Below are 70321 nucleotides of genomic sequence, written 5' to 3'. Positions count from 1 at the left end.
TTCTAACAAAAAAAGGAATGCAAAATATATTTTTTAATGATTAAAACTGTTGCCAGAGCAAAGGTAAAAATGAAATTTAGTGTGTCTGGTCTAGTCTCAAACCCCCCCTCATGCCATTACCTGTCGCTAAAGATTGAATTTTAGCCACTGAAATGGACAAAGATGAATAGACAAGGCTAGCAAGACGAGATAACGTTAGCAAAAGAGTGACATTGGGAACAGAGGTAACACAAAAGATGGGAAATGACAGTGAGAGAGAGAGGGAGAGAGAGAGGAAGGAAAAAAAAGGACAGACCTTTTTAAAGATATGACCCAGTGTGACCTTCAGAAGGGGGAAGTGAAGGCAAGTGGTGTGAACAAGCACTTTTCTCTTTTTCTCTCTGTTCTGTCTGTCTGCCCTGGGTCACTGATTAGGAAGTGAGCAGCAGCTGTCCATTCATGGAAACAAAGAACTCTCTCTCTCTCTCTCTCTCTCTCTCTCTCTTTCTTGCTCTGTGTGTTTCCTGAGTAGTCTCATTAATGGTGTGAGGTAAGGAGAAAAGCTATGTCACTCTGTTCACGGTTGAGTATTACGTCATGGAGACTGAAGGACTAACGGAGCTGTTTGAATTTTTCAGTGGGATTTGTTCAGTCATAATTGAGACATAAATACATGATCTAATATGGCTTTTTAGAATTACGTAAAGATGTGCAAGCTTGATTCAGAACATCCTCCATCTCTCTCTCTGTCACTTTCTCCCTCTCCCTCTGTCTCTCTCTCTCTCTGTCACTCTCTCCCTCTCTCTCTCTCTCTCTCTCTCTCTCTCTCTCTCCTTCACTCCTTCCTTTATAAGATATGCACAGAGAGAGAGAGAACAACATGCAGCAGGAATTGGTGCAAGTCTTATCAGCTTTCATAAATGGATTCTGAAAAAATCTATTAAAACTGTACTGGGGGTCTATTCAGAAACATACGTCACAGGCGAGACGAGAAGGGCCCGTGCTTCCTACCAGCCTGGCCAAATATCAGTCATTCTCCCAGAGACAAATAACAGTCAGTTTCACATTATCCGCCCAACCAATAAATATTCGCTTTTCTCTGTATTGTGTATATGGGGGTTCTTTGTTGCCAAAACCTCACTGTAGGTGGCTGAATGAATATTATGGCTTTGTCGGTAAAATATGGCTCTTTTGCATCCAGTGTTCCAGAATTTGTTTTACCTCTCCTGCCCGTGTGTCTGTTTTTCCTCTCCTTTGGCAAAAGCATCTTTAGCAGTGGCCTACTGGGGTGAAATGGGGGTTAAACAGCTGTCAGACTGAGCTCTGTCTCCTCTCTCTGCAAACAGAATGACAGAGAAATTGATTTATGGCCTAAATTGAATAAATGACATTTTGGCCAGATGAGAAAGAAAGGCGAGCTGGTTGAGCGGACACATTGCATTGTCAAGAGAGAAAGAAAAAAAACCCCATGGTCCAGAGCCATTGAATCCAGACACTTCTTCCCTGGGGGGTGGTGGTGTTGGGGTGTGTGTGTGTGTGTGTGTCTGTGTGTGAGTGTGCGTGTGCGTGCGTGCGTGTGTGTGTGTGTGTGTGTGTGTGTGTGTGTACGTGTGTGTGTGTTTAGGATGGGAGGGTGTTGTGTAAGCATAGGCTCATAAAGATACAGAGAGCAACTTTCACTGACAGAGAGGAGAACAGGTACAGTCGACACAATTGGAAGCAGTCAAACAGCCAAATTAATCTGTTTTCTTCCCCCCCCCCCTTCCCAAAAGCACACAAAATCTGAGCTAGGTAATTAGTGAGAAAAAAATACTGTTTGGATGACATAGCGCTAATTTGTGTCTTTATAATTTGTGTTTTCATTTCCTGCTCAGATGTCGTTTGATTTACCTCTGTTTATTGCAGGAAAAATTGACGCATTAAATGATGGGAAAGCTTTGGCAGCAGCAGATCAAATCAACACATGCTAATGCTGTAACCCCCCCCCCCCCACTGGAATACAGATACCTCAGTTTGTTCCTCAACTCTAAACGCGCAATTACATTGACAATGAGTAACTTAAAAAAAAAACAACTAACAAACCCCCCCCCCCCCCCCCCCCCCCCCCCAAAAAACCCCACAGACATAAAAGACATGAACAGGGTTTATGTGATTAAACTCTAGTTGAGAATTGATCCTTTTTGACTTTCACAAGATATTCCAAAGGTTAGTTTCTTAGATATAGAGGTTTTCCTCAGTTTCCGCCACTATAATGGTGACCTATTGATAATGGCCTAATGTTGGTGACTGTACTTTTCTTGGTGACTGTGTTTCAGAGACCAACACTGTTCATAAAACTGAGGGGCTAGAGCCTTAGCTTAAGTAAACCATTGGTGCTGATAAGCTGATAAGCTATCGTGAGTTGTCGTAGCACCATCCAAATGTCACATTTTGCATGTTTACCCATGAAAAATACGTTGTTTTTTTTTAGCGAATGAAATGCCAAAGTACGCACTTCTCCTCAAACTATCATGTGAGGCCTAACAGGGGACACGGAATGAACATACCATGTCACCGCATGACAAGTCAAGATTTTTCCTTGTCAAAAAAGTTCTAGAGTTGGAAAGAGTTAGAAAGTGAGTTATTGCTTTTATCGACCACGAGAAGACCCCTGATCATCTCTGTCTGCAGAGGACAACGGTCAGTGATAGATGGACTGCCTAATGGTCCAGGAACTGAATGCAACGTGTCAGAACAGTGGTTCTAAACAGTGGCCTGAACAATTTTTCACTTTTCGGGTCAAGGTGAGCGCCTAGTCCAGGTTGATGAAGTGGAAGACCTGACTTGTCTGGTCCAGGAGAGATGAGGCAGAACTAAAAAGCTAAAAGTAACAGAGTTCCTGCGGGGTTCCCGTGAGAAATAGGTTCTCTTTGTTTACCGCTTTTTGGGGATTTAACACTCCCACAGGGAGTCTCCTTTTTCATGTTTTTTTTTTTTCATCAAAACTACTTGAGATGGCTGTTACCTCATCTGCCTTTGCTTTTTTTTCATCCTCTGTTCTCCTGTAAATGTTCCTCAAGGAGTTTTGACAAAAAAAAGCCAACAACAACAAAAAACCATCCACAACAGCTTCAAACCACACAAAAATATATCAGCTCCGTCTCCCTTGTGTGGCTACGTCACCATCACTTTGGCCACCTGCTATGATGTATTCAGCAATATCACAATTATTTATATGTTTATGTATTTTTTTATTTATTTTGGTCGGCTTCATTTCTTTGTGTGTTTAACTGCTCTGTAGAATTGAGTTTGCTGTGGATGAAGGAGAGGTTTCAGGTGCGCCGTCAGTGATGAGAGAGCAAAGCCTCCGTCTGTGTTATTGTTTGCGGTTGTCTCCTGTCAGGTGTGTGGGGGGGCGGGGGCTGGCGGGGGGGTCGCCTCCTGAGAGTGGCAGAGGGACGCGTAATGAGACTGGACTCAGTGTAATGACATGAACGCGTTGTCACGCAGGAGCGACGGGGCACAGCCTCCGTTGGCAGGTCCCCCGCTCGCTTTGCCAGGTTATCGCCATGACGCCAGTCACTCTGGCCAATTAGTAAACTGGGGAAATATCCTGATATGCACACACAGGAACCCAAGGAGAGAGAGAGAGATGTCTTTGGAAATGTTCCAGCGGAAAATGTGAAGAATGACAGCCTTTCCATGTACCTGAAATTTCTCTTTTTTTTTTTTTTTTTTTTTTTTTTACTGGCATATGGATATCGTTTGACAGACGGATCTTTACAGGGGAGGAAATGCAAATGTGTTAGAAATGTCAGGGAATTTGGTTTTTCTCTTTCTTACGGCCACCTCTACGCTTATTTTTATTCTCTTTCTCACACACACACACTCACGCACACACACTCACTCACTTAACATTCACAGCTTTAGCATCAGCATGGCGCCTCTGGGGCTCTGTCCTCGACCTGTTCACAGTCACTCAAGAACAATGTCCAGTTATTACACACACACACATAGACACACACACACACACACACACACACACACACACACACATATACACAACACACACGCACACGCACACACAAACACACACGTCATCTCCTGTTGGGGTGTAAACACATACACGTGTGTGTGTGTGTGTCACTGCAAACCTGAAGTCACACTGTACAAAATATAAAAATAATGAATGTGTTATGAAAATCATGTTTGTTAACTAATGTTCATAAACCTGTGAACATAACACAGGTTTCGAAAAGAAATGAAAAAAAAGGAAAAACTCACACAGAGGTGTGGCAATGCCCTGGAGGAAGTCTGGAGTGCAGCAGTAGGGAGTTGAGTGTTTGACCTTGCAAAAACCTCTTCATTAGAGAGGTCTGCTGTGGAGAGACAAGGTGATTCAGTCAAAGGGAAGTAAACACTCAATTATGATTCATTCTGTAACACACAGTTTACAGGGAAAGTGGATTCTCAGGAGTGCCTCTCCCAAAGAAACATTAATCACATCTGTTTGTTATTACACAAGAACAGTCCTGAAATTTTGTCAATGAATTTCCTTCTGTGAAGCGTGGCATTTTGTGTTTGTTTGTTTGTTTTTGTGTGATATGTTTTGTTGTGTGTTTTGCAGTAGTTTTCAGTATGGGATATTCACATGTGGTTGAGAGGGAAACCCCTGTGGTGCTCAGCTTAGTTCACATAGTCACACAGAGTTAGGAGATAGTCAGAGTAGACCACACTGCTGGATCAGGGCCACACACTAAGAGGGACTCTGTGTAAATGTGTGCGTGTGTGTGTGTGTGTGTGTAAAAGTGGCCCTTTATCTGTGTATGTGTGCGTGTGTGTGCGTGTGTGTGTGTGTGTGTGTGTGTGTGAAAGAGAGAGAGAGACTTAGAGTGTGACACCCCATCTCTGAGTCCAGAGCACTTGTAGTAGCGGAACTTATTGGCTGTTTGGGCTGATCTCCAGAAAGCGCTGTGTGTTTGCCCAGTCCTGGCCCGCAGCTATTTCTGGCCGCTGCTGTTTCATTTGGCAGCGAGTTCCAACAGCAGTGCTCCCACAGTCACCTTGTCTCCCAGTTTATGTTTTAGATCAAGCCGCAGTACCATTACCTACACTAATTAGTGGCCTTATCTGATTTATGAGACAAATGATTCGGTGGCAGGAGGTTTGGAGTAAAGAGAGGAGTGGGAGCAGGGTGGATTACTGGGGCTGAAATAAGGTTGCGGTGATTGGGTAGGAGGGGACGCTGGAAAAGGTTCTCTCAGTGGTTCTCTCAGCGGAGTTCCCGGAAAGGCTGTTTGGCACAGGGGATCATGGCCTTTGCCCTCTTTGTCGACACTATGTCCCGAGGCACTGTGACAACAGTTTGAGGAAGATGTCCTCTATGTAGGAGAACAGAGATGTTCACACCTTCTGCATCAGACACAGCCTCTGCTAGGGGGTGTTGTCACCCTGGGGCTGTGTCTGTGTGTGTGTTTGCATGTGTGTGTATGTGTGTGTGTGTCTATGTGTGTGACACCTTCCTCAAACTGTTGTGTGCGTGTTTGTCTGTTTGTGTGTGCACATGTGTGTGTAGGTGTGTATATGTGTGTGTGGAAAGGGACATGCAGAAAACAGAGGGCTGTCATATTTGTCTCCGTTTCCCATGAGTCTTTGCGTCAGTGCTACAGGTGTCACATTTGCAGCTCACTGGTGCTTTGCCTGATGAACAGCTTTGCTTTAGCGAGATCACTCCCCTCCTACACCACGGGAGAGTCTTCAGTGGTTAATGCTCAGTCTACGTCAGGAGTGTTTGGGTGTGTGTGTGTTTGATTAGATGTGATGTGTTAGGAGCACTGGGACATGAAGGTGTTTTTGTGTGCGTGTTTGTGTGATTTTTTTTGTGTGTGTCTGATTGTGTGTGTGTGTGTGTGTTTGCACATGTGTCTTGGGCTCTTTTGGGACAGACTTGCCTTTGCTATAACCACACCTTGAGAAATCTTCCATAGTGGATGATGTTTCTCTCCTACTCTAGGGCACTCTCTCTAACTCTCTCTCTCTCTCTTTCTCTCTCTCTCTGTCTTTGTTTGACTACATCTCTTTCTGAAAAAAAAAATAGACAATGACAATAACAATATCTTTTTTGTCTACCCTGCAGCCTTGCCTTAGGCCCTTTATTTTTGGCCCTTGGAATTTTATTTCTGAGGTGTATTTTATTTACATGAGATGTAAAACCTTAGCAGGTAAACACAGAGCACACATCTTTCTGTCAGACACTAATTTCTGTTCTCTCATTTGTGGAGATGCCAGTCAGTGTGTCAGCTCAGTTTTTGAATCAGTAGAAACAATTACGGATTTGGGAGAGACATGTGACTCTTCCACATACATCCCCTGGGCCTTGCTCTGCGTTGCCGTGGGGACAGTTATCCTTTGGGTTTATTATGGGCTGTGGCAGTGTTACCATGGCACAGAGAGAACTCTGGGAAATGGCATATAGACTTTACTGTAGTATCTCTTGTTGTTGTTGTTGTTGTTGTTGTCTGTATGTTATTGTATTTGAAGATTTTTTTTTGTACATAAACCCAATTACATCCAGTTACCTAAACAACATTACATTTGGTTTGTCTGCCCCTTGCAAACAAGCAGCTGGGGTAATGAGGAAGAGGTTAACATACATGCAAAGGAGGACGATCCCAGACTGGAGAGGTTTTGATGAATGAGCTCAGAGTGCGTGATGAAGTAATGAAGGCTGAAGGGCAGGGCCAGGCACGGATTAGTAGAGCACAAGTAGTGGTTGTCTTACACTCAGATAAGGCAGACGGGTGGATTGCTGTCACTCACAAAAGCCCCGTGGAGAATGAGAGGAGGGAGCCCGGGCTGAGAGACAGCTCCACGGCGAGCAGATTGGAACCACGGAAGAAGAAGAAGGAGGAGTGTCCTCCCTCTGTCGCTCAGAAGACAAACAAAGAGAGGAGATTAAAGACAAACAGGCTGGGAGAGCAGGCTACGAAGAACAGGTCAAACAAGAAGCTTTAAGTATGAGAGAAAAGCCAGTGTTTACCGAACTTTAAGACCGCTCTAGCACCACCTGGGCTCACACACACACACACACACACACACACATACACACACTCTCAGATCAGAGACTACAAGAAAGAGCTCTTCACAATTAAGCAGCGAGAAAGCGAGAGCAAGACGCACAACACTTTAGCAAAAATCATGTGAAAAACATGCTGTTCTCTTTTTTTCACACAAAGACTCACTTTTTTTTCATGTAAGATGTCACTGTGTGGAAAACTCCTTGGCAACAGCTAAGGACTTTGATTTGCAGATAAGACTGTTTAAATGGGGATTTTTGTGAGACAGAAACAGGGAAGAGGGGGAGAGGGTCAGATTCTAATTACGAAGAAACTGAGATACTGAATTTTGAATTAAAATGTCCAATTAAAAATTCCTAAGAGGGCATAGCAGAGGGGTGGCGGTGGGGGGAGGAGGGTTGGGGTGTTGGAAGTATGAGTGTCTCATCCAGGGGAAAGTACCGGTACTGTTTCAGATGACAGGAAAACAGTCCAGGCACTCAGGCACAGAAACAGATGGAGAGAGAGAGAGAGAGGGAGAGAGGGAGGGAGGGAGGGGCCAGTGAAAGGGGAATGGGGAAGGGAGGGGCCTGCATTGGGTTGTGCCTATCAGGTGGAAGGTGGGCAGTCGGTGTGAGCAGAGGAGGAGGGAGTAAGAGAGGGCCAGAGGGAGAGAGAGAGAGAGAGAGAGAGAGAGCGTGAGAAGGAGAGAGGTAGACGGAGATGCATAGACTCAGTCTGTCTTCCTGTGGCAGAGAGGTTGGTTTTGATATCGCAGTGCAGCACAGTCCAGCGTCCGACACACAGGGACGTAGGAACCATCGGTGGACGTACTCGGCGCCATGTCAGAGGCCGAGGCGAAAATGCACTCCAGGAAGGCCGGGATACGCGCCGCTGTCATACTCATCGGACTTCTCCACAAGTCCAGAAGGCAGAAGGAGAGAGAGAGGGAGAAGGAGAGAGACAGGGAGCGGTGGGTCAAACACTGATAATTTAGTTTTCCTACCTTTTTCTTTTTTCTTTTAGACGGGAATGTGTAGATAGGCTCTTCTCCTACAGACAGTCTTATTGTCATCAGTCGCTGGTAGACTGAGGTTAACCTGTTGACTTCCAGGTCATGCTGTGGTGAGAGACGATGTAGGTCATTGTGTGTGTGTGTGTGTGTGTGTGTGTGTGTGTATGCTCCTGTTATTGCAGATAATCCTGTAGTGTGTTTGTATTTGGGTCAGGATAAACGGCAAGACAGGGATGGGTAGAAAAAATGTTAAAAAAAGAACAGAGTCAAACAGGTGTGGGTGCATTCAGCTGTAACTTCTCATTGTATGTTAAAGGTGAAATGCTCCTTCTTCTGCTTAGAAGGTTCTTCACAAACCAGGTTGTTTTTTGTTTTTTGTTTTTTTTTTTTTCATAGAAACACGGAGAATGGAACAAACCAGGTCTCGTAATCCTTGGAAAAAAAAAATATTGGCGTAAGGAGAGGAAGTTAGAGGACAAGAGTAGAAGTGTGTTTGTTTTGTGTGTGTGTGTGTGTGTGTTTCTTCCTCTTTTACTGTTCCCTGTGACAAAGTTCTAGGAAAGGTCACCAGCACAGTGAAGAGGTTAAGGGCAAATCCTTAATTTGACCTCTCGCTGGAGATGCCCTGAGGTCCGCTTTGACCAATCATCTGTTTTTTTTCCACATCAGATCAAATGAAGGTTAGCTTAGCCTTTCTAGACCCTAGCTGCTACTTTCTAATGATCATATAAAAAAGGGAATGAAATCATGACATTCTCTGACCGTAACCTTAAGCATAAGTCTGTAACAGACTTTATCTAATTATTAATGCAAGAGATACTGACGTACTCTCAGACATATTGACGTCTTACGACGAGATTTGTTTCCGAAGATGCTATGGATGGCAGTGTTGGCACAGATCCACTTGACAAGTGGTATTGTGACCACAGGCGCCTTTAATTATCACTGAATTAACACAGCTGGAATCGAATCAACCCCTCCATTTAGCAGTGCCATAAAAGTGTCTCCCTTTTGAAGCTCAAAATTCAATCCCAGTATCTCCGAAAAAGAAATAGCTTGTTTAATTGTATGCGTGCTTGTGTGATGGTTTGTGTACAGCCAGAGTAGAAACACCTGCATGGTTTGGTGTGCATGCGTGCGTGTGTGTGTGTGTATGAGTGTGCGTGCGTGCGTGCGTGTGTGTGTGGGGGGGGGGGGGGGTCGCGTGATGGATTTTAGGGGGTTGCGAGTGAGGCTTTTTGTGCCATTCCTTTTGATTCCCGACTGATTGCAATGGTAATTACGAGTGCAGACTTCTCATCTCAAATCAGTGGGATTTTATGCTTGTCCAAGCGGAGTCAAGCACACTTTATTACGGCCCAGACTACGGTTAATGCTTGATTATTGCGCTTTTTAACAATAGTTACTCCAGTACAAGAACTCTTGAATGTTGTTGAGAGCTAGCCAGTCTCCTACCTTGTCATTTCCCTCAATCCAGTACCATCTCCTGGAGGATTTTGTAACATAAACAGCTTTTTTTGGTTTCCATAGCGTTTTCCATTTATGTTCTTGTTCTTTAAAGTAGATGTAAATGGTGTCCTTGATGGATAAAGACAGCTTTGATTTTTGGGAACACACAGAGCCAAAGCCAGAAAGTCTGTCACCACCCTTCCTGGGTTGTACATTTGTTTTGTCAAGTTTTGCTTTTTGCCAAGACCTTTTTTTTTTCTTTTTTTCTCGTCATTCATTCCTCCCATCAGTCAGTCACAGTCTGCTCACACGTGCTCTCTCTTCTGCGCCTTGACTCACTCTGTTTCCATTGCTCCTTCTTTTCCTTCATTCATCCATAACTTTCTTGCCCTGTCTGACACATAGCTAACCATCTGTATTCATTCTCTCTCTCTGCCTTACACACACACACACACACACACACGTACGCACACACACCCCTCACACGCACACACCCCTCACACACATGCACAGACGGAGAGAGAGAGAGAGGAGAGAAAGAAAAGAGAGAGAGAGATAGAAGAGAGGGAAAAGAGAGAGAGAGAGAGAGAGAGAGAGAGAGAGAGATCCTGCTTGTGAAAAATGTTTTGATTAGCAGCTGTTTGAGACTACTAGCAGACTGGCCTCTCTCCCCAGGTTAAAACACAAACCTTTGCGTGTGTATACAATGCATTTCTCAGTAGAGGACTTCATAATGGGGAAGTTCAGTGAACCATGATTTGCAGTTTATTATGCACATCTGCATATTTATAATTCACTCCATATGCATGTTTACCTTTACCTGACATTTTTATGATGCCACCAATCCCCTCCTCTGTGTGAGAACACGCATTTTATTGTCTCTGCATTCAGCTTCGTTACAGCAGAGTGACAGATTTACACTTTCACTGATGCTGAAAATATTGTGTATAATACACAGTAAAATACAGCTTATTACGCAACTAGCATCACTCATCGATAATGAGTGCCCACACGCACGTTAGTTCTCATGGTCTGTTCATTTGTGTATTTTTCTCATCCGCCGTTGATTGCGCCCCCCCCCCCCCCCCCCCCGGTTTACAATTCACCCTCAACAGATTGATTATTTTCCTTGATTAATCCATTTCCCTCTGCACATCTGTGTGTTTCTGAACATTTTCACAGATAACCACCTGTGTGTGTGTGTGAGTGTGTGTGTGCGTAAGTGCGCGCGCATGTGTGTGTTTACTCACAGGCATGTGCGTGTGTATGTATGTGTGTTGTGTGTGTGTCTGTTTACAGGCAGGTGTGTTGTGTTGTATGTATGTGTTGTGTGCATGTGTTTACAGTCATGTGTCCTGTGTTGTGTGTGCGCGCGCGTGGGTGTGTGTGTGTTGTGTGCATGTGTTTACAGGCATGTATGTTGTGTTTTGAGTGTATGTGTGTATTGTGTGCGTGTGTTTACAGGTGTGTGTGTGAGTGTGTGTGTGCGCGCGTGTGCATGTGTGCGTGTATCTGTGGCACTCTTAGTGAGCTGAATGCTAAGTGTAATGGATGAGGTGGTATTGTCTCTCTAACAAGTGCCCAGAGACGACTCGGCTGACAGATTGCATGGAGCCTATTTAGGGAGCGGTCGGACGCAGGATCCAGGAGGGTATTTTTAGACCACACTTTTTCTTCTCCACTTCTTTTTTTCCCCCCTGCTCTCCCTCTATTTCTCTGTCCATCTGTCTGTCTAACACCCCGTGCCATGACCTCTATCTCAGATGACTTATTCTGGTAAACTGGCAGAGGCAAACAAAAGCTAATGGCATTTTAACTCCAGACCAAAATAAAGAAATAAATAAATAGATATAATCAGAAAGTCAGGAGAGCTTACTTACAGATTCCAAAGAGTGCACCTCAGTTCACATCTGTGCCTCTTTTATCTATAGTGGAATCTCCTGTGGTAACTTCTCTATACTCACCTAACTGAATGTGACAATGGGGAGAAGTTTCCAAGCATATGAGAGATTTTATCTCTGCCCTTTAGAGGTGCGCAAACAGTGCAGGCTCTTGGCTATCATGCTAAAGGAACAGAGAGTTGATATGAGGAGCCGGTGGCTTTAAGTACGGTGTAACTGAGACACAGAGGCTGAATGGAGTTTGTAGAGGGGGTGCTGTGAGGGTTGGGGGGGGGGGGGTCAAGTCGAGGGGAAAAGAGATTGAATGTCAACAGGTTTCCTCTGCATGTCTCTGTATGGCTGATGTACGAGGTCGCGGAGGGCTTGTTTGTCTTGGTTGGTTCTCTTCTTACTTTGGCGCCATCTGATTTGTAAAATTGGTCTTTCTTTTTTTAGAGAGAGAGAGAAAGAGAGAGAGAGAGACTCATGGCCAGTTTCACACAGGGAGATGATTTGTCTTATTCCTTATTTAAATGATCTTTTCTGTATATTCTGTGTTTGCTGAATGCTAAAAGGTCTTTCACGCCTTACCTACGGTATATGTCATTGGTGGAAAGGGCTGTCAATAGCTAGTTTAGTTTGACCTTGAAGGAGACTTCGATAAACAACGTGCGCATTGAGCCAAACAGAGAGCAGTCAGTCAAACTGCGGAGCAGGACTAGACACAGAGCTGCTGACGGCTAGAGTCAGTGGGAGAAAAAAATCAGTGGCGTAGCTTCTTTAACTCTCTCAAGGGCTCTCGGCTTGTCTCATACTGATGATGTGTGGGTGTTTATTTGCAACTATGTAGGTGCTTGGATGCATGCGAGTGTGTCCATCACAGAACAAGACAGTGTGTGTGTGTGTGTGTGTGTGTGTGTGTGTGTGTGTGAGAGAAGAGAGAGAGCCAATACCCTGACCTTGTTAAGTGCTACACTCAGGCTTTGGAGGTGCTTTACCACTCTGGAAAAAAAAAAAAGTCATCGGCATGTATCACACTTCTTCCTCCTCCTCCTTCAAAGTCATTAGTCTCTCTTCAAAACATTACCCACAAACCCCCTCGTAGACTTTCTCTCTAAACCGATGCCATGGAAACGTGAATCCCCTTGCGTTTGCCCGGTGTACGCGGCTAATGGATGACTATTAATTGAGCTATTGATTAGAAACGGGCTGTGAGCTTGGTCCAGCAGCAGTAAAGGAGAAGCAGGTGCAAAGGGGTAAATGCCAATCAACTCTGATTGTTTAAGAATAGTCTACCAGCGCCCCACAAATACACACGCCTTGCTGCCAACACTAGTCCTTACTTCAGCTTTAATTAAGGTCTCCTCGCTTCACTTTAAACTCTTCTCTTTGATATTTTGTCTGTGGTAGTTAGAATCATTTGGAAATGTTTATAAACAGGGAATTAGAAATGTTTATCTCAGCTGTGCTGTCTGGTGGAAAATGTAGTCAGTATGTGATATGAAAAAACAACAAGAAACTTTTTTCATTTTCTGTGTCCAAACTAAGATAAAAACCTGACTGGCTTTGGTTTCTATCCTTTATTTGGTCTTGCTGCTTTGTTTTCCTTATTGAGTTGTTTTTGTCAGCAGTGGCTGCGTTAGCGTTCTTTAACTCAGCAGGGATAAAAGCCTAAAGCGTTTTTCGCTGTGCATACCATCGATTTGTCTCTTTTTTTTTCTTGCCACCTTTCCATGACAATTCAGCATTGGTTTCTTTCCAAATGAAATTTTCCATAGATTTGTACATGTTCATTCATACAGACAGGTGTATGTGACAGAGGTAGCAGGCTGTTGTGTAAAAGCGTGTTTGTGTGTGTGTGTGTGTGTGTGTGTGTGTGTGTTTGTTGAGGTAACTGTCTGTATGTAAACCCTCTTATGGTTATGTAGTCAGTGTGTGTTACTGGGGCGCTTTGTGGCAGGTTGCTGGCAGGGCTGTGCATTTCTCCTTCCCTATAAATAACCTTTACGCTTTTAGGCCTGTTCCCCACAGGAAGAGGCCTCTCTGTCCCCTCTATAAACCAAGTCTTCAGTCTGACCACAGGGTCACAAGGATCCTTTCACAAAGGGCCACTGGTCCCTTCCTCTCAATCCATTACTCTCAACCATAACCTCATTTTCCATCTCTAATCATCGTAGATCTAATATATCCTATAATGTAGTCCTCCATCATAATGCTAAAGGGCTGTCTCAGCACACAGGCTGTCGGTTTGCTGCAGCGGGCTGGACTGTGACAAGACTGTCCCTGTAGTAAAACAATGAGTGCTCGCTCACAAAGGCATGGCCAGAACAGTTAACCATGCCTGTGTCTCTGAGTCAGTGTTTTTTTTTAATGAGACTGTATTTCTGATAGGAGCTTGTCCAGTCGGCTTCTATGGAGAGGTCAGAATGGGCATGTGTGTGGGTTTGTGATTGGCATCCAGTTCACAACTATTGAACTGAACACCCCCCCTTTGTTTTCACCCTCTTAATCTACTGAGTATTGAGTCCATTAGCAGAACTGTTTGGACGCTCTAATTGTGGGTCTTGGGAACGATCCAGTTCATTATGATGTTTTCATGGTGAAACACTCTCCTGTCCAGAAATAACAGCTGATATAATTATTCGATTAATTGGCAGCGTCTGTATCGACCGCCTATGGCCCCTGTCCGCTCAAGCTCTCTTCATGTTCAATCTTTCCTTTCCTCTCTTTCCCCTTTCCTTTCTTTTTCTCGTCTTCTACCTCCCTCTTATCGTTTTTCTTCTCCTCTTCACTGTCGTGTTTATTTAGCTGATGCACACTGTGGGCTCAGCGTCTAACCATCTCTAGGGTGTAATCAATATCTTTATAACATGGAGACATGTTGCCGGAACATTAGATAATCGTAATTGCTGGTTAGATGCAATTAGTATTGAATCAACCTAAATTAAAGTACCAGAAATACAACCGCACCATATCAAGTAGAGGAAGCTTATATCAAGTGGAGAAAAAAGATGAGAACGTCAGGGAACAATGAGAGAGGGGAATGTCCCAAGTTACCTTCCGTGAGATTTGTTTGTTTTCGTGTTTATTGGTTTTTGAACTCATTAAAAGTTTGAGCGAAAGACGAGGAAGCGTTGGAGGATCATCCCATCGCCGAGCCATTCACGTCATCTCGTTGGCGTTGAGCCGTCTCTTCGATCGACGCACATCCTGATTGAAAACTCTGTGTCTGTGTAATCTGGTTTCTGTTATGCTACCTTTGTTTTTCTCATTTTTCAATTACATGCTCCTTCACTCTGTACTGCCCCCCCACCACCACCACCACCACCACACCCCAGCTCTTGTTTTCCCTTTGTCATGCTCCCCCCTAATACACACACACACACACACACACACACACACTTGTAGCGAGACAGTTCTGCAACAGAGAGAGAAACAAACACAAGACTGCACCGCACTGTCACCGGCTCACACCATCACACATTTTCACGTTCCCCTGACAGACTACCCACAGTCTGTTTGTACTTACAACCTGTTTGTTTTAATGATGTGGTCATTGTTAATGGTCAGCTCTGCTCTCTGCTGTGCTGCGTATACCCAGCCTAATCTAAATTCCATTACATATGCCTCCCCAACACAAACAGACAGACAAGACACAGAGCCTGCCGTTTTTCGCTTCTGACAAACAGCCTGAGTGGATTCGCACTCTAAGAGCGGGGACTGGAGCGTATTCTCCGAGGTCTGATGTGTGCAAAAACCCCGTCTGGGCTTTCATCTGTGGGAGCACTTTCTTGCTCTCTCTCTGACTAAAGTGCTATAAATGTGAAGGTACTAGTTGCAGCATAGGCCGACAGCTGACCACAGAGACAGTGGCGTATTGTCTCGGCGGGCTGGAAAAACCAGAAAAAGCATCGCACGCCCGACTCTCTTTGTTGTAAATGAAATGGGGGTGGGGGGGGAACAGTGACTGGTCATTTCCAGTAGCAGAGTTAGGTTCTGTCTTCAGCAGCCAAAAGCCAACCAGTCAGCAGTAGCATGGGCCAGAGTGAGAGAGAGGGAGGGGGAGAGAGAGGGAAAAGAGTTTGTTGGGTGTTAGTGTGTGAGTCTGGAATCAGAACAGTAGTGAGATGTTTTTTCACTGACGTTACTCAGATTGCTTCATCACGCTAGTGCCTTTTAAAATGGTGAATGGAAAAACACTGTGTTACCAATTTATAGAGTTCAAAGTGGATTTCCTCCACTTTCCACATGTGAATTTGGCTGTAACACATTGATCCAATTACATCCAGGTCGCTACCCTGTGATTACCACTTAAGTTAAAATTGAACTTAACTAATAATGAATAGATTAGAATAGAATAGATTAGAATAGAATAGAAAATAATAGAACTACCCAGGTGAGACCTGAGAAGTGAAATTCAATTTCTCTGCGTGAATTATTCATCGAATCCTTAATAATGTAACAGTATCTCCTGTCCGCACTCTTGGACCATGTAAGAACAATGGTTATAATGTCACATTACTTGGCATAAACATCTATAGCATCTTTAAGGACGCTTTCTTGTGACTCATGTTGTTCTATGAGTTGATTTCTCTGTGGAGTAAGACAGATTCAGGGCTACCGACACACTCTCTTTGGTCATTGTGTTCAAGTTTTCCATTCTTAAATTATCCCAGTCTTGATGGAGTGGGATAATTTAATTCTGGAGGAGTGGAACCAAGACTCCCAGTGAGGTGCCCAGTTACAAGTTAATATTCATGTCAGAGAAGGACATGTTCGTGACTAATTTTAGACTCGCGGTTCACCGGTCTTGGGTCCAACTCTCATTTGTCTCCAGATGAACTCTTCAAACTCCTTTTAATGTGCGATCACGTTCCTCCTAAGGAGCACTAATGCCTCTTCATTCCTCCTTTTTCCTCCTTTTAATGACCTCCAACAGTAATTCTGAGGAGCTAGCTACTTTATCTTTCTCCCTCTCAGATAAGTTACTCGCTACATACACGTGCATATCAAGCAACGCCGTGAACCGAATCAGAGATTTTAATGTTATTTTTGGGAAAAGGTTATCGGGTAGATAATCCAATCTTGATCCATTGTGACCGTGTTGTTCTGTTCTGTTCTGAGTTGCGTGTGTTTGAAGGCTCTTACTTTCTGTCCTTTCATTTCCGAGACTGGTATTCTCTGTAGAGTTGCCCTTGTATGCATGAGTGAAAAAATGCCACTCTGTAAGCCTGTTAGGTAATGAAAGTGTTGTTGCTCTTGCCTTGCTGATGTGTGTGTGTGTGTGTGTGTGTCCATTCTGCAGGAAACAAGAACTGCTGACCATCTCTAATGTGCCTCTCGGAGAATGTCCGCCATCGCCACCTCGCACGGCCCCACCCACCATGAAGGTAAGTTTCGTGTCTAGACCACTTCCATGCTTTGTTGCATTGCATGCTGTGAATGTCCAAGGTTTAATCACACAGACCTGAGTACAGCATTGGTAATATCCCAGCTCACTGAATGTGCTGTCATCACAGGCAGAACAAGGTGAGAATTCACCTCACAGGTACAAAACACATGACCTTCCAGTGACATGTATTTAACTCAGGCAAATTTTGATAACTAGTCACAACAAATGTTCCCCTTTTTAGTTCACCATCGCTTTAGCAATGCTTTTGAAAGTCTTTCCTGTTGCCTTACAAAGGTGTGATATCTTTTCATCCCTCTAAGTAAAGGTCAACTTTTCATTCAAGGTTCCTGCTCAGAGTCAAGCAAACTAGTTGAAACCGGTTGGGGTTTGCACTTCTATCAGGATTCTATGTTCAGTGTGATTTGTGTTTCCATCTCTTTAATATATTCAAGTGTCTAGAGTGTAATGGAAGGTGCCTTGCCGACACTGGGCACAGTGTGTGAAGGCAAACTGTACGGATAACAGGAATAAAATAGCCTCTATGACTCAGGCAGAGTTCTCTTAGGTGTCACCTTCAACTTCACCCGCCTTTATTGCATAATCACGAAAATCAGAGACAGGAAAGGAGAGGGAGAGAGAGAGAGATAGAGAGAGAGCGAGAGATAGGGGGATGGGTGGAGAAGGGCAGGGGGAGAGAAACATAGTGAGGTGGGGGGAAGGAAGAGAGAGAGTGAAAGAGGGATAGATGGTGAGAGAGAAACTGAGAGACAAAATGTGTGTGTGTGTTTATGTGTGTGTGACAGAGAGAGAGAAAGGGGGGGGGTGAAAATAGAGGAGAGAGGGAGAAAAAGGAGTGAGTGAGAGTAAGGAGAAATTAAAGCAGAAATGAAGTCAGCTCTGAAACTGAGATCATTTTACCTAATTATCCAATTAGGGAGGGACCATTCCTCACACAGGTTGAAAATAAATGGCTAGTCATTAAAAATGATTGTGATGATTTGTATGACAACGTGTAACACAGTCACCCTCCTCTTTTGAAATGGTTTCTCTCTTCATTGGGACATGTCCCTGCTGTGCAGTATGATGGGGTTATTAGTGGAATCTCTCCAAGTTATTATTTTTTTAACATCCAGATGACACCATGGTGATTCAATATTCTCTCTTCTTTCTCTCTTTCTTTCTTTCTTTTTGTTGAGTACTTGACCTGTTTCGATCATAGCTGAATGACTAAGAAGTTAATCAGTATGTCATCTGGTCTAATAGATCGATATAAATAAAACCCACTTCTTTAGGACCTCAAAGACTGCCCTTTTCTCTTTGTTCCAAATTGGCACTGATGTACCTTATACAACAGATCATTTAATCTCCACGGCATTGATTCACTGATTCAGAAGACTGAGTGCTGACATAGAGGGAAAAATATGAGCAACTCTATCGGCTGTAACTTCCCAGGACTAAAGTTGGCAAATTTTCACTGACTTTACAGTAATGCAGGTATCCACCACGTGTTAAAAAAAAAAAAAAATTTAAAAATTGCAGATGTGCCAATACTTGACATTCAGAGTGTTGAATCTCCTCAGCCTTGTCCTGTTTCTGGAAGTGTTTAAGCCAAGGCCTCTCAGGCTAACAGTTGTCTAATGGAATCCTCCACACCTGTCCCCCCCAAACACAGACTATGGGATTTAGCTTCCATTAGCACCTGCTCTCCAGGTGCTGTTTGAGAAAAGGTACAATGTGAAAGCTTCAAACCATTGAGTCTTTGTGCATGTATGTGCATGCGTGTATATAAACAGACATATCGTTTTGCATGTGCTTGTATATTTTGTATGCAAACGTATGTTCGTTTGTTTGATCCTTCCCTTTTTCTTTTTTTTTTTTTTTTGAAGACTTACTCATAGTAGTTCCTGTTGGTGACTGTTCCCAATTTAAGCCCTCTGTCCCTCTCCGTGAGGAGAAAGAGGAAAAGGAGAGAGAGTCTGTCTGTTACTGATAAGCTGTCTGAGTTTGTAGCACAGCTGGCTACAGAGGCATTATTTAAACAGAGAGTCAAAGAGAAGTGAGAGTACAGAACTTGATATACACATTTGCACACACACACATACACACTAACACATACACACACACACGCACGCACACACACACACACACACGCACACACACACAGACCGGTAGAACAGGTTCTGGGGGTTATTCACTGGCTAGTTGAATTTGGCTGTCCTCTCTTACTACTGAGTGTTGACGCAGGACCGCTGCGCATCGGAAAGAGGTACGATATGACTGTTATCAAAAACCACTTTACTGACAGAGAGAGAAGAGCAAGGGAGGAAGAAAGATAGATAGAGAAAGAGAACTAGAGAATAAGAGAGAATGAGAAAGAAAGAGAGACAGAGAGAGATTTCTGAGATCAAACAGAGTTTATCTGTGTTGAGCTGTATAAACAGAAAAGTTTGGACTGCAACACTCACTTCTGAGTGTTGTAACATCTCTAGTTGATATGGACCCATATAGAGGCACTTGTGGCTTTTCTAGCAGTGTGTTGAACGTCAAATTGGTATATACTTAAAACTGTTTCACCTTGACGGACTGAACAGTGTTTGGATGAATCCGTTTCATGCTGAAGGGGGGAATAGAGCGTTATAATCCTTTATGTAAACACCCGCCAATATGAGAGCCTAAACGACAGACTTAGTAACTGTCAAGGATGTGTAACTGTATACTGGCCATTACAATGACAATAACTGTTAATAAAATTAGAATGCGCTTCAATGGACTGTCAAAGTTTTGCGAACACAGGTAGGTGACATAGGCAAATGTGCTTGTCAGAGCTTTTGAAAGAAAAAAATTGAAAAGAAAAAACAGCAGAACAAATGAAACAGGTTTGGGTGTGTTTTGAGAAAGAGTTGAACCCATGCTTGTGAAGAGCTGTGTTTACACTGTATTTTTCAGAGTATTTAGACAAATGTGTGCGTGCGTGCGTGTGTGTGAGTATGCGTGTACATGTGCACGTGTGTGAGTGTGCATGTGTGCATACAAGTGCGCGTGTGTGTGAGCGTGAATGTGCGTGTGCATTTGTGCATGTGCGTGCGTGTGCATGTGTGTGTGTGTGTGTACATGTGTCTGTCCGAGCCCTGGACTGTGGGACAGTGAGGGAAGCAGACTGCTTTGACCATCTGTGGGCATCAATAGGTCACAGTGGGTCAATAGTTCAGTGTTTCAGTGTAGCTGGAGTTCTGGAGCACTGTGTCTTCACCATGACTCAGACGTTTGGTGCTGTCTGATCCTCTCAATCACTGTGGGCTGGACTAGGGCCCAGATGCTGTCTGGCTTTATTTCTTTATTGACTTTCTGTTTTCATTTATTTACGACACTTCCTTCAATGCCCTTTAATCTTTCCTGCATTATGATAGGCATGAGTGCGTGGGTAATTTTTGCATTACTCCCTCTAGCATTTTGACTTAAAACTGCCTTCATTTTCATGTTTTCTTCTCACATTTGGGCTTTCTCTTGATAGTTAGAGTTACAATCCTGATCAGTGTTTTAAAATGCATCTTTTTGGACTTACTACTAAGTACAGAGAACCAGCTTGTCGACAGTTCCAGCAGCAGGGTGGCTAATCTGGAACCTGACAGTGGTGGAGTCAGCACGTTGCTAAGGGAGATAAGAGCTCTCTCCCTCCCTCTCTCTCTCTCACGCACACAGCCTTGTTGCGTTTGAAGGAACCAAGCTAATGCTAATAGGGCTAAGCTCCCTTGTCAGTCTGGTAGTCAGAGTCAGTACCCTCTGATGGCTCTGCCTACCTGAGTGGAAGCTGACTGCTGATTGGCTTCAGCATTGTCTTCACTCGCCCCTTCCCCGCTGCTGTGGTCTGACGTCTCCAAGGCTGTTTCGGCTAATGGTCCTCCTTGTAAGCTTAGCTTTGTTTACTTTATGGACTCACTGTGTAGCTTATGGATCCGTGGTGGGTTAAATATTAAGCCAATGATAACCTCCCTCTCTTTCTCCCTTGCTGGCTCCTCTACAGCTAGGCAGTCACCTTCTCTGTACACTTTGGTATGCTATAAATCTGTGGACAGAGGGGAAAATAGATTGAATGGCTATTTTAAACAAACTTAGACATTTTTGGTTCTCTGTTGTTGAGGAGCGAAATGGTGAGTTCCCAAATGGTGAGGTAAGGTGGCTATAACTTGTCCTAAGACATTGAGGGAATTTTTTTTTTGTCACTCAGTATTTAAATGTGTTTTAAATCTACTAAATCTATGACTTGCTTCGTTGGTGAAAAACATGAAAAGAGTGAATACAAAGCCACCAGTGGCTTGTTTCTGTACATAAAGGCTGTGACCGAAACAGCCATGCAACAGCATTAGGTCTGAGTATTGTATGTTCATTTAGAGCAACTGTCTCCAGTCTGCACATCTAGATGGACTCAGTAGATCTTGTTTCCCTCTGAGTGTAGCTTCTAGCTTATGAATAAACACGTTTGTATGTCACAGTTTAATATGCCTGATTTGAGAACAGACAATAAAGGATGTTCAAGAAAGAGAGGACAGAGAGAGAGAGAGAAAGAAAGAAAGAGAGAGAGAGAAAGAGAGAGAAAAATAAAGGATGTTCAAGAAAGAGAGGAGAGAGAAAGAGAGAGGGAGAGAGAGAGATGAAAGAAAAGTTCCACTAGACAAGAAGTAGCTTTTATAAATGACTTGCTATGAGTTGTTTTGTTCTTCTCAGAAACTGTGTGGGGTGGCCTCAGTTATCTGTGTTTTTCTGCGTGGGTGTGAAAGGGTGTAGGGCTCTCTCTCTCTCTCGCTCTCTGTCTGTTGCGTGAACTGAACTCAGCAGGGCTCAGTGTATAGCCATCTGTTCTAACATGTGAAAGCTCTTGGTATTTGATCAAGATTGAGTGCTTTTCACATGCACATGTAATGCCAACAATAAGGATCCCTGTGTCTCCCTATTTTTCAAAAACCCTTCAATCTTTTATTATAATTATTTTTGTTTCATGATTCCCCCTTTTGTTATTCTTATGAGACATGATTGAGGACAGGTCTTTTCTGATGTGAACATGTGGTTGACAGGTTCAAACATAAGATATCAACATTATTATTAGGGAAAACACACCAAGTCTGCATGATCACGTGCTTGACACTCATACAACAAAGAAACCATAGAAACCATAGAGTTGTCTAATGTAAAGGGCAAACAAAACTGGGTTTATTCTTTTTTTGCGCAGCCTAAAACCATTAATTTTCTGGGAGAACAATGACAGCTTCTTTGGATATTGTGTGCTTTTCTGAGCTAATCTTTTTTCTCCCTTCTTTTTTTTCTTATTTCAGTCTGCTGAGTTTTTTGACATGCTGGAGAGGATGCAGGTAAGAATTTGAGATTATGATGTCTCTGCTTCCAGCATTCACGAGAGATGTTGTTCAGAGAGACTGGAAGGTTTCCTCATTTCCCATGATTTTCTTTTGAATGTGTCACGAAAGCAGCAGAAAGGGTGATTATGTTCGCCCTTGAGCGAGGAGGAGTCTGGAGTGCTATTTCTCTGTTGTTGGGAGACCACAGGGGCCAATCTTTGGCCCCAGTTGAATAATTGTTGCGCTAGCTGGAATGAACTGGCTGTTTTCAAAGGCAATTGATTTTCTCCACTACTTTTCACCGCAGTGAGTTTTAGAAGCAGTTGGGGGGGGGTGGTGGTGGTGGAGACTTTGGGAATGGTGATAGGCCCAGTGTACGTTGTGTACCAGAATAGCACATGGTACATGAGCAATATCATGAAGGAGCTGGATACTGCAGATCAATACCACCACCCCTCACCCCAACCATCTCACTGCTGTGAGAAAATAACAGTTGACCAATCAGATGTCACTGAGTTAGGCGTCCTCCGTTCCTGAGTCCTGTATGTGGAGTCAGTCAGGCATGAGGCTGACATGTGACTAGGAGAGCAAGACACTGAAAGAACAATGCTTAGCCTCAAATGGATAATCGTACAGTCCATTTCATATCAATACAGAAGGGCATTAAGAGAGAATTCAGCCCAAGGTAGACCAGGGAGTCTCTTTCACCATATCCAGAGCCCAGTCTGAGAGAGAGCCTCTTGTTCACTGGGATAACCAAGCTGACATCCTTGGCATCAACTCTGTGATGAATGAGATTTCAGTGAGGGCTTTAGCAGTCTCTTAGTTTGTTAAATGTTCTTACACTACTAAGAATGCCTTCACCAAAATGTCGGTTCTTGGTTCAAGTAACTCAACTCAAATCTATATTCACTCTTATTTATGTAGTAATGGTGAGTAGTTACTGTTTGTAAAAGGTTTCTTTTTTTTTTTTTTTTTTTTATAAGCCCGCCACCACCCCTCCAACATGGGAGTCACATCATACTTTTCTCTATCTTTTTTTTTTTTTTTTTCTCTTGTTTCTTCTTATAAATTTTATTGTGTACAGAGGAGACAGGTGGACAGGCAAACGAACAAACATGCAGACAGACAGGTGACATACTGTAGAATGACAGACAGCCTGGTGAACAGGTAGACAAGGAGACAGACAGAAGGACAAAATCAATGAAAGGTAATAAGGGAGTGAGGGAAAAAGAAGAAAAGTAAAAAAAACAAACAAACAAAAAAAAAAAAAAAAAACAAACAAACAAAAAAACACCTATACGTGGGACAAGACAAAGGACTGAAGCTGTGATGGGGGAAGCAACGCCAATAATTATAATATGGAAACAGTAATAATAATAGTAACAACATTGATGACCATAATACTAATAAGGATAACAACAATACTGACAATAATACTAGTACTACAGTTACTACTACTGCTAATAACAATAATAGTGATAGTTTCTTTGAAGTATGCGTGTGTGTGTGTGTGGGGGGGGGGGGGGGGTTAGCTAGCAGGCAAATTCAGTGAATCTATGAAAGGGGCCCAGATTTTTTGAAAGTATAAGTTTTTGTGTTGGAATGAAATTCTTTCCATGGATTTGTAAAAGGTTTCTGCTGTTCACTTGTCTCCCCGTTTTACTCTCTTACTGCACACCTGGCTTACTCCAGATCCCCAAAGCTGAGGAAACTAAAAAACACAAGGTCTGGACAGGTCACCTGTGGTAAACGTCATCATGTCAGGGCTGTGTGTGTGTGTGCGTGCATTTGTGTTCATCTTTACTGTGGAGGTGCTTGTCATTAAAACAATATATCGTTTCACAGTGCTACTCTGTTCTCTCGTGATCATTTGTCATCTCCTGCAGCCCTTCATTGTGTCCGCTTACTCTGTAAACCCTTAAATAACCATTCGATTCATTCCCAAAGCCTTCTGTCTTTCTTTGGACAGCTTACCTTGCATCTCGTTACACCGCATTGTAATTCTGTTTGCATAGTTTGCTATAAATCCATTAACAATAGTATGGGTATTAGTGGCAATTGAACCGTGCTTGACTTTTCAGCACATAGATCCATTTATTTACAATTCAACTGATCAGCAGGGTTTCCAGAGTTACAGAGAACAGCACATGAGCTTCACTGTGCTCTGATATCTGAGATTGTCTTTTTATTTGGTATTGTTCAGAATGCTTTTATTTTGTTATTATAATCACTCTTATTGTTGTTGAATCATTTGTGTTATTGTTTCTGTTCTGTTGTAAAGCTCTTTTTTTCCCCCAGTGTGTCCATTGCTGCTAATGATGTTGCAATTTTTAGTTAGTTCTCTTTGGTCGGGATCCTAGTGCGTTGACTTACGACTGTCTCTTTATCGCCAACAGGACGATTACATCCCTTACCCCAGGATTGAGGATGTGAGTTAACTTTAAAAAGCAGTCTTGTGCACAAACAAACACACACACACTCACAAATGTGCTTTTATGTCTACACAAATAAAACAAATTGCTTTATCTATTTCTTGATCATTTCATTCTCGCTGACGTTTTTCTACTGAGTTTTCGGTGATTTCCTACAATGTCATTGTCGGTTTCTTGAGGAGGACGAAAAATCAAACCATATCCCCTATGCACTTTATACTCGTTTCTAGGTGCTGGAGAAAGGGGGTCCATATCCGCAGGTGATTCTGCCACAGTTCGGGGGTTATTGGATCGAGGATGCCGAAGCCCCGGTGGGCACACCCACCTCTTCGGACAGCAGCTTCTGTGAGGAGGACGACGGAGAGGGCATGAGTCCAGGAGGAGGATTCGGCTATCGTCTGGAGTGCAACAGCACGGCGCGGGCCTACCGCAAGCACTTCTTAGGCAGGGTGAGCCATTTTTTTTTTCCTCTCCCTTTTTTTATTTTCTGCTGCGTCATTCAACTCAGGTAAGTCACGACTGTTTCAGCTACTCTTCCTCACGCTGCTGTATCTCTGTTTTAATTTTCCCCATCCCCGTTTCTCTTCAGGCAAGTTGACACAGACAATCTGAAATTCAAGAGTTATAGTCACACACTATCAACAGCACTTTAGGCTTTTGAAAATTTAAACTCACTCACTCTTCCCCCCCTCTTTCTCTCCCCTTTCCCTCTCTCTCTCTCTTTCAGGAGCACCTGAACTATTATTGTACGGGCAGCAGTCTGGGGAACCTGGTTATGTCCCTGAAGCATGAGGAGGCAGAGGGCCAGGAGTTTCTCCGCATTATGCTGAGGTACCTCATAAACCGCCTCATGCAACACTCAGAGCCACTCCTGCTCCCCTCTGTCACTCTGGCACGGCCCTCTGCATGAGCACTGTCAACCGTCGCTGTCAGTTTTCGCTACTGGGCCAATTTTACATACACCTGGCCGACGTTGAGTACCACCAAGTCAAAGCTAACAGTGAGCTCGCAGGATTGGAGAATAACGAAACCACCACGGCTAACTGACTTTTTCCATTAATGTGTGACAAATATACTCTACACTGAGAAATGTTGTATGGTGTTCCAGTGCCCATACAATGGATGAATAATGGATGAGGCGAGGGAGTCCTGTTTGGCACATGTGAATGGGTGTAAATGCACTTCTGTCGTTTCTCAGGTCGAAGATGAAGACACTCCATGACAGGATCTCACTGGCAGGACTTGGTCAGCTTCCCAGCGTTCCTCAAATAGCCAAGGTCTGTCTGATCACCTCAAAACCCGTGGCACGTTCAGACGGTTTTTACCTCGTCCGAAATCCAACACAAACTTCAGTCAGAGTTTTTCAAAATGTACCCATCTCTAGTTATGATAGCTCTTTGATAAACTAACTAAATTAGCTGAGTCATTGAGTCTTGATGACTGTGGATGGAATTCACTGTGGCTTCTGTTCCCTGTGTGTTTAAGGTGCTGTGTGAAGATGCTACTGGTCTAAAGTTCAACCCAGTCCTGTACCCCAGGGTGAGTGAGAGTCTGTGCCATGACTCACACCAGGCCTCTGTGATCCCCTTTGACCCTTTCAGATGGAGACACTCACATTACCATATATCTGAAAAGGACCCAGGCTTAATCCTTATTTTGAGAAAGGGTTACCATGCTAACATGTGGTCACTGGGCTTTGACTTTCCGTGCGGCAGAATAAGCTTGTCTGAAATGGATGCGAACGCAAATGGCAACCGTCTCTGCTCCGTTCTCCTCTGAACACGGTCGGGGGTCATTTGGATTACAAGTCCGTTTTTGTCGCTTTGCCCTGCGATCCATCTGTTGTGGCTGTCTCAGCAGAGTGTGTCTGAAATGGCCTGGATCGTCCCAGGGCTTATTTGGTCTCTGAGCCATGGCAAATATGAGTGGCTTTTTGAATTATGGAACAGTTTTGACACACATATGTTCTTCCTCCTCAGGCTATGACGCTGACTCTCTTTTTTTTTCTCTCTCTCTCTCTCTCTCTTCCAGGGTTCGCAGCTGATAGTCAGCTACGATGAACATGAGGTGAACAACACTTTCAAGTTCGGAGTCATCTATCAAAAGTTTGGCCAGGTGAGTGTGCCAGACCAAAAACTTTTTCTAAGCAATTCTTAAATTTTTTCAAGAAAACGCCAAAGCTGAGTAATACAGGTTTTCTTTACGAGAGGAAATGCTCATATTTCTGTGCCGATTTTTTTTTTTTTTTTTCGGTTTCCATTTCAGTTACGTAACTGTTTTTTTTTTGTTGTTTTTTTTTTAATGATTCTATCAGTATGAAGAACTCAAGGGCTGAGATTCTACTGCAGTTTAGTACTTGGCTCTCAACTCTCTCCTTTCTCTTCTCTCGCTTTCTGTGTTAGACATCAGAAGAAGAGCTGTTTGGGAACAACGAGGAGACACCAGCTTTCACAGAATTCCTCAGTATACTGGGAGAGAACATTGACCTACAAGACTTCAAAGGGTGAGAGAGAGAGAGATAGAGAGCAGAGAAGAACTCTCATTATAACACGCAGGCAACTAAATAAACTTTACACAATGAAAACGGACATATAGACCTCTCCTTTTTTTCTAACGCCTATACCAAACATACAGATCTGTTTTGACATTCTGCGTTCAGGTTTCGAGGTGGGCTGGACGTCTCTCATGGTCAGACTGGTTCCCAGTCTGTCTACACGGTTTTCCGTCAGAGAGAAATCATGTTTCACGTCTCCACTAAGCTACCTTTCACTGACGGAGACGTCCAGCAGGTAGAAATCCTCCGGCAGTATGACCTTCTCCATAATCTCTACCTTTCATCCCTGCTTGCTGTTTAAACAGTTCTCTTGTCAATGATTTGATATATTGTGCAGCAATTTTTATAGCGAGGTTAAAGATTAAACTTTTGATAAAACCAGTGACATAGTCAGTGATTGGTGCTAGACATCATTGTCACCAATCAACAGACATGTTGTCAGCTATCTGCAAGCTAATTGTTTCAAAATGGGCTAATGCCAATATTGAATCCATCTCCTTCTATTTTATCCCTCTTAGCTACAGAGAAAAAGACATATTGGGAACGATATTGTGGCTGTAGTCTTCCAGGAAGAGCCCACGCCGTTTGTGCCAGACATGATTGCCTCCAACTTCCTCCATGCTTACGTTCTGGTTCAGCCAGAAAACCCCTGTACTGAACACACAACATACAAGGTACATGGACTAAGGGGCAGAGGATGCATGCAAATACGAATGAATCCCATTGCTTCCCTCAGAAATTAACCTGTGCTGTTGATTGGCCTGCACAGGTGTCTGTCACTGCTCGAGAAGATGTGCCACCCTTTGGCCCGCCTCTTCCAAATCCTGCTGTGTTCAAGAAGGTGAGGGAGAAAGAGAGACTAAGAACTGTAATGTTTTCTTCCCATCTCCATGCAAACACGGGAAGAAAAAAAAAGTTGTTGATGATTGTGAAACTGATAAGAGTGATTTCCTGCAGGGGCCCGAGTTCCGGGACTACCTGCTGACAAAACTGATCAATGCAGAGAACGCTTGTTACAAGTCTGACAAATTTGCCAAGCTTGAGGTGAGAAGAAGAGGGAGCTTTGGGGGGGGGGGTCATCACAGAGTGGAGGAGGGGAGTGTGTCATTTGCTTTTTCTGTTAAAACAGAGGAAGTCTGATGATAGCTGTGAATTTGTCTCTCTCTCTCTGTGTGTCAGGAGAGGACACGGGCAGCACTATTAGATAACCTTCATGATGAACTGCACAGACAGACGCAAGCCACTCTGGGACTAGGCTCCGTCACAGACGAGGACAAGCTGGAAAATGGAGGCCATGGGGGACTGCTGGAGTCCTTCAAGGTGAGTTTCTGAGGGGGTGTGTGTGTGTCCACGTGTTATGTCTGAGCCTCACTCTCTCGCTACATGCCTCTCACACTCTCCCGATGACACCTTTCCCCTCACGGCAGCAGTCCGTTCACCTCCCTCACTCTCGCTCGTTTTTACCTCCTCCCTTCTGCTTGTCCCATGTCTTTCACTTCTCCTCTCCTCTTTTTCCACTTTATCTGACTGTGTGTTGTGTCCCTGTTTGCAGGCAGTGTGGAGGAATGTGTTCAGTACCCAGTACTCATCCAGCGGCGCTGCGGTGCTGATCTGCGCACTAGCTGTTACTGTTTACTACCATATTCAGCAGCTGTAGATACCTGGAAAAAAATATTAAACACTCCTAAATCATCTGATATGCAGTTTGTTGTTACTGATAATTGTTTGTTTGTTTGTGTACTTTTATATCAACAAATTTTTAGTAACATTTTTATAAAGACATCCATTATGGTCCATTGTAGAAGAGACTTATAAATTCCTTCTCAGTTTTCGCTAAGCACACTTCATATGAATTTTTGTCAATAAAGATTTTTTTTATCATGAGAGCAGTGGTAAAAGTTTTTTGTTTTTTTCCTTTTCATGTCAACGTTTCTCGCTGACTAACACATGGCGCCCTCTGCTGGATAATCATACTAATTTCTGTAACGACTCGCTCCGTCCTATAATTATGAGGCTAGAACTCGGGGTTATAAACTACCGCAGAATGACTGCTCTTTCCTCTACACTCCCCACAAAGAGATGAGCCCTTACTAACATTTATACCAGCTGTTTTTTCATCGTCACTGCTTTTTATCGGTTCATTGTTTTCCTACCATTTTCAACATTAACACCCCCCCCTTTCTATCTCCTCCGTACATCTCAGAGGGCTATGAGAGTGCGGAGTCACTCCATGGAGACCATGGTGGGCTCTCATCGGCACCGCAGCCCTGGTGTGGGAGGGGGCGTCCCAGCCAGTCTGAGCGGTGGCGGGCTACCGCAGAGCAGCGCAGAGTGCACGAAGAGCACCTTCACGGTGAGAGATCCCGACAAGGGCGAAAAAAAAGAGAGAGATAGGCAAAATTAGTTTTGCTCTCTCCCCATAATGTATTTGCGCTTAGCTCCAATGTCTACAGATACTTCTCTTCGATAGAAAAAATTATTCATTCAATTTTTTCTCTCAACCCTTTATGCTGCTACTACTACTTTAACAACGCGTTAATTTTGCGTTGCTAATCTGAAGGTTTTGTATGTGTCTGTAGCACATCTGCATGTATGTAGTGCTCAGTCTATCAACACTCGTGTATATTAAGTACATTTGTGCTGTTTTAGCCTCCAGTACTGTCGGCTAAGTCTCCTTTAAAGAGCCCAGTGAAGAGGCGCTCAGGCCTGTTTCCCAGACTGCACTCCAGCACAGAGAGTCCGTCTGAACGACAGACCCGCAGGTACCTCTTTCACACACACATTCTCTCTCTTCAGACCACATATTCGGGTCAAACTAGCATCTGTCTGGTTACGCAGTTACTCCATGTAAGTAATGCAGTGACTACTATTTGCAGCAGAGGTGCAAGTGTTTTTAAGTACGCTTCACTTACATGGGAAGCTCTAGCGTTGGTTTAATTAATGCTGGCGCTGTACTTCTTAGTTAAATTAAGAAACAGCAACTAACGTCCCGTTCTTTCTTGTAGGCACCGTCTGATGAAGTTTCGCTGTACTTGCATATAAATTAATCGTCTTTATTGTTTCAGTGACCAAAGGACCCCGGACGTGTGCCCTCACTCGCAGGAAGTAAAATCAGAAACGTCGTCTAATCCCAGTTCCCCTGAGATATGCCCAAACAAGGAGAAGTAAGAAAGTTTTATATCCCTTTGAAAGTCCAGGAGACGTTAAAATTAATTTAACCAGTCTCAGAACTATGCTAAATCCGTAGTTACTTCTTCGATACTTAAGATTATGCTACATCTCACATCAGATTAATCTAGTGGTCGTCATTTTGGCGGATACAGAGCAGGCAAATACTACGTAGTGTGAATTCAAAGAGCGACAACCTTCCACCGTGAGAATCTCCTGCTGTGATGCCGACTTGGACTAACTGTCTAATCCTCCCGTTTGCAGGCCTTTCATGAAGCTAAAGGACGGCAGTAGCGGCAGCAGCAGTAGACCCAACATCTCCCGCTCTTCCTCCAGTACTAGCAGTTTCAGTAGCACCGCTGGGGAAGGAGAGGCGCTCGAGGAGCTCGATACAGTGCGTCATAACACCCCGAATCCCACACACCGGAAGGCAGAGCGAGGGACAGGATAGATCAGTCATTTATTCGAAGTAGTTTTTAGTGGTTTTAGCTCATTTACTTTCACAGTGGAGTGTTCTATGATTGGCTTATGTTGCAGTAAAAGTTACAGTTTGATAATTGAGCTTTAGTAATGATTTTTAAGTTTCATGTCTTGAACTGCCATGTGAGCCAAGTTATGAATCAGTATGAATGATTGTAGTTGCTTATGGAGAGGGGTTTTTTTTAAGTGTGTCTCTAAAAGAAATCTCATCTGGGCATTAATTAAGTAGTGTAATTGCTTTGAATATTATGACATGTTTGGGCCAAAAATGGAACTCTAATGCAAAAGCTAACCTCTGGCTGAAGTTATAAAGATTCAGAACCAGCAATTATGTAATTAATCCTGCAGCAGCCACAGAGGGGTTGATGGCACAATTAGGGCTTAATAGCTCATTTAGCAGTAGGGTGATACAGCTGGAGAAAGTGAAGTGACAGGCTCATTGGTTTCTCCTGTCTTCCCCAGGGTGGTCACCCGAGCACAGCCTCCTCCTCTGCATTCAGCCCTTCTCTCAGTGTGGACAGCCAGGGATCTGGAACTCCTCTCATTATGAGTCGCAGTCCCACAGGTACCAGCAAAACTAATCATCTTCTCTCTCCAACAGGCTAATCATGTTTGATCTCTCTCTCTCTCTCTCCTTTTAATGATACCACACAAGTATTGACGATTAGTCTGACTCTGTCTGTATTTTTTCTGTATGTTTTTTGTTTGTTTGTTTGTTTGTTTTTGTTGTCTGGATGAACCCTAAGACGTGAAAAGTAAAACGTCACCCAGGTCAAACTTGAAGTTCCGCTTTGACAAACTCAGTCACTCCACAACAGTAAGTAGTTCCATGCACACAACCTCTCATTAATTAGAGGAAAGAAATTGAAAAAAAAAGTCAATCTGCATATTAACTGGAGATCTGCTTTGGACCAGGGTCACTAGGATAGACAAATGCTGCTGCTTGGATAAAAGGTATTCTTCTCTCTAGTTCTGTTTTCTTTCCTTTTTTTTTACCCTGTTCAGTGATCTTGCTGTGAGCATGTGCCTTTAGTTGTCTTGTCTGAGTTCTCCTTTCAGTGTTCTCCTCTCTTTGTGTAACTAACAACAGGGGTTCTGTCAAACGAATTACTTAAAAGCACTGTCTTTTTTTTTTTTTTCTTTCTTTTTTTTTACCTCTAGGCGGTGAAGATGTATAGATCCCGAGACTTGCTCTGAGGAAGGAGAAGGGACCACTGGCTTTAAACAATGCACTTGTCGTCAAAAATACATCTGCTGGGCAAATTTCACATTTTCAAGACTGAACCAAATGGATTGTAGCCCAGGAAAAAGCTCATAGTTTGATGCCAGGGATACATGGAAATTACACACAGTCTTAATGGAAACAGGTCAAAAAGTCACATTCATTGTGATTTTAACCCCTGTTTTACATCTTTTAAAAAAAATCATAACAAACAAACAAAAAACCCCAGTTATACCTTGCAGCTCATCTTGAGCTGAAAAATAAAAAAAGACCTTAAAAACAGCTTAGTGAACCTTTTACACTGGTTATCAAAATCTACACATATTTAGTAGCCCACCGATATTTTCAGAAACGTATCATACACGTGAAATGGAGCTTTTGGTTACGACGTCTGACTTGTGTCCACAGTAAATTGATATATTTAGATATTTAAGGCCATCATATGCCGTGACCCAGGTAGTGAACGAAAACTAAAGCTGCTGTTTACCCATTAGCAGAGTAGCAAGGAAGCGTGTTTTTAAAGTACCAAAGTACAGTACGGAAACAGAGATTTTGTCATGTTGGCAGCAGATTTTTTTTTTTCTTCCTTTTGCCTTTACAGTATATGTATGTTGGCAGACGTTTAGGATGCTGGTTTCCATTTTTAGCTTAAATGATCTGTTCTGAAAAATGGGAAGGATGTAAAAAGGGGAAATAGATATGGGGCTTTCTGCAGCTTTCCGTCTGTCACTTATCAGCTGTTATTCCCCTGATGGGCTCACCATAAAGTCAGTTGTCTCTAAATGGGGAGAGGGACGACCTTTACCATATGGTTACATGTATGACATTACTTTCTCACTAGTTGTTCGTATACTGGTATTATGTAATTGGAGTATAGTTACCATACTTCGCAGAGGCAGTGTAAGGTTTTTTGTTCAGATTTAACCGCAAAAGAATAAGTACACTTTCAGACCGATTAACAGTACAACTTGCATACCTTTCAAAAGTGAAACAAGTAATGTCCTGAGTAATCTATAACTGTGCAAAAAATGTGGAATTCACCCTGACGTCTTTAAAAACTGCTACGTAATGAAATGTGAAGTGAAAAAATGATGATGGGGTATCTTGGAAGACGTAGACTGTGGCACATGGAAACAACAAACGGTTGACCTCACAAATTGAAAACTCTGTTTGTGTTGTAGATTTGCCAAAAAGACACTCTTAATATCTCTTTTACATATATCAAATTTATTTTTCAGAAACAAAAACTGAGGGCAGATACACACTGAAGTAAAATTGGCTTTTTTCTGGCATAGGACTGAGTGAAATGCACTATTTGTAGAACTTGGGTGAATAAGTGAACATCCATAGTCATGTATGATTTCTGATTTCCATTCCTAACCATTTTTTTCCTTCTTTTTTTCTATTTGAATTTGTGGTGCACAATGACCAGGGCATTTGACTGAACAGAATGTTCTTGTTAATAATGAGGAATTTTGTTTGATAGACAAAGGTTTTGAAGTACTCCTTCAACAAGATATTGTTTATATAAAGACATAATTTATTGCTTTTAAGATTTGTGTTGATGTCATGTATAATATAATTTGCAGAGTATGTTTAAAAAGCTGAATAACTGAAGATAATTTAAAAGAACACACGTGTATATGTATATTTGGTTATGTAATGTGCCATTAAGAATTTATTATGAAATAAAATGTTGTATTTTGTGTCATCTTGCACCTCTATGTATCCAAGATTGCAAATTTACCCCTGCTGAAAATCTCTAAAAATCTCAGCCTTGCTCAAAGGCACATAGTTATTTATGCATCGGATGATTATGTCAGTTGCAAATATGAAATATTTGTACAGCAGTGTTACATTATTTTGTAGGAGAAATGAACACCCAGAGAGATCTGTAACTAAACACAAGAACACACAGACCTGAAAAACAATAAACTTCTAAACGAAGGAAACTTGTTGATTACAAATAAGAATTATACTTTAAGTCAAAATTATAGTTTTATTTAAAGTACTTCGGCTGATTCATCATTGCTTCATCGGTCCACAAAAGAGGCTCAGTGGTATTTTTGTAAATTGTTCATAACATGTAAAACAGGAGCTGAAACAGCGATTGACTTTTCCAGGCAGTATCAGGAGAACTGGAGAGAAGAGTAAACGGTTGGCTGTGTCGGTTCTCGCTTGGGACTGAAATTGTGCTGTTTCGGACGACCCACAGCCAGGGCCGCATAGACCACCTACAGAAATCAACGAACAGAGGGAAGAAACAGAAATGTATCAATTTTTATTATGAAATGAAACTATGAAAAAAAAAAAAGTTGTGCTTTCCAGAGAATACACAGAACTTACCAGGTTTTGTGGTTCAGGCAAAGGGTTGGCTAAAATTGAATTAAAAAAAAAAAAAAGTCAGTAAGGAGCATTTGAGACACAAGCCAGGCATGATAAAACAGTTCAGTTTTAATCACTAGGTTGTCTAAAGAACAGGTTGCCACATGACGTTAGCACAGCTGCATGGATTTGGAAATGAATCTACTCTTAAAATATTCATAGGAAATCCATCATGCCGTAGCAAATATAGCAATACATCCAAAAAAGACATATTACTGATAACACTATTAAACAAGATTATAGTTATCATTATATCCAGTTGTCTGTATTGCTGCAGCTATTATGCATGTTGCATATTTTTTGTTATGTTGCACATGATGTGTTTTTTGAGGATGTAAAACTGTGTGTCATTGCCCAGATCCTTACGGGTATTGTAAGAGCGAGGGGGGACCTGGGGCGGTTTGTCAGACAAGCAGCAGGCCAGCACCAAAGCCAGAGGAAAACACAGAGAAGCACCAAAACACACCAAGATCCTGTGAGACACTTTTCTCTGGGAGCCGACAGCTACCCACACACACACACACACATGTACACACACAGGCACGTATATACAGAGAGAGAGAGAGAGAGAGAGAGAAAGGACAACACTGGGTTACCTCTGGACCTGTGGGCAAAATATTTATAATAATATCTTGAGTTTGGTAAATATCAGAACATCTAGAAAGTGAAGTTGCTTTCTACGAACACATATATATCCTACAAGGGTTTGAAGAGGGTTTGAAAACTCAAACAATGGCACATAGCGATATCAATATCAGACAAACTTTAGTTACCTTCAGTTACATTGATGTATGTCACATTGACATATGTCACATGTCCAAGACTATTGGTGCCATCTGGCCATCTTATTTCACACATATACGACCCAGACTCTGACTGGCTGATGTTTTGAAAGCTGACCAGTAAGCTTGTCTGGCTGGGGGTCCGGGTTATGTTAGACAGAACCCGTCTGGAAGAAGCAGTTATTATGGTATGGGATCCTTCTTCTGACCGCACCCATCCACCACTCCACTTGTCTGCCCCACAGTGCCGTACATCACATGACAGTGAAACACTACCCCCACTTGGCACAGAGAGGGAACTGCGCCTTGCAATGACAGCTTTTGTGCAGTTTTCAGAGACACAGCCTGACAGGGAGAAAAATAGAAAGCAGATTTTAAAGTAGATTGTAAGGTGACATTTAAGTGTCAAACGATAGCATAAAAACATTTAAGCAATAAAATGAGGTTATCAAAACATTCATTAAATATCTACTCTGATTAATGAAAACATTGGTGATCTGCCTTGACAGAGAGAGGAAATCCATCATTGCAGTTCAAACCGAAACTTGCTTTCATGCAAATAATCAGTTGCATTTACAGAGCTTTATTTATTTCACTGAAGAGCTACCTAAACATGATATGAGTACAACACTGGAAAACCACACTGGCAATAACTACTGATAGCACAGCATTAAACATACCATTCCACTTACATAGCAAACTCACCATAGTGACTGAAAAAATTTGAGATAAAAGTGAGAAACAGACACCGATGAACAACTATGTCCATTGTACGATGTCAATATGTTCAGTGTTTCCAATCAGTGACTCTCTCTCTCTCTTAGGTCACCAAAAAGAGCCTAGGTTTGATCCATTTTCATACCTTCTCATTATTTTCAATATATTGTTCGAAAGAACAGCTCTGCGCTTGGCTTCTGCTGAGAATCCATTGTGTTTATGGGAAACAAGGAAGGAAGCGAACACTCTCACCTCCCCATGAAGATGGAAAAAAAGTTCACATCCTTTCCTGTAAGCAGTTGAGCACATTTAAAAAGCACTATTGTTAAGTGCATTCCACCATTTTCACCAATGGATTTCATCAATTACTGTTTAAATTTAAAAAAACGTCATGGTTACATTCAAAGGCCATTCTACATTCTGTGAATGCCTGTGTTTTAGTACGAAACACTGTGAAAGTTACAGTGGCTATGATGACTACTCAAATGTCTTGATACCTCTCAGGCATAATCCCACCCCTGGATAATAATCTGGTTATAACCTCAAAACTCTTTGTAGGAGTTAAAGTGTCTGGATATTGCAACCACTGATAACTGAATAACAACCATGGCAGGTGACTGAAACATAATCTGACAAGAGACCCATTAAAATATGTGTGTAATATTGTAATTCTCATTATATTCTACCATAACAGACTCATTACTATGGTGTTAGTCACGTTGTGATATGTTGCGTGTGACTTCAACTGGATACAGGGATAGAGTACTGATCTTCTGGTTGACTGCTGCTGAACTAATTAGCGCAAAAAAAAAGGGGGGGGGGGGAAAGGGGGGGGGGGGGGGAAGACTGATCTCTGTAAAACACTGGCATTCCGCCTAACCTACTCAGAACTGCGTTTCGTGGCATGTAGCGTATTTTCTAACACTTCAGTCCAAACAGCCTTCACATTCGTGTATACAGAAATAATAGTGACTGTATTTCCGCAGCCGGATTAATTATTTTAACACCCAAAGTGCCATTATTTCATTAGTGGAAGATCCCATGAGTTTAAATGTCTGTATGTTATGTTTCTGTGGTCTCGCTATGTGAAAAAGAGAACTGAAATATGCCCGTTTCATTTAAGGGAAGACAAAAACAGAACATATAATGTCTAAGTGTAGGACATTCATAAATGTCGAGGCAGTTAAACTGGATGATACACTAACCGTTAATGTTATACAACAATAAAATAAATACAAATTGTGCTATGCACTGGTTAGTAGTGGGTGAGGAAGAGAAAGTAAAAAGCAGCGTAACAACTCTTGCTGCAATACATTTACCTACAATGAATAAAGTGGACCCAAGCCTACCCTTAGAATTTCAAGGGAATGAGCACCAGTCCTGTCATCCTGCGAACGAGTGTAACTGTCCAGTCAGAAGTAGAATTTTATTCCATTTCCTGTTTCCGGAACTCCGAGCGGACTGATTGTCGGCGAATGAGATAAACAAAGACAAAGAACGCTCACTGACTTTTTTTTAACAATTTTGCAAAGACGTGCTTACCCCCTCTGGAAACATGGACACAGGTGTGTGAGCGCTTTAATCTTTACTCTTGTTTCGTTCAGTGACCGTCATTATGCACGTTCCATTGGAGCAAGCTAACATATAGCTCGTGCACTGCTTTCCAGTCAACTCCAAACTGGCGAACCCAGCTAACTGAAATAGCATAGCTTAATGGTTAGCACGCCTGTTAGCTCTCTCTTTGGGGTATAGTTGCATGCTTGTCGGCGTAGCTATACGACCAGGTTTTTAGCTGCGTGGCAAGTATTCATTTGGGTAACAACTGTATTAACTTAACTTTTGCACACTTCTGAAGCTGTATGCATCAAAAATGTACAGTACGGGGAGCGAAAGTTTGACTGATGATTGATGCCTTGTCCTACCTAGCGGCACACTGAAAGCTATGAACGATGTGTTTACTTTGCGCTTTGTCAGTAGTGTGTGATGAACTAAGTGGTGAATGCACTGTTTTCTAGTACTGTTCTTCATTTACATCCCCTTCGGCTGTCCAAATGTTTCCCTCGTCCCCCTGACTGTGTACGTTAGCTAGCTAGCCCTTTATATGTTGTGGTCTACCATCACCGCGATCATGAACTTTAATCTCTTTGTCACGCGACAGTTTACTGAAATGCGGCTACCATCGCGAATGTAGCAGTTAAGATAGCTAATAGCACTGCCAAGGAAGGAAAAACATGAAACACACCATACATAAAAAATCACAGCAACCAGTGCTGTTATGTAAAGTTGCAAGTCACCCTGTCAACATGCCTTTGGCCACTTCCCATAGATTTGCCACATGACACTCAAACTCATTCATACTTCCGCTGTAGCTTGGTACCGCAACGTATTTAGCGGAGATTACCTTACGTTGAAGACGCTCTTCTTTTAAATATTCATAAACATCTACACGGTTGTCCCCTGTTCGCAAATGAATGTGATGTAAGCTTTTTCGTATATATACATATTAATCAGTAATGTTTAGTGATTATTCAAAGCGTGTGAGGAAAGGCGTCTGACAAAAATTGTTCTCTGTGTTGTTTTTATTTAATAATTTCAACAAAGCAAAACAGTGCTGATGTAAGGACTGTTTTTCGGTGCACGCAATTTCGTGGTGAATGTTTAACAGCTGTGCACAATACAATGAGTTACCATACCTACAAACTTGGCTGCCCATTCTTAACTTTTCCTGCTTTCTGCAAAGATTTTTTTTTTGTTAGTTTTCATTGCTGGTAATGATTTGTGTAACATGTTTCTCAGTCCCACCCACAGTGCAACATTCTCTTTTATTCTATGACATTTCACCTTTCCTTTCCTCTTGTTGAGTATTCTCATCTTTCTGTTGTTGTGCGCTGTAGGCCTGAGTCGGGAGAAGATAACTTCCTTTGTGAAGCGCCTGCGGTCAGAGCCGCGTTATTTGCTGGCCCAGAACGTTTCCACCTGTATCGATCCATTAGAGGTGTGTTTGCACAGGCAGACGGTCCAGGACACCGTGCACATCTTCAAGCACTGCATTCCCACAGAGGGCAAGCCAGTCACCAACCAGAAAAACTCAGGTAAGTCAAACCAGACTCAGTCACCCCACAGGACAGTCACCCTACAGGACAGGATACTGGGTCAAACAGCCCACAGGGCAACATACCGTATACTAATATTTTATACATCATGCTATATACAGCATAATATGCACTGAAGGTTTAACAGACCTGTCGTTTGGATACTTGAAGCTAAAATGTACTCCCTTAGCTCTCCCATGTCTACAAACATGATGAATACACTGTTCTATGGTGCATCATGTTTTTGTTTGTTTTTTGTTTTCAGGGAGATGTTGGATCTTCTCGTGCCTCAATGTCATGCGGCTTCCATTCATGAAGGAGTTCAACATTGAAGAGTTTGAGTTCAGTCAGTCCTATCTCTTTTTCTGGGATAAGGTAAGGCTTGTTTTTTTTTGTTTGTTTTTTTTTTTAATAAGACCTAATTTTGTCTTCTTTGTTTGTGTACACTCCTGTTATATGGCCCAGTGTGAAATTATACCACATGACAGAGTGTGATTGCTCTCTTTCATTCTTTTGGTCTATGCCACTATGTGCCTCATTGTTTGACTAAAACCCCAATTGTGTAACATGCTTTTTTTTCTGTGGACCTTTATGCCCCAGTTGTGCATGGCTTTAGCCTCTCTTTATCTGTCTCCATTCTCTCTTTCTCTCTTCCTCTCAACCGTTTTCCTCGTCTTGTCAGGTGGAACGCTGTTATTACTTCCTGCATGCCTGCGTGGAGACAGCCCAGCGGAAGGAGCCAGTAGACGGACGGTTGGTCCAGTTTCTACTCTCAAATCCAACCAATGACGGCGGACAGTGGGACATGCTGGTGAACCTCATTGGTCAGTTTACTCCCATAATAGTTGTAAATCACACTTGGAGAGTTATAACTCTGTGATCCCTTTCATTCAACCATTCATTTATCTGAATCACTCCTCAACCGACTATGATATACTTCTATACCATCCCATATCAGCTTCTCTCTTGACATTTCACTGCGTGAGTTCTCTTCTCAGCTATCACTCATTGATCATATTATCTGTGTGACCTGTAAATGAACTGGCTCTTGTTTCTAATAATGTCTTATATTAACTTTCACAGTATTGCGGGTGGTCTGGAATGGTTCCTTCTGGTGTTTTAACACTGTTTTAATCTTTGCGTGGTGAATGGTGTGTTTCAGAAAAATATGGAGTCGTCCCAAAGAAGTGTTTCCCAGAGTCTCACAGCTCAGAGGCTTCACGTAGAATGAACGATATCCTTAATCACAAGGTTGGCTCCACTACTTTTCCTACGTTGAACAGTTTGTTTCTGTTTTTTTTTTCCCTGCAATAAAACCTTTTTTACTACGTTTTTCTCATATCACAAGTTCACTTCTCACGATAGCTTCTCGCAAATAATCACTCAGTTTCCAGGCATCATGACCTCAGAACGTTTTTTTCAAAGCTGTGAGTGTGTTACGGATTCATCCCTCATGCTTTATCATCACTGACGTCCGCATAGAGGTTCCTTTCCAAAGAGTTCACTCCCTAGTCTTGTTGATTTATGACAAGGCTGGAAAACTGCTGATATGGTTAAACTCTTTGGCACGTTGTGTTTGGAAAAGGCCTTTCATTTGTCTCAAACTGGTCTTAAAAATACATACAAAGGTCAGCAAGCACTAAACGCATCACATTATACAAAACTCCACCATCAAATAAAGCGATCAAACATTTTTCTTGCTGTCTCTTACATTTATACAGTTATCTTTGCTTTGCTGTTCAGCTGTGATTGGCTGTTTTATCGTAATGCTTATGTTTTTTTGTTTTTTTCAGCTGAGAGAATACTGTGTAAGACTTAGGAACATGGTGGAGAGTGACGCCTCCAAAGCAGAGCTGTCTGAAGCTATGGACACAATGATTGAGGAGGTAAGAGTGGGTTAGCTGGAAGGCTTCCATCTTTAGAACAAGCACATCACACCTCTTAATGGTGTGGCATTTCACAACATCGCCAGTGGAGGGCGCTATATGACAGCTATTTAGCCCTGGTGTTGGCTCGCGAGAAAAAGCAGAGATGACCGCACAGTGTTGGGAAGTGACTGCAGAATTGGTTTGAATTCCTGAAAGCAGTTCATTAGTTGTGTGAATTTTTCATTTGATGTGGGATTAAATGCGTTCCATGCACGTGTGCGTTTCCATTCCCGTATTTCATAGAGGAACACAAAGTTATTTTAAATCACAAATATGAAAAAAATCACAATTTGTCGTAGCATTTATTCAATATTCAAAACATTCTGTAAGTTTAAACAGTGCAAACCTTTTTTTTGAACAGATGATTTAAGTATAATAGAACATACAATTGCATTCCTTTGTTAGTTATTTTCTGTAATTGAGCTGAAAATACACGCTTTGTTTTGATTCTTGTATTATCAGATATGACGTGAACACTGTTCTCCTTAAATAATTAAACAGACACAAGACTAGATACCAGCTGTGAACCAAGACAGAGAACAAAAACCTCATTGCCTCCATCTCTGTTCACACAATGACAGGAGAACATATGCTGGTTATAGAGATTGGTGAAGACGTGTATATACGTGTGCTTCGGGGAGAGAGAAGTTGAGAGTGAGAGCACATCTGATGACAGACTGTTCCACAAACATGATTGTTATCACTCCCGCGCCTGACACTGGACAGCAAACTCTAGCGCTCCAGCGATATTGCCCTGGTCTCGTCATAGCCTGGTCCTGCCATAACAATATTGTTGTGGAAAGGAGAGACGGAGAGAGATGGCAGAGAGCGCTAAAATATCCTGCATTTTGCAACACGTCCAGCTCACATTCTGGCAGTTCTCAAAGCTTGGAACACCTCTGTTTAAACAGATCTGTATCTAGCACTGTCAGTGGAGCTGATTACGCAACGCTTTCGGTTTCCCCCCTCGTTGCGCTTGATAAGTTCCTTGTTTTTTTGTGGACGTATTTGTTTGTCCACCTGGTGCTGGTTTGTTTTCTGTATCATGCCTCTGGCAACGACAGAGAGAGAGAGAGCGAGAGAGAGAAAGAGAGACATGAGAGAGGGGTTTGCTTCAGCATGGTGGGGTAGGGGGGGGAGTCGCCCAGACATAACTTGTCCTTGCGGTTCGCAGAGGCAAGAATGAACAAGGTGCATGCTGCCAGCATGGAAGGAATCTATACATGTGATAACTCAGCTACCTTTAAGGATTTGTTTTTTGGTCTCTCACCACACATTTATGGTATTGTGCCAATATTACAATAAGCATATAAAGCCAATGCTCAGCTATCAAACGAGGCATAGACGCAGAATCTAAAATTGAACTATCTGTATGCATGGAGGTTGCGCACTCAGCATTCCCATGGAGAATTAATTTAATGCACACGGGTGTTTCAGTGGCAAGAGTCCTTTTTCTCAGGATTTCATGTTACACTGTGCTCGTGTCACTCAGGTAAAAGAACATGTGTGTTTGTGCACGTGTGTGTGTCTGTGTAGAATGGTTTGTGTGGGTGTTTTAGTATAATGGAGCTGTCACAAAAGGTGATTGCGATGTTGTTGAAACGACGATGATGTGTTTGTACTCTGGTGCCCTTTCCTTAATGAACATAATAGCAGGTGAGTTTTTTTTGTCTGTATATGTGTGTGTGTGTGTGTATGTACATTTGAGAGTCTGTGTCTGTGAATGTGATTTGATGCTTGCTTAAACATGGGGATTTGTGTGTGGGTGGGTGTGTGTGTGTGTGTGTATCTGTCTGTCTGTTTGTGTATGCCCACACACACACACATATGTAAATACACGTGTTTAAATGTTGATGCCTGTTTGACTGTCTTCAAAGCTCCCCGTCACTGTGACCTTATTTTGGTGTGTGTGTGTGTGTGTGTGTGTGTGTGTGTGTGTGCGCGCGCGCGCGCGCGCGTGTCTAGGGGAGGGAGGATGTCAGTCTGAGTTTAGGTGGGAAGTACTGATGTAGTGCACACTCTCTGTATGGGAGCTGGACAGTGTCAGTATCCCTGTGCTAAAGACTCTACCTCACGGGCCAGGACGACCACGCTAACAGTGAAGCCCAAATCACTGCACACATGAAAGCCATGCAGTACCTTTTATGTCTTCTCTGTGCAATGTCTGCCCAGACGGCTAACGTCACACGCACGCACACACAGACACACACACACACAGACGTACACACGCCCATGCTCCACAAACGCGACCATACAATCGTAGATCTACGAGAGTCTGGCTGCAGTGGCCATACAAGGCGTGTTTTCCAACTGTTTACTGAATATAAATGCTATATACGCGGGACGGCTCAAACCAAGTTTTCGTAGCGTATTACTCAAAAATGTCTTATTTATGCGTTGGATCTCAATATTTGACCCCCAGCCAGAAAAGAAATTTAGCTGAAATCGATTCCTAGGTTTGAGTTGTAACCCATAAAGTGAAATAGTCACTGGTTTTACCAGCACTGGTTTCAAAAGGCACTGGATGCATGTTTTGCCGCTTATATCTATGTATACCATCCTTCATCTGTTTGGGTATGTGTAGTAATAGTTCAATACATGACTTTTCTTGGAATCCTTAATTTGCAGATCGCATGTATTCTGTAGGCAGCTTTTGTTTTTTTGGAACTGTAGGAATTGACTTGAAATGTATGAAATGTATATCCCTGTTGTGAAAGGGTGTCAGTTTGTTGGCGTGGTTACGTGGTGGTTCTTTGTGGGTGGGTTTGTGTAATTATATGGGTTTTCGCCAACCCTGACAAGAGTTGCAATCCTAAGCTCAAATTTCTTCACTGAACTGCTGTGTTAGTGTCTATAAGGTCTCCATGTGTTTTATGTTTACAACACAAGAAAGTTTCAATCAGCCAAATCCATTCTTCACCACAACACAACCTGACTGCGCCCATGCATCACTTGATTATACTGTCAATTACATTTGAACTTGACGTGTGTGTTGTGTTGCCCAAACCCAAGAATAGAAGTGTGGCAACGGAGGGCGAACCAACAAACGTGCGTGAGGATGGCCGTGGTTGTTTCAGCAACCGACTGGGTCCCTCACAGAGGCGTGAATCCATGTTTACCGCGTTGAAATGATTACCAACAAAACGATTAATCATGCCACCATAGGGATTTCCACGTACATCGATTGCAGGGCTAACTGCTCACACCTGGACTGCATTGACATGAAAACGAACGATCGCAATGGGACATGGTCAGCACTCTGCTGCTATGCTCCCAGCATGAAATCTCTCTGCGTCTTCACTGCTAAAGGGAGAGGAGCTGTAACCTAAGAACTGCAAATGTTCAAGCAGGTTGGGACGAGGACCACCTCATCTGGGTTGTTTTGAGGTTTTTTTTGGAGGGGGGGGGCTTGTTTGTGTCACGTGTATATCTTTGTCTTGTGATCTGATTTTGCCCTGCAAACACTGTCTGGTCGTACTTCCTCCAGAGGTCAATAGCAGGTGATCCAAGACTGTGATGTCAGATAAGACGGTAATTCAAAGCTGATGGAATGTAACACAGAAACGTGTGTGGCCTTGTTCACGACTGGCAGAGCTCTGAATGCCCCACACAGCCATCTCAACCAGACTGCAAACTGGATTTTATTTCCATCGCTCCACCAAGACTGTTTTGGTGACGAAGAGTACGTAGGAGACTACGCACACGCACGGTCCGAGGGGAAAAAAACCAAAAACTAAAAAGAACCAGGAGAAAACAAACCTGAACTGTTTCTAAAATACTCCACAAACACACTCAGCAGGACAGCCGCAAATCCTCACGCTCTTCGTCGGAGAGAGAACTTTGTGCTCATCGCACGCTGCTCACTAAAAAGTCTCAGCTGTAACTGCTGGCTGCTCCTTTCAAGGAGGTTAATTGCAGTTTTTACAGGGGTCATGCCATGTCTCTTGCTGAATACAGTAAAACAGGAAATCTGAACTTTAGGTAGAGTCATGCAAAACCAAAGAGGACGGAGAGTCAGACGGGACTGAGTGACAAGTAAAAAAAAAAAATAATAATAATAATAAGAGAGAGGGAAGAAGGGTGTAGTCAGGTAAGGGAACTCTGAAAGACCAGCAGGGTGGAGGAGAAGGGGGAAAAAAAAGATTTAGAGCTGTAGTCAGTGTGTGTTTTTCGAAAGGCGAAAGATTGATGGGTGGCGTCTTGTGACCGTCTTGGCTGTTCCCCGGTCCGTCTCTGGATGAGCCCCTGTCCTTCCTGCCGTACTCCGCGGCTGGCTGGACGTAGGCAGGTGTTTCAATATTGACTCGCCCAAGCTGTGCTTACGTCAGCGTGCCCTGCCATTGTTTCGTGAAAGCGGCACATTTCAGAGGACAGAAAAAAAAAAAAGAAAAAAAAACGGACGCCGTTGTTGTGTTTGGATGGGACGGGACATTTATTTAACCTTCCAAGGAGGGGAGAGGATGTGGGGAGAGGGGCCAGAACCCTGGTGGACCAGGCCCTGTTTGTGAGCCTAGGGCATCTGGGTCCAACATTGGGTCAACAGAGGAAGAAAAAAAAAATGGAGGAGGAGGAGGGGGACTGGGCAGGGCTGGCATTCACTCGCCTCCAGAGGAGGGACAGACAGAGAAAACAAACCAAAACGTGAAACAGCGTCCTTAAGTGGACTGCCGAGGGAGAGAGACAGTCCTGCTTCTCAGTGTGAACAGAGGAATCTGTAATACACTAAAACTCTGAACAAATTAAAAAAAAAAAAAAAAGCTAATTTCAGCCAAAAAGAATTTCATAGCGCTATTTTCACCCTTTAAAGAGTTTCTTGCCTCTGTTCTTGTAAAAAGAGGAAAATACAAAATAGGATAAAACCTGTGGGAGGTACTGTTAAAGACGTTTTTCTCTCGCTCTCTCTGTGACCACTCTGCTGATTGTCAGACAAACTGCCCATATCAAAGACAGGTCATGACCCTCTTTTGAGGGGAAAGGGTATGTACTGTAGTCCCTAGGTCATTGGCAGAAAAGGGAAGGAAATACCACAGATTGCTGTATCAGTTTTAGGAAGGCAAATTCACAGAATTGAAAACATTTGGACTTAAGAGCAGAGGAAAAACAGACAGGGAGTCAGGTCCTACAGGATGGGGCCTTCTAGACAGAGTGACGATTTCCACAGTTTGGACTCAGTCCCATTAATATATAGATTTTACTGTTTTTAACTCTCCTCTGAGACTGAGAACTTACTCGCTCACCGTAAGTCTGAAATCTTGCCAACTGCCATCGCAGGTTATATCTCCACCTTCTATCTGTGCGGTGTTTTGAACTCCATGCACTTTCTCTGGAGTAGAAAATATTTTCAGATGTGACAGTGTTTACGTGTGCTCCTTTTTTTAGTTGGTTAATGTCCTAGCTTTGTGTGTGTGTGTGTGTGTGTGTGTGTGTGTGTGTGTATGTGTGTAGGTTTTTAGAGTGGCCAGTGTGTGTCTGGGAAGCCCTCCGGACACGATCTGTTGGGAATACAGAGATAAGGATAAGAACTTCCACCGTATGGGCCCACTCTCTCCTCAGGAGTTCTACAAGAAGCACGTCAAACCGCTGTACAACATTCAGGACAAGGTGCTCTCCCTAAACGACTCACTCACCGATTCACAAGCAGTCCGTCACCTGTCGTCTTTTCCTGACCTGCCTTTGTGCATCCCCCTCATTTTTACCAGCGATCTGTTCTCGCTACAGGTGTGTCTGGTGAATGACCCCCGACCTCAGAACCCCTACGGCAAACTATACAGTGTGGAGTTCCTGGGAAACATGGTGGAGGGGCGCAGCACGCTGTACAACAACCAGCCAATCCAGCTCCTCAAACAGGCGGCCGCTGACTCCATTAAAGACGGAGAGGTAATGGAACCACAAATCAGATTCAGGGTAGGCATTAGTGGCTCGTGGCCAATGGCCTGAGGTACTACAAGCCAGAGCAATGGTGAAGCGTGGCAGGGAAAAGACAGAAGTGTGGGAAAAGTGTGAAACGGTTCCTCTGTCAGCCTGTCAGACTCGTTCTCTGTCTCTCTCCCTTTTGCTCTGTAGGCTGTATGGTTTGGCTGTGATGTCGGGAAACATTTCCACAGCAAGCTGGGTATCAATGACATGAATGTGTGAGTACTGTGTTTAATTCCCCCAGTTCAACCTTTGTTTTTTCAACTATTAGTATATGTGTGTGGTCTGGAGGTTTTTGTATCTGTGCGTGTGTGTCTGTGTGCGCGTGCGTGCGTGCGTGTCTGCCTGTGTGTCTTTGCGTGCATGTATGCGTGTGTGTGTGTGTCTGTGTCTATGTCTGTGTCTGTGTGTGTGAGACTGAACGTGCGCTTTTTAATGCTCTGCTTCCTCTGATTAGGTTTAACCATGAGCTGGTCTTTGGCATTTCGGTGAAGAACTTGTCCAAAGCAGAGAGGCTGATATACGGAGATTCCTTAATGACCCACGCCATGATTCTCACTGCTGTTACTGACAAGGTACTCGACACACCCCTCTCTTTAACTCTGTCTGACACGGGTCAAGCGCCTGTCCTATAAAATCTATGACAACATTATGATAGTGGAATGTCAACAAACGCTTTAATCAGCAGCAGCTGTACTCACGATCGAAGGTGGGATTACAGTGTGAATGTTTCTTCAGGAATACAGGCACAGAAACGGCATCGAGAGAGAGAAAGAGGGAGCAGAGAGAGGATGTCGTGACAATGTGGGGAGACTGTTGTAATTTCATTAAAAAGCCAGTGTGACCAAACTCCCAGAGTGTGTTTCCAACTCTCTCCTTACGTCGAAAGCATGCGATGTGTTTACAGCGGGTTTTTAAAATTGCTGTCAATTTCCCCCCATAAGTGACCACAGCTGTGTCCAGAATTTCCATTCTCTCTCTCTCTCTCTCTCTCTTTCTCTCTCTCGCTCCCCACACAGCTGGGCTCGTGTTTGCTCCCAGCCACCGAGAATGGGGAAACTTGTCCTCCAACACCCTGCCGGCCAGCCCCAAACTCTACAGCACCCTTAAAAAACTAGGCACCCCCTCTGACTGGTCTCATTAATCAGCCAATAGACAGGCCCGGTCTGAAGGGCTGACGAAGCCTAGGGAAATTTTGAGCCCCAGTCAAATACACATATAATGACCCTCATCAACTGCCCTCTCTGTTCCAACACACAATGCGTCACACACATCAGACACAGGATCAGGGAAGTTGGTTTTTGGTTCTCATGAGATTTTTTTTTTTGTCTCAAATGTTTTAGATTTTCTTTTTGCCCGCTTTTTCAGATCCGTATTGGTACATACATGGAGAAACAGAGTAGCTGCAATATTTGGTTTCCTCAGCAGTAGGATAGGATATGGTTAAAGACTGTGTTTCCATCCAAAAAAGGAGAGACACCCTTGGGAGTGAACAACCTGTCTTTCAACTCAGCTGCCTCTCTCTCTCTCTCTCTCTCTCTCTCTCTCTCTCTCTCTCTCTCTCTCTCTCTCTCTCTCTCTCTCTCTCTCTCTCTCTCTAGGAAGGGAAGGAGGGATGCTATGAGAAGTGGAGAGTGGAGAACTCCTGGGGAGATGACCGTGGGAATAAAGGTGAGTATTTTCTGGGCTCAGTGACTCTGGGAGTCTCCACGCCAGCCCACTCTGCACTCTTTTCCACACGGTCAGTAGTTTACAGATATTTGGCTTTTCCACTTAAGGAAATTTAATTCAGCTCTCCCCTACCTCGGACTCTTTATGAGTTTATAATTGACTCTGGGCTGAGTGGAGGGCTGTATTGGATTTGATTCGCTTTGGTCTGCTGTCCACCAGCCTGTAGTTCCTGTCAAAAGACGCTTCCCATGACAGCTCCCTGGGCTCTTACTTCAAGAGACCAGTCTTGAACATGCCCTGATGTTATATTACATTATCTTTAAAATGTTTCTACATGTGCAACACACACACAACACACACACACAGACACACATCACTGTACTCCCCTTCTCAGTCCAGTAATCAGCGCCTGCATACCAGAGCAGATTATGAAGGCATTTTTGGCTGGGTTGGATACTGTAGGTCTGTTTCCCCTTGCACATTACTTCATCAGTTTCTTGAAAGAAACAAAAAAAAGAAGAGGGAAAAAAAGAAGGGGGGTGAAACCGTGAAGGCAAAACCCAGCTCACTTCATAAACTTTCATTTCCATAATATGTGACAGGCCCCAGCCAATGGGGACAAATTAATAAGTTGTTATTCGAGACAAATCGTAGACGGTCTGCGGGTTCTGAGCGGGATTTGTTTAACGGCTGGAGGAAAGAGGGAAGGAGACTTTTTTTGGCACTAAGAGAAAGAGAGAGAGAAATATGTGCGCGAGGTTACAAAGGTTAACACCTCTCAAATTGCTCATAACGTTTGTTTCCCCACAGAGATTACATTGTATTGTCATAAACTCTTAGAAAAACACCACTGGACAGACGTGGATGATTAATCAGTGTGACAGACCAGTAGACCTGAGAATAGGGAGCTGGACTGTTTGTGATGTTCAGATAAATGATTTTTGTCAGATTCTGCGTTAGCTCAAAATGGCCCAGTAAAACGGGCTGCCAAGCTCTGTAAATGACAGATTTTCTGATCGCAGAAGTATATTGAAGAATGTCTCTATATGCCTACTCTTGACCCCATGTCCTCAACCAATACTCATGTGTGGATCTGCCTTTAAAAATCAAGAGTTAAGGGCCCCGTCAGTTTGCCTCGTGAAAGTGTGTTAGTTCCGTCACTGACGTCGGAGCACTCTGTCTGCGGGCAAATCAGGGGCATTCTCTCACAACTTCATCATCTCTGTCTGTCTCAGACACGCCAGCTGTCCACCGGTCATTCAAAAAGCCGTCCTCGTATCTGCAGTCGTGTTAAAGATACATTGTGAAGGGGCATAAAACGGCAAACCTCACACACGGTTCTTCACGATCTGAACGAGAGAGCTAGAGACAGGGGAGGAAAGGAAACATGCACCAAAATAAAAAAAAAAAAAGATATTGTTTAAAGTTTTCACATGCTCTGTGACACTGATAAAAGCCTGTCTGTCAAGCTGAGTGAGATTTATCAGAATTAGAGTGGAAAAACAAACAATGAACGATTGCTTTATTGAGAATTTCCTCACACAACAAGGGGGCTCCCCTTTATAGGATATAACCCTCCGTTCTTCTTTTTCTCTCCATTTTTGCTGCCTTCAGTTCATAACTTGTGGGTTTTTTATTTTTTTTGGTGGACTTTTCTGGTGGCTATGAGTCTCGGCAGGGCGGACGTGACTGTTGGCCTCGAGATGGCCGAGAACAATGTGTAAAAACGTCTTATCGTCGTCTGCTTCCCGTTTTTAGCCAACAAATCACTCAATACGTGTGCTAACAGACAGAGTGCCTTAGATTTATTTAGGATTTAAAACAGTCCATTATATATATAAATATTTTTGGGGCTATATATTTAAGACTCCTATGAATGGCTGTTTTGATACGTACGGAAGAACAAGTGTGTTGGGACTAAGCATGGAGTTTTATCAGGGTGGATTCTGAAAGGCGAAAACAGATGTAGAAGGGTCCAAGGAGTGGTGCCGTTTTACTCCTTTTTCGCTTTTAGCAGAGCAATGGGGAGTGTAGGCAATGGTGCTGATGGAGGCAAAACAGAACTGGGCTGGGGAACATCAGACTGGGCTGGATAGGCAACACTCCTTAGCATTTTGCATCAGCCTTAAGAGTTACGACACATTCCATTGATCATGATGCCTCATGCAGTTTCCCATAAGATCAGTCTAAGTGTTTTTAGTCAGATATCTATTTATGACTCAGATTTCAAAGAAACCTGATTTTTCCATTCTTTTTCTCAAGAACATTCCCAGTAATTGTAATCCAAAGTGTCCATAAATCTCCTACCTACGTGCAGATCTTTTCTTGGTAACATGAAAAAAAAAAAGGAAGAAAAGATAATGTGATAAATAGGTGAAAACATGTCCTGCGAGGAGCTGTCTGTCCTTTGTTGGGTTCATGAACGGAATATCCAAATCAGATTTACTGAGAAAAAGTGGCACAGCAGCAGCTTTCTCTTCCGCCGCCTTTATTCTTCTTCATCCGTCTTTCCTGTGATCCTCAACACAGGCCCCCTGTCTTCTTTAAAGCCATCACTCCATTCCTCTCTTTATCTTTACAGGTTATCTAATCATGACGGATGAGTGGTTCTCAGAGTACGTGTATGAGGTTGTGGTGGACAAGAAGTTCCTGGCCCCAGAGGTTCTTGAAGTCATGAAGCAGGAACCTATTGTACTCCCTGCATGGGATCCAATGGGAGCCCTGGCATAACCGTGGAAACAGACAGCCCCGCCCAATCCGATCTCGACCTGGAATCTTCGACTCCGCCCCATTGCTCTGGTTTCACCTTTCCATAGACACCCACAACACACCTTGTTCCAGACAAATAATAAAGTTTTTTTCCCGTTTTTTTATTGTACCAAGATTCACTTGTCATTTTATTGTGTCCTTTCTGTTTATATACTAGCACTGCCAAATGATCTGCTTACCAAGAAACCCACTGTGCCAATGTGTATCTCTTACCACCGCTTTCCCTGTCTCAAAAAAATTAAAGCCACCATACTCTCATTTGCATGACAATAAGGTCTGGGCTTATTGGCCTAGAATGAAACTCTAAGCTTGATTGATTTTCCTGCCCTTCAGTCCAGTTTGTCAGGTGACTGTGTCAAACCACACCTCTTACCTTCACCCTTAGGTCGCACTGCAGTTTGAGACCTTGTTCACTTTACCATGCCCATGTTGTTAGCATCCTGGCGAGGTTGGGTTAATCCCTATTAGTCAAGGCGCATGTCCAAAATGCACCCAATTACTACTGGGCAAGTCTTACCATTATCTCCAGGACAGGCTGAATCCTTCCGGTCTGATTTCTGCAAGTTGCTGGGAAGGTTCCACAGAGATACTGGTCCATGCTGACATGAAATTACAGAGTTGCTCCTAATTAGAGAGTGGTGTGGTCATGTCCGTTTCATTGCATCCTAAGGATACTCTTGTTGGGTTGAGGTCGTGGTATTCCTCTGTGACTCAAGTGAAGTTAACTCTCTAACATGTTCCTATCGCTATTTTGACATACTGGTATTGCTGGCCCTTGGTCGGTAACAGAGCTCTGATATGATGCATTCAAACACTGATGTGTTTACATTGGGGCCACTAAGGTGTCTGAGGAGAACATTTCCCACATCATTACGCTACATCTCCCAGCTGTTGACGTCAGGTAGGGCAGACAAGTGCTGGTCACGTTAGATCCTGACTCTGATAGGAGCAGGAGACGACAGAGACCGTGATGTGTCAGATCAGGCAATGTTATCCAGTGATGGTGATCCCATCTCGACTTGAGCCCCTTTTGTTTGACAGGAGTTAGTGCAACGCACTATGGTCATTTGTTGCTATAGCGGCTATTGCTACTGGAGTCATTCAGGGCCAGCAAGTTCAATGTTCTCAGGTGACTTTTCCACACATCACTGCTGTTGTGTGTGGTTATTTACCCCATAGGTGAGTTACGTCTTACTTTATATGACTTTTGGCACGTAACTTTTGACCGTTCTCAACAGCAAGCTGTTTTCAACTACATCACTGCTGTTGCCTCTGCGTCAGCACCACCCTTGGCAAACCCTACACACTCTTATGTGCAAAAGAGGGGGTCAGTTTTGCCTATTGTCGTAGTCACCGGAACGCTTGGTGCCTGTCTGCTTGCCTTCCACAGCCAAATGACTCACTAGCTGTGGAAGTGAAACAGGGCAGCGCTCCTAATGCACTAACCGCTGAATGTATATCACACGAATCAGAAGGCCAGTGTTTCCCTTGAACAACTCTGGAATCCTGTTTTTCCAGCTAAGTACGGATTGATTTCCCCCTGGTAAACATGTGTGTGAACTGTTGTTCCAACTTGTGTCGTAGGGTGTTTAATAGAAACAGATGCCAAATTTAAGGTTGACTCGCTGTGAATTAGGGAATTTTACTGAACTGTATTAATGATGAGGTCCTGAAGGCATGGCAGGGTTTAAAAAGGCTCATTTGTCATTCCGATCTTTCTGGTTCTCGATGTATACTATTTTCATTACCTGCTCTTCAAAACTTAAACTGTTAGCAAACAGTGTTGAGTTACCTTTCTTGGCATGGACACATCAGGAGAGGTGGAGAATGAAGAACTATTAGACACACTATTAGATAAATCATCACAGCCCATCAGGATTTCCCATGAAACAAAGGTAGAGGTAATAATTCAGTTTTCCAGAAAAGTCTGGGAGCAGAGCACTACTGGGCAATGGAATGACAGCCTTTATATTTCCCCAGGGCTCATCAAGGTTAGTGATGGAGATGGACAAAATCTATCCCTCTTTTCGTTTTTTGATCTGAAGCGCCTTCATTTCACATGGAATACTCATTTTGGAGTTATTTGACCCCCGGGGCTAGAAAAATCACAGCCCTTGTGGAATTTAAAAAAAATTAAACTTTGGGTTGCAGGAAATTCCTTTGTGTTGTGAAGACAGGAGTATGTTAAAAGCGAGATCGTCTGATTTGGTGCTTGGTGCATTTCAACACTGCTCACTCTTTAATGTTTTGGCTATGACCTCCTCCCAGAACTCAAATGAGAGATGTCCTCAGAGCCTGGCGTGGTTCAATTTGTCAACACACATTAGAGCAACCATTGAAACCGCAAATGGAGAACTCCCCACTTACTCATACTAAAAAAAGAAGAGGTAAAAACAACAACCCCTCCCCTTCACTGGAACACTTAGTGGACTGGAGCGGATGGTGGTGGTGATATATGTGTTTGTGTGTGTGTGTGTGGGTGGTGGGTTGTTAGAAGCAATGCGAAATGAAGTTGTTCAGACTGATATGAAGTTTACGTTCAATTTGTGTGTGTTTGAACGACACAGAGGGTCCGATTGAAGGGAAAATGACCGTAAAATGCTACGGGAGTTCGGGATCGAGTTCTTTTGAGAGGGCTTTAAGGGACTCGGAGGCAAAGTGGCTTTTTGTTGGCCATGAATGCAGAGCAAGTGTACCTTTGGGCCCTTGTCGTAACACAAAGAACTTCCAAGAACACTTCATCTTTGCAGTGCTTTGTTGATGGCTAAATGAAAAGGGGATCTTGACTTTTTCCAGCTGAACTTCACAGAGAAAAACATGTACCATTGCGTGTAATGCAATGCAAGGCTTTGGTTCCCAGAATACCTGGTCTTGTTTGGGTTCAGCTACTTATCAAAAAGCTATTTGAGAACACAGTTAATTGCTGATGATGGAGTGTCTTATTCTAACCTCTAAAATCTCCATTAGAGAATGAACTGTTTACCTATTTTAAACTCTGCATCACTCTCTCCTCCCCCTCTCTCTCCTCTCTGCTTGCCGTGCTTGGTAGGGATTAACCTAGTAGCTGAGACAGATTGGAACGACTCATAGCTCCCTACAAAGCATGTGTGTCTGTATGTGTGCATGAGAGAGAAAGAGAGAGAGAGAGAGAGACTGATGTTTTGTGTGTAAGAGAGAACGACTGTGTGAGTACATCATTTAAATGAGTGTGTGTGCGTGTGAGTGAGTTTGTTTGTTTGTTTGTTTGTTAAGAGAGGAAGAAACAATGCTTTGTGCGATTTGATTGTGTGAGGTTTTGAAGAAAAGGCTTTCAGCATATATTAAGTCTAGCTGCGACATCATACCTTGCTCACAGATTTACACACCCAAATACACGCAGGTCATCATAGTCAACAGAACTGCCTGAGGCAGATAGCTTGGGAGAGACTGTGTTTGATCACAGCCGCCAAGCAGGAGAGGAAAACGATTCTGGAGCTTAGAGGAATGGAACTCTGTCTCTCTAAATGTTCTCAGAGCCGTAAATGCTCTAAGCGCGCGTGTGTGTGTGTTGTGAGAGAGAGAAAAAGAGAGCATATGTCCTGGTGTGTAAGAAATGAAAGTTAAGGAAAGCAACATGTGAGTTTGTGTATGTTTTGTACATGTCTCTTTTGACTCTGGCCTTGATGGGGATAATGAAATCCAAGAGAATTGTTTTACAATGGACTTCAGAGCTGCCTCCAGAACTGCGAAGGTAAGAAAGACCTCGGTCCTTGATGCTAATCTGTTCTCAACTCTGATCTGTCGAATTTAAGAGTTCTTAAGTACTTGAACTGTGTTTGCTCTGCTCATGCACTGCACGGGCACTTAGATGAGGAACAAATTAAAAAAACAAAAAGCAAAGATGTGCTTAGTTATGATAAAGTACAAACCTACTTTTCCCTAAAACTGATAACTCAGCTGAAGCAATTTCACAACTCTTGAAATACACAACCATTGTTCATCTTTAAATACACAACGCAAGTCGTGGGTTATGCTGTTACTTTCTCATGATTTGTGCTGATTTGACCCTAACATAAAACAGTGGCAGTTTGTTGTCGTCGTTGTTGTTGTTCTGTGTTTATAAGACAAAAAAAGATCACTCCTAATCCCAGCCTGGGTTTCTTGCTAAAGCTATTATTTGACATGACAGCTAAGCTGTTGTTCCATTTGGCATACCAGAGGGCACTGTCTCCCCCATCTGTACGCTCCGACCACATGACGCGGCCGTCGGAGAACTGAGCTTTTAGAAAAGTGCAGGGTGAGACTCTCTATGCCATTAAACAGAGACAAGTTCAAGAGGGGAACTTTCCAGTAAAGGTGAATTAGATCTTTTGACACTCTTTAAATTACCAGCGTAAAAGCCACGGACTCTTTTTCTGCTGACAGCCATCAGAGAGATTTAATCTCTTATTTCCTCCACCTCTTCATTCTTCTAGCACTCTATGTGAACTCTGTCATTCATCAAGATGCCTGTTCTCCTTACTATTCTCTCGTCCCGACCCCCCCCCCCCCCTCCTTTCTCTCTCTCTCTTTTCATCCTCATCACCCCCTGCCTCTCTGACCAGCTGCTGAAATACGCTTACAACAACATGTCTCAAAGGTCAGAGATTAATGTCTAAGCCAAATCAAGTCATATTTCTTCCCTGTCAGGATCAAATCAACTCATTCATGCCTTACCCACAATAATTTGATACTGAAAGTTACTTTCACCATATATTAGGTCCTGAATGTGATCAAGCTATTTAAAACAAATAGAGGATAACCTTTTTTTTTTCTTAGTGGAACTGTTTTTATCACAGCCAGGGAATGACTTCTTGGCTGGTTTGGTTTGGGTGACGTCTAAGCAAACTGTACCGTGGCCAGACCTCCCTGCAGACATAGGTCACCCTAGCAGCAGGATGTCTTGTGTTTCATTCGTTGGCTTTTGGGTTTTCTTTAGGTTTACATAGTGTGTTTGAGTTTAAGTCTTTTCATAGTGGGTTGCAGGGATTTTTTTTTTCATTCTTTTTCAAACACATGGTCAGAAACGGAGTCAAAACCTTAACCGTAACCATATCTGACAAAGCACTGTTTTGTATCTGACTCCAGAATGTTCATTTCTAAAGTCTGTGAAAAATTATTCACAATTTGTTATGCTTACTGTTTTCACTACTCTGCCTGACTGATGAGTGGCATGTGGAAGTTGCTTTTGTTTGCTCTGGATGTGTGTGTGTATGCGTCAGGACCGGCTGCAGGGTGCAGTGACTGTGAGGGGGCATTTGAGATTTGCAAGGGGGCGAACGTGTACATTGTGATTAGGGTACAGTTAAAACTGAGGGGGCAGTGCCCGCTTTTGCCCCCCCCCTTGGCGCCGGCCCTGGCGTGTGTGTGTGTGTGTGTGTGTGTGTATGCATGTGCATGCGTGTGTGTATATGTGTGTGTAGTGCATGTGTAGTGCGTGTTTGTTGGGTGTCAACTTCCCTCAGGATAAGAACTATTCCTCTTTGTCAAGCCAGCCCTTGCCATATCGTGGTTTGTTATTATTAGATATGAAGAGTGACAGTGTTTTTCTTCAAGTCTGGAATTATTTCCTGTTTTCATACTTTTTGTTGAAATATTTTTGAGTGATGAAAACGCCTGACTTATAATTATTTCTATGGCACAAAACCACAACTCATTTCTCGCCCAGATACAGCACGATAGCCAAACGTGATATTCCTTTGTTGTGTTTTCAGTCAACAAGTCATGTGTATAGTTGTTGTATGTTCTTTAAAGACTTTCTGGGTTCAAGTATGCATGCTTTTAATGAAACACTGTTATTGTTGCCAAACCTTTACATGCATTTTTAGTTACTTTAATTCCTATTTGTGTTTCTAAGCACAAGGGCAACCAGCTGCTAACTGAGATCTGAGTTGTTTTTTGGGTTTTTTTTTTTTCATAAAGTGGATATTCCTGTCCCTCCCTTACCAAAACAAAGTTGATTTGTTTTTCCGCCTCTGAAATGTGAAGGTAATTGAAATAACTATAATATCATTACTGGCTCTTGTGAATACAGGTAATTCCTCATTTGATCACATCGAGACAGGTACAGGTGGGTCAGACGCTGAGTGACAAGAAATGGAAATATTCATTGATGTAGAAGGTGTAGGGTTCAATCCAGGCAGTGGCTGTTCTGCAACCAATTCTGCCTTTAGATATAACGAAAATGTACACCACTTCCAAATTCCATGCATGGTCCCCCATTATTTGGCAAACTAAAATGTACTGGATTAAAATAGGGCAGGTCATCTGTAACGGAAAGGAAACATGCAGAGATTAGAAAAGGGCAATTAAAGAGAATAGCAAAACAAGAGTTCTGAGGATCCACCTGTGCATTAGTTCATGTGAAAACTGGACTATATTAAACAGCCATCAAGGAAGGTGGACGGTTTGCATGTGTGAAGGAGAGAGGGAGAAGCAGCAAAAGAAAGAGAGAGAGAGAGAGAGAGAGAGAGAGAGAGAGAGCAGGGGTGAAGGGGGTGTGTCTTTAGCGCTCAACACACAGGGACGTTGGTGAGTACCACCCTGCCACAGACCCCTGCAGAACTGCGAAACAGCTGCAAGGTAGGGTAGCTTTTGCATGGTGCCTATGGGTTTTTCCTCAACAGGTCTATACATGTATGTGTGTGTGCTTATACATATGTTTGTGCGTGCCCGTGTGTGTATGTGTGTGTTGTGCGTGTATGTTTGTGTGTGTGTGTGTGTGTGTGTGTGTGTGAGAGAGAGAGAGAGAGAGAGAGACAGAGAGACTGTATGTGTTGTATGAGAATTCTACATGACTCCTGATGTTTTACACTTCGTGATCCCCTGTGTAAGGTTCACTATTTAAGGGTTGATTACTATGTTTATAAAAACTTTTTTATGAACAAAGTAACAGCCTCCACTGGATGTTTTTAATTAGTGATCTACATAAATAAGTAATAATGGCAGTTTATTTAAACCGTAATCATAGTCATGGAGTCCATGGGACACTGGTGGTGCAGAGGTCTGAGTGAGATAAAGTAGTTAATACTTAGCAGTGTCCAGGCTTTTGTCACTGTAACACTGACATTGTGCACTGTTTTGATCTCCAAGATGAAACTGAAAGGTTTTTTTTTTTTCTTTTTATGTGAATAAATTAGAGTGATCTTACAAATCTGTCAGTGTTGCTGACAGATAAAGCTAAAGCTGTCCAATACGTCTCTAAAATTTTTTACAACTTTAGGCAATTGGTTTCTCGTGTATGGTATGGGTATTTACAGCAAGTGATGCATCGTCTCATATTAGCAACACTGTTTGTTTAAACTCATGCAATCTCCACGCTGTTAAACAACTGGAAGCACATAGTCGTCTCCCGATAGATAATAACAACATCACGAATTTGATTCACAAATTTCTCAGTAAGCACGAATGCCCTAGGCAAAAAAAAAAAAAAAGGTCACCTGGCATTTCCCGTCAACTCTTTGTAGTTCCACTTTCTGGGTATGGCTAATTGATAGACTTTACTCCAACCGGAGAATAAGAGCATTTTGTCCGATACCATTTGGAATTACGGAGTTCATTTAAAGGTAATTATTCTTGATTGGCGTAATCGCGTTCCAGTGGAATTAAACATTCATTTCCCCATAAATAACAGTCAATCTAAACGATTATTAACGACTGAGGTAGCAGGTCGTAATTATTTCCAAATGGATCTTTTCCTTTTTAAAAACGTTGCTTTGGCTGTCATCATAAATTTGAAAAAGTGCTGAGACTTAGTTTTCCTCTTTATTAGCTGCACACCTGAAAGACTTCATCGTTCTGTTGGCTATAATTTTGAATTAAATTGCCATGAAGTGCTCCTGGACTGTTAAATATACTTTCGACTTTTACCCTTTTTACTCATTGCACGACATGATTTAACTGTTTTTGGCAGATGCCACGTACGGAACGTGGCACAATTCAGTTTAGGGCAGAAAAAGTAACAGGAAAACGACAAGTTTTCATTCAGTTACGTGTATTTTTTTGTTTGTTTGTTTTGTTCTTTGTTTTTTCTTATATGTATATGTAGGCATGTTCAAAACAAACTGAGAAGCCCAGATGTCATGAAAACTTAAAAGATAATGTACTCAGCCTGAAATCGATTTCGATTTTTCATTTAAAAACGGAATGTAAAAGACGGGGATGTTTCACATTATATTGCACATAATCTGAAAGAAAACTACGGAAAATAATCTCATTCATGTAACAAAATTAGTATGCTATCTAAATCTCGCTTTGAGACACTGAGCAATCTGTGTAGGATTTTAGGCTGTAAATTCTTCCAAAGATTTTTTTAGGAGAGATAATTGATAACATATTTGACGAAAATCTACGTAGTTTCAGATTCTCAGTTTCACCAGTTTCACTTACCGTTCACACTGAGGTGGAAGAGAGAAGGCCACCAATTGTCGAATGTACCCGAAACCCATCACCAAAGTGTATTAAATACCAGTTTAATTTTTGGATAGTTTATCGCCATAACCTACAGTGTCAGTAGTTTTACACAAATATTACAAAAATTAATTGTACAAAATGAAAGTGACGTATGTCGATGTTAATCTGTAGCTATGCCAAAACTGTGCTCTAATGTGATCTCTTCAATTATGGAATAAGATTCCAAAATATTGATCACCACCACACGTCATTTATCAACGGTTTGTTCTGGTTGCACAGGTGGCCTGAGTTACATCTACGCTACATCTAAAATCACTACTGCTACAGCGAGCACTGCGATGTGAAACATGTATCTGACAATTTCATCTGTAATATGACATTTACAGACTAAACAGTGGCACGACCACAAAAGAAAGAGGAAAGCAAAAACAAACCATTTCCCACATCTGGCTGTCTAATGAGCCTGGCAACTGACAGATACACATAAGTGACAAGATCAATTAAGTCTTCTTTACTCAAATCCAAAACGAACAAACCGACCGGGTTTGTGTATGTGTGGGATATCTTCTGTTGTTCCCTGAACTTTCTTCCATACAAATCTTCTTGCTGTTACAAACAGGCTTCAGGCTGTTTATCATGTTTACATAGCCTATATACAGATTTTTTTTTTGTCTCAGCGCACATTCTGAGCAAACATACAATGTAAAGAAAGAAATAGCTGCATAAAGCCAATGCATTTGTTAAAAGATGCTAGGACAAGAAGAATCTGGTGTCGACACATAGTGAAGCATTATTCAGGATATCTTCAATAGAGCGGAGGATATGTTCAATCTTTTCATCTCTTTCAATATTCGATTAATTTCTCTGTGTTTAGTTTGTGTAATGGTTCTGTCGTTTGTCTTGTCGGTGCCTGTTTGGAAAGGCGAGCCTTTGCCCCATATAACTTTTTTTTTTTTTTTTTGAAAAACAGTTTTTCTTTCCATGTTCATTCTATAAGAGCACACACCAGAAAAAAATCCAGTGTCTTGCATTGTAGTTACAGCAGCAACACCAACAATGTCAAGGAGAAAGAAAATAAATAACAGCGTTCTGGCAAATCCCCCAGGAACAATTTTGCTGAGGCCTGTACAGATTTTGCTCAGTATTTTACAGTTTTAACTCCACGTGATCGGGGGCTGTTGCTGTAGGTTACCAGGTCTTCTAAAATCTCATTTGTGAAAAAAAAAAAAAAAAAAACTGGGTTCTTTGAAATCTCTCTGTGCTCTATAATTGAAGAGAGTGTTTTCTGTTAAAAAAAAAAAGAAAAAGAAAAAAAGAAAATTAAAAACTGACCAGTGTAGAACATTCTGGATTGGCTTACGTTTATGTCATGAATTGTATCCAGCGTGTTCTCACATTTTCCCCTTTGTTCTACAGCCTGGCACAATCTATTTTTCCACCTGGGGTTTTTAAAGACAACTGAGGAGCCAGTCTTGAGTAACCACCTCTTTGCATTAGTCCAACACTGCCTGCTGCTCCCCTTTTTGTGCCAAACCTTCCTCCCATATACCCCGTATCACCTAATGGGCGGCCCCTCAGACGGTTCTAGAAGTAAGCCATCGCAGCTAGTGTCGCACCCCTAACAGCAGCCATTGGATATGGAGATGAAACAGCCGGCGACGATGAATAGAGAGAACGAGTGGGAGAAAGAAAAAAACGAAGAATCGCAGGAGAACGGACGGCTCATGGCCGACAACGTCACGGAGAAGGGTCAGAAGGCCAACTCGGGGTCAGGCCAGGTCTCCAACGGTTACCCGAGCACGTCCCCGCAGAGCCCCAGGGAGGCAGGGACGGGAGGGGGGGACAACGGGAACACTCCCGGAGCGTTCAGGACGCTGATGGTCCAGCAGACATGCCTGGATCCACCCAGAGAAACCTGGAGCAAGAAGATGGATTTTCTCCTCTCCGTCATTGGATACGCAGTGGACCTGGGCAACGTGTGGCGTTTCCCGTACATCTGCTATCAGAATGGAGGAGGTGAGGAAAAAAACGCCTAAAATGTGGCCTAAGTGTAAAATACTAATATGTAAAGGCACTGCTGCTAGAGATAAGCAATACTTTAATGTCAAAGACATATCTGACAGTGTCGTCTGTGATAATATATATATACACATTAAAAAAACAAAAAAAAACCCAAAACAAATAAAAACCAGTGGCACAACCACAAAAGAAAAAGAGGGAAAAAAACAAACAAACCATTTCCCACATCTGGCTGTCTAATGATCCTGGCAACTGTCAAATACACATAAGTGACAAGATCAATTAAGTCTTCTTTACTCAAATCCAAAACGAACAAACCGACCGAGTTTGTGTATGTGTGGGAGCTCTTCTGTTGTTCCTTGAACTTTGTACCGCACAGATCTCCCTGTTACAAACAAGCGGCAGACTGCTTTCATTGAATTTGCAATAATAAAATCTTTGTAATTTCCTGTTCCACCATATGAGGGGAGTGTGTGTGTGTGTGTGTGAGAGCGAGAGAGAGAGAGAGAAGAGAGAGAGAGAGAAAGAGAGAGAGAGATAGAGTGAGGAGCTATTCTGTTCACAAGAAGAACCATTAATTGTATGGTTATTGTCTAATAACTTGGAGCCACTCAATCAACTGCTGTCTTTGCTTTCATGTCAAAAGCATACAAATAATTTCAAAGACAGGGGCCTGTCTGAACTGGAGGGACATTTTTTTTCCTTCTTTGTTACTCTTGGCTTGTAATATGTGAAGGTGTATTTTATCATTTTGTAAAGTTACTCATGTCTCTCTCTCTCTCTCTTTCTCTCTCCCCAACGTAACTGAAACTCATTTACCGCTTTCAACAGTTATTGAGTTTATAAGTGTGAAATAAGGACAAGGCAATGCACTGGATGTTTTCATTGAATCTTCAGCATAAACAGCAATCTTCTAAAGATCTTATGATCTTTAATGATTTTACGTTCAATCTGAAGTTTAAAACAATACTCTACACTTACAGTTTGTCCTATTCTCTCCTCTAAATTCCCCCGGTAGGTGCCTTTCTTCTGCCCTACCTGTTGATGGCAGTGTTTGGGGGCGTGCCACTATTCTACATGGAGCTAGCGCTAGGCCAGTTCCACCGCAGTGGCTGTATCTCCATTTGGAGGCACATTTGCCCCATCTTCAAGGGTAAGAACAGATCAGAGAAGGCATGAGGGGTGGTAAAAGACAGATAATTCAATCTCTTCAACCCCTTCACCAACTTCTCTCGAATGCCATTACCTGGCTTTGTTGATAGCTGTAACACACTCAAGTCTCTGTTATGGAAATTGTCACATTTACCTTTAAAATGCCAACCGCGAAGAAAAGAAACTGCATTTTTATGTAAATCCGACTTGTTTTAAATGTCATCGGACATTTTTTTTTTTTAATTTAACTGAAAGGGGCTTGAAATGGAGGACAGCTTTGAATGAGTTGAGTGAGATGTTAATTTCTCTTTGGTCCTTTTCCTTTTTCAGGTATTGGCTTTGCTATCTGCATCATTGCACTGTACATAGCATTTTACTACAATACCATCATGGCCTGGGCTCTGTACTATCTCCTGTCGTCCTTCCAGTCCACACTGCCCTGGACGACTTGCAACAACACATGGAACACGGTCAGCTGCACTCGGTACCTGTCCACCGACCGCAACATCTCCTGGACCAACACCTCTATATCTCCTGCTGAGGAGTTCTATACGTAAGTGCATGTAAGTGAGATTGAACCTAGGCAGGAGGCGCAACTTGGTTTGAGGAACTGACCAAGAGAGAAGCTTCAGTGGTCGGGCCTAAAGAAGGAGTTCAGGAAATACGAGGCAAATTAAAAATGAAATGTAGAGAAGGTTAGTGATAGGTTGAGGCATAGGTTCATGGTATTCTCCAGTGCTCCTCTGCTATATAAAGGGAATGTTGTTGTCTTATCTGCTGAGAAGCAGAGAAGAGGTCAGCACTGTTTTAAATGTCTGGACCTCTTGTGCATCTCTGCAGCTTAAGAGGAGATTTTTTTTTGGGGCGGGGGGGGTGTTGCCAAGGTTTACAGGTCTGAGATCTGCAGAGCCCCTCTTGTCTCTGTCTGGTGCTGGAATTTCCTGTTTTCAACACAAATCTTTCTTCCACATCTGTCTGTCTGCCATGTGATCTTAATCCCCTCACCCGTCACTCCTCCTGTCCTTCCTCGCTCTCGTTTGTCCTCTTTTGCTCAGTTTTATTCTTTTTTCCTCCCTCTTTAGCACCTCCTCGCGACAGCGTCTAAAGAATTACTTCGGATCCTCCAAAACGTTGTCTTTTCTCACTTTTTTTTTTTTACTTTTCTTTTTTGGCTTTGCTACCACTTACCTCTGATTCTTCTCTTTCTCTCTCTCCCTCTCCTCGCCCTCCTCTTCTCCTCTTCACTCAGACGGCAGGTGCTTCAGGTGCACTTGTCCCCAGGGTTGCACCAACTTGGGGCAGTTAGCTGGCAGCTAGCCCTCTGCCTTCTCTTCATCTTCACCGTAGTCTACTTCAGCATCTGGAAGGGGGTCAAGACCTCTGGAAAGGTGAGGGGGCGGGAAGAAATTGGGGAGCTCTGTATAATCAGTGTAACCTGCTGTAATCCACTGAGTCTGAGCTTTTTAACCGGTCTGGATTTTTTTGTGTGTGTGTGTGTGTGTGTGTCATTGTTGTCACAGGTGGTGTGGGTTACAGCCACCTTTCCCTACTTAGTCTTGGTGATCTTACTTGTAAGAGGAGCTACACTGCCAGGAGCATGGAGAGGAGTGGTCTTCTACCTGAAACCTGACTGGAAAAAGCTCCTCACCACCACAGTAAGAATACTACACTATCACACGTGCTGTCACGGAATGTATCCCTGTCATTTCCATTGCATCCCAAAGCATCATATCTGCGGTTTTTGTTGTTGTTTTTTTTTGCAGTGTTCTCTCCTTTTCACTTTTGTGTGTGTCTCTGTCCCTTCTCTTGTTGTATTTTAGGTTTGGATAGATGCAGCTGCTCAGATTTTCTTCTCCCTGGGGCCAGGATTTGGTGTTCTTTTGGCCTTCGCTAGTTACAATCCCTTCAACAACAACTGCTACAAGTAAGAGTCCCGGAAAGTGTCTTGTTTATTTGTCTTCAGATTCACGGCTTTCTTGGTACGGCCGTGCTGTTTTTCCCCTTTACCGCCTCCATCCTGAGCGACACACTCACATGCCCTTGCTCAGATATTTCGTGATAGAGGAATTTGGTTAAAACAGCATTTGCAAATCCCAGATACTAAAAAAAAATGAACTGAAGTTTGATGTGTGTAATGTTATTCTTTCTTTTTCAATGTCCACTTCCTCTCCCTCTTTGCCCTTTCTCACTCTCTCTCTGTCTCTCCCCCTCTTTCTCTCTCTCTCTCTGCATATCCAGAGATGCCTTGGTGACCAGTTCGGTGAACTGCCTGACGAGTTTTCTGTCAGGCTTTGTGATCTTCACTGTGCTGGGCTACATGGCTGAGATGAGACACCAAGGAGTAGAAACAGTGGCCAAGGATGCAGGTGAGCACTGCAAGACCTTATGTGTCTGTACCAGAATGATGACAATAAATGCTTTTCATTGTAGATGAGATTGTAATGCACAGAGCATTTGTCCAGAATGGCTCTTTTGGAGATCTCACCATGGTCACCACTCAAGCCATTGTGTAATTGTTAACTTCAATGATTTGTAAACTTAATTGATTTGAATGTTTGATTGAGACGCTCCTGTACTGGCCATTTAGTTTCGGTGGTTGTATGAGGGGTTTACATGGTCTGACCTTGCAATGAGGAAGAGCTCTGTCTCTTTCCACAGGCCCCAGTCTTCTCTTCATCATTTATGCTGAAGCTATCGCCAACATGCCTGCAGCCACCTTCTTCGCCATCATCTTCTTCCTCATGATCATCATGCTGGGACTAGACAGCACGGTCAGTCAGGACTCAAAGTCTCTCTCTTTCTCTCTCTCTCTCTCTCTCTCTCTCTCTCTCTCTCTCTCTCTCTCTCTCCCTCTCTCTCTCTCTCTCTCGCTCTCCCCGCCTTTTCTGTGCCCTTACTCTCGTAAACAACCAGTGATTAATGCAGACGAGACTTAATGAACGCTTGTAGAACATGTTGACTGTGTGTGTGTGTATGTTTGTGTGTGCAGCTTATCAGCAGCAAATGAGGGGGCTTTATTGTAAACATTCCCATTATATGATCTCCTTGCTGTATTTCATTGACAGCTGCTCCTCCCCCTCTTGTTCTATCCCTGACCTCATAAACCAGCTCTCCCTCTGTTCCTATGGTTTCTCAGCTGGAGTGACTCTTATCACAACATAATAATGACATTATCTCCATATTTTTGTTTCCTCGACTCATAGCTCAATACTTGTCTCTGTCAAAAGCACAGTTGTTTTAAAACTCTGTTAGCCACTCAACCAGTAGCTTCCTTTGTGTGTGTGAGCAAACGCTCCTAACATCACCTGTTAGTCTGCGGTGGCTGTTTTTTTTTTTAATTTAATTTTCTTAACTTGATCTTCTTAACTTCATCTTTCTCCTCTCTGTGGCTCATAGCCTGGTGTTGTCTTTAGTTTGCAGGTTTGGAAGGGGTGATCACCGCCGTCCTGGACGAGTTTCCTCATCTGTTAGCTCGAAAGAGAGAGTGGTTTGTGCTCGGCCTGGTGTGTGTCTGTTACCTTGGCGCACTCTCCACTCTCACCTATGTGAGTTATTAGCAACCCACATTCCATGTATACTTATTTCGTGTTGTATGACAAACCCAGAGCTGTTGATTTACAGATAAGCGGAAAACAAATTCAAATGACTCAGCCAATTTGGGGTCAGGCCAGACCGTTGGAGAGCAGTAAGAAATACCTTTTGTTTTAAAGTGGAACCATAGAAAATAGCTCTCGGGCCAAAATTAACGATATCCAAACCGGACTGGAACAAAATTATTATGCTTGAACATGGTTTTAGGTTGATTGCTTGTAATCATTGAATCAAACGGCCAACATTCCATGCAGCATATTAATCCTTGTTAGGACAATAAAACGAACATGCTTATGCCCTGTATGTCTCATCTGTTTCCAGGGAGGAGCGTATGTGGTGAAGCTGTTTGAGGAGTACGCCACAGGACCTGCTGTCATTACCGTGGTCTTCCTGGAGGTCATTGCTGTTTCCTGGTTTTACGGTAATTACCAGTCCTTTCACTTATTTAGGAGAAAGTTTACCACATTCAGTCATGTTTTCGGCCACGTGCCGCGACTCTGACTTGCGCGTGTGCTCGTTTGTGTGTGTGTGTGTGTGTGTGTGTGTGTGTGTGTGTGTGAGTGTGTGTGTTTGTGTGAACAGGCACAACTCGTTTCTGTAATGATGTACAGATGATGCTGGGATTCTCCCCGGGTCTGTTCTGGAAGGTGTGCTGGGTAGCAATCTGCCCCTGTTTCTTACTGGTAAGTCAAGAGAGAGTGGTTGACTTCCATCATCTGTCATATACAGACACACCCTGTCTGATCGTAATAAGCTTTATGTTGTCTTTGCCCATAATAACCTTAACTGTGTCGCTCTTAAGAGTCACTCTTAATTTCAGTACCTTTGTGAAAGATGTGGGAATGCATTATAAAGGCAATTTTAACTGTGTTAAATTATTAATTTGGGGCCTGAGAGAAGACTTAAAGATTTATGTGTTCTTTTTTTCTCTTTTTGCCCAGTTCATCATTGGCAGTTTCCTGGCTTTCGCGCCTGACGTAAAGCTGTTTGATTACCAGTACCCACCCTGGACCACCGTGTTGGGCTACTGCATCGGAGTTTCCTCCTTCATCTGTGTGCCTTCTTATATGGTCTATCACCTTCTCACCACCAAAGGAACTTTTAAACAGGTGAGTTTAATGGTGCACACTCCGTGCACCTGAGGCCAGACAAGGGAGTATACGTTGCCAAGGTCTATATCAGGTATTATATAACACACGCCAACACAAAACTTGTCACTCAGAGACAAACACAGACGAGGTCCTCAGAAGGGGCACGTGAGTACACTCATGTTGGCAGCTGGCCCCTGTTTGACAAGTGAGGACATCAAACGGTCTTTAGGAACCATTACCATGCCTTCCTCCTCTTCGCTGCTTTTGATGCAGCTGTCAGTCGCTAACGCTCACGTGTTTGCTCCTGCGCTAACGACACAATGGCGCTGAGAGCTGGTGTCAACACCGTGGCTATGTTTGTCAGCCTCAGGGCTGTTCTTTTGGCGAGCGGAGGCCGCAGACCGAGCTCAGACATGCAGAGCTGAGGTCAGAGAGACCGCGGTTGAACAGAACAGCCTGTGCTGTGGTGGTTTGACCAAGGAGCCATAGACTGTAGAATGAGGACTGTAGACGCAGTTGGAGTTTGGATGTCCAGGTGTTTGGTTTGTAATGGAATAGTTGATCTTAGACCTATTGTTTCAGACATGAGGTAATCATTTTTCAAGAGACCAAGGCTCTTATCTAGTACAATTTGCAAATTTAATGCAACTTTATATGTTGGACTATAATGAGTTCCAATGAGCTTACCCTTGGCATGAGTTGTGTAGTCTGACAGCAGAAATTCAGTGGAGGTATCACATGTTATTTGGAAAACAAAATTAAGTTAATTATTCCTGCGTACCAAAAATGAGAAACACTCTTACCAAGTTACTGCGATTCAAACTGGAGAGACTGGGCTGGCCTGGAAGTGGCAGACAAAACTCTCTGAGGTGTAGTCTCGTCCACTGCTCTAACATTATTGATCATTCTGACACTGTTCACACATCAGAAACCTTACGAGTTCCATATCTCATATGCACCCAAATATCTGTCCACCTCATGTCTCTTTTTTGCCTGTTTTCCTCCAGCGACTCCTGAAGGGCATTACTCCAGAGGCTGGTGGTGGAGGAGGCCCTCACCAAGATCTTATCTTCACCAGTGCTGTGTGACCGATGTTAAGGCTCCCTCTGCTGGACATGAAGTGTAACTGCAGGAGGAGGGGACTACACCTTAAAACGTCCCCCCCAACTACACATCCACAGGTTTCCCTTTCAGGGGCCTCACCGAGGGTTTACCCTGTTCACCCTATTGTTTGATGGTGGGGCTCGGTTTGGGAAATTTAGCATCCTCTTTTGTTCTCAACCATCCCTTGTACTCCTTAACATGATTCTGAAAGCTCAAGAGGGTTGATTTAATTCATAAAGCTAAACCTTATGAATGGATTTTCTGGTCTGACAGCACAATGTGTCTCTTCAGTGACTACGTGTTTGGTTCATCCTGATCGTGTTCTGTTTGATTTTTTCATTTTCATTCATATAAGTAAGGAAAATAATCATTAAATTAGCTGGATATACTCTGTATTACACCTTATTTTGACTGCTTTTCTTGAAGCCTTTTTTTTTTTCAAATACAATTTTAAAACATACAGATCGATAATAATTATAACATTTCTGTTAAATATCCATTGCAGAATTCAGGTATCTTTTACATTTATATATATATATATATATATATATATATATATATATATATATAAGCCAAAAAATTTAATTGTTATTACATTTAATATTGTCACAGGTGTATCCAGAAACAGCTTGAGTGTTCTTTATGGTTTAAATGAGAGAGATACAAAAATGATTCACAGAGGATGAGAGGAAAAAAAGAGAAAAGGAGCAGAGTGAGTTATTGTGAGGTTTTGAGGTTCTAGGGACAGCAGTGCAGTGCATGCTGGGGCTGTTAGATTGAGTCGTGGTCATGCCTGATGTGGCTGGGTATTTTTGCACAGGTGTGTGTGTGTGTGTGTGTGTGTGTGTGTGTGTGTGTGTGTGTGTGTGAGTGTGTGTGAGTGTGTGTGTCCACCAGGCCTCTGTAAGGAACAGTCATTGTGAGGAGCGTCATTCCTTTGTCTGTTTTGTTAGGCATACACTAATATTTAGGGCACATATGATTTTACTTTCTTAATTAAGATCTAAATATGCTATTGCTACAAGATAAATATTTATTTCAGGAAATAATATTGCTGTGTTTGATATAATCTGTGCATTGTGTATGTGTATATATATATATATATATATATACACGTATGAAATTGTTTATTTCATTTACATGTTAAACTGCTTGCCTGTTTTTTTTTTTTTTTTTCATTAAGTTTATCACTCACTTAGGTTTCATTGTCATAATTCATGTGTGATCGATGCAGAGTAGAGACCAAAAAAAACAAACACTTTTATGCTAATTTTAAATGTGTCCACTAATTAGCCCTTGTACTTTCAACTTGTTTGTTTTGTTTGTGTGTGTGTGTGCGGGCGTGTGTGCGTGTGTATGTGCGTGTGCATGTGTGTGTGCAAATTTGTGACTTTTCACTGGGAGTCTTAATCCGTACCAGAGTGTATTAGAAGTGTAATTTGTGAGTCTTGGTATTTTGTGTGAGTCTTGTGAAGAACTGTCCTTCTCCCCCTTCTGAGTGAATGTAGTTTTGGAAACACGGGTGTTCGGTGGTCAATCTTTTCTCTTTCTTTCTTTATTAAGTTTGTGTATCGTCGAGGTAGAGAAGCCCAAAGCCGTAGTCAGTTCTGTCAGTGTGTCTGTGTGTCTGTGTGTGTGTGTGTGTGTGTGTGTGTGTGTGGGTGTGTGGGTGTGTGCATGCAGACATGTGTACTGTGCTTACGTGTGTGCCTTTGAGCTGG

The 70321-nt window shown here is 42.8% G+C and overlaps 4 protein-coding genes across 4 annotated transcripts; 3 read left to right on the top strand and 1 right to left on the bottom strand.

Annotated features, from left to right (window-relative positions):
* Positions 1-20771: 20771 nt before the first annotated feature.
* rap1gap2a (RAP1 GTPase activating protein 2a) lies at positions 20772-32019 on the top strand. Its single transcript, XM_030776608.1, has 22 exons — positions 20772-20897; positions 22077-22112; positions 24497-24529; positions 24763-24981; positions 25260-25363; positions 25731-25809; positions 26018-26071; positions 26564-26647; positions 26935-27035; positions 27192-27321; positions 27605-27760; positions 27856-27927; positions 28044-28130; positions 28266-28406; positions 29290-29439; positions 29736-29848; positions 30152-30250; positions 30519-30648; positions 31197-31335; positions 31481-31551; positions 31650-31688; positions 31896-32019. The coding sequence occupies exons 1-21, from the start codon at positions 20895-20897 to the stop codon at positions 31656-31658; spliced, it is 2010 nt and encodes a 669-aa protein (XP_030632468.1). The 5' UTR covers positions 20772-20894; the 3' UTR covers positions 31659-31688; positions 31896-32019.
* A 1902-nt stretch (positions 32020-33921) lies between these two features.
* On the bottom strand, positions 33922-36073 carry LOC115815575 (uncharacterized). Its single transcript, XM_030778538.1, has 5 exons — positions 35829-36073; positions 35115-35468; positions 34708-34845; positions 34303-34331; positions 33922-34190 (listed from the first exon to the last, which is right to left on the bottom strand). The coding sequence occupies exons 1-5, from the start codon at positions 35890-35892 to the stop codon at positions 34086-34088; spliced, it is 690 nt and encodes a 229-aa protein (XP_030634398.1). The 5' UTR covers positions 35893-36073; the 3' UTR covers positions 33922-34085.
* A 1219-nt stretch (positions 36074-37292) lies between these two features.
* blmh (bleomycin hydrolase) lies at positions 37293-51309 on the top strand. The gene is made up of 12 exons (XM_030777272.1): positions 37293-37405; positions 38735-38932; positions 39198-39307; positions 39615-39756; positions 40095-40183; positions 40726-40818; positions 46306-46461; positions 46579-46737; positions 46924-46991; positions 47231-47348; positions 48375-48444; positions 51026-51309. Exons 1-12 carry the CDS (start codon positions 37396-37398, stop codon positions 51172-51174), a joined length of 1362 nt encoding a protein of 453 aa, XP_030633132.1. The 5' UTR covers positions 37293-37395; the 3' UTR covers positions 51175-51309.
* Positions 51310-57706: 6397 nt separating this feature from the next.
* On the top strand, positions 57707-69120 carry slc6a4a (solute carrier family 6 member 4a). The gene is made up of 14 exons (XM_030777109.1): positions 57707-57813; positions 61060-61659; positions 62681-62815; positions 63145-63367; positions 64064-64202; positions 64335-64469; positions 64635-64738; positions 65053-65180; positions 65473-65585; positions 66228-66359; positions 66727-66826; positions 66988-67088; positions 67347-67514; positions 68504-69120. The coding sequence occupies exons 2-14, from the start codon at positions 61281-61283 to the stop codon at positions 68582-68584; spliced, it is 1938 nt and encodes a 645-aa protein (XP_030632969.1). The 5' UTR covers positions 57707-57813; positions 61060-61280; the 3' UTR covers positions 68585-69120.
* The last annotated feature ends 1201 nt before the right edge of the window (positions 69121-70321 follow it).

This window comes from Chanos chanos, chromosome 6 (assembly GCF_902362185.1).
Source record: "Chanos chanos chromosome 6, fChaCha1.1, whole genome shotgun sequence".
Taxonomy (NCBI): domain Eukaryota; kingdom Metazoa; phylum Chordata; class Actinopteri; order Gonorynchiformes; family Chanidae; genus Chanos; species Chanos chanos.
This window is presented reverse-complemented; position numbering and strand designations above follow the sequence as displayed.

Excerpts from the sequence above, each read along its gene's own strand:
- rap1gap2a (XM_030776608.1), top strand. Across the intron at positions 26,072-26,563 it reads ACCCAGTCCTGTACCCCAGG|GGTTCGCAGCTGATAGTCAG; the intron begins GTGAGTGAGAGT and ends TCTCTCTTCCAG. Across the intron at positions 27,322-27,604 it reads CTGACGGAGACGTCCAGCAG|CTACAGAGAAAAAGACATAT; the intron begins GTAGAAATCCTC and ends TATCCCTCTTAG.
- LOC115815575 (XM_030778538.1), bottom strand. The coding sequence starts at position 35,892 with ATGGACATAGTTGTTCATCGGTGTCTGTTTCTCACTTTTATCTCAAAT. Across the intron at positions 34,332-34,707 it reads CCCTCGCTCTTACAATACCC|CCAACCCTTTGCCTGAACCA; the intron begins GTAAGGATCTGG and ends ATTCAATTTTAG. Across the intron at positions 34,191-34,302 it reads TGCCTGAACCACAAAACCTG|GTGGTCTATGCGGCCCTGGC; the intron begins GTAAGTTCTGTG and ends TGATTTCTGTAG.
- blmh (XM_030777272.1), top strand. Across the intron at positions 39,308-39,614 it reads ATCTCTTTTTCTGGGATAAG|GTGGAACGCTGTTATTACTT; the intron begins GTAAGGCTTGTT and ends TCGTCTTGTCAG. Across the intron at positions 40,184-40,725 it reads ACGATATCCTTAATCACAAG|CTGAGAGAATACTGTGTAAG; the intron begins GTTGGCTCCACT and ends TGTTTTTTTCAG.
- slc6a4a (XM_030777109.1), top strand. The coding sequence starts at position 61,281 with ATGGAGATGAAACAGCCGGCGACGATGAATAGAGAGAACGAGTGGGAG. Across the intron at positions 66,827-66,987 it reads TGCTGTTTCCTGGTTTTACG|GCACAACTCGTTTCTGTAAT; the intron begins GTAATTACCAGT and ends TTGTGTGAACAG. Across the intron at positions 67,089-67,346 it reads TCTGCCCCTGTTTCTTACTG|TTCATCATTGGCAGTTTCCT; the intron begins GTAAGTCAAGAG and ends CTTTTTGCCCAG.